The following is a 72089-nucleotide window of genomic DNA, read 5'->3' as shown; positions in this document are numbered from 1 at the left end:
AAAGATCGCTGTCAAATTGTGTGCCATTATCTGAGACAATTTTTCTCGGTAACCCATACCGACATATAATATTTTTGACGACGAAATCTAATACTTTCTTGGTCGTGATTGTTGCGAGTGGCTCAGCTTCAGCCCACTTAGTAAAGTAGTCGACGACAACTACTGCATACTTGACACTCCCTTTACCAATAGGTAAAGATCCAATCAGATCAATTCCCCAAACTGCGAATGACCATAGGCTTTGCATCTGTTTGAGCTCATTCGAGGCTGCTCGTGGTATCTTGGAGAATCTTTGACACTTTTCACACTTTTTAACAAATTCCATAGAGTCCTCGATCATGGTAGGCTAGAAATATCCTTGCCGGAGAATCTTTTTTGATAGACTTTGCCCCCCAGCGTGATCTCCACAGAAACCTTCATGTACTTCTTGCATTAATTCCTTAGCCGTCTCCTTAGAAACACACTATAATAGAGGCATTGAGTATACTCGTCTATACAAGATTTCGTCAACCAAAATAAATCGGGCTCATTGTCTTTGAAGCATCCTCGCCCTGTTTCTTTCTGTTGGTAATACTCCTTGTTCAACATATTTGATGATGGGTGTCATCCATGTGTCTGACGCTTGTATCATAAGCGGGGATTCTTCCACTTGAATGCTCAGTGCCAATAAATGTTCAACTGGTACTATACTCAAGGTGTTAGCATCTTTAGCGCTTGCCAACTTGGCTAAGGCGCCAGCATTTGAATTCTGGTCGCGAGTTACTTGCTGGAGAGTATATTTCTCAAACTATTCCAGCAAGTCCTTTGCTTTTTTCAAATATGCCACCATCTTGAGACCCCTGGCCTAATATTCTCCCATAATTTGATTAACCACTAGTTGTGAATCACTATATACTTCTAGTGATCTTATATCCATATCCTTGGCTAGTCTTAATCCTGCGAGTAGAGCCTCGTACTCAGCTTCATTGTTGGAAGCCTCGTACTCGACTTCATTGTTGGATGAGCCATCTACGAACAACTTCCAAGTAGGGGATTGATTTTGGCCATCGGTCTCTGCTATCGACTCACTGGCAGGGAGTCTGGTGAATTCCGCAACGAAATTCGCTAGGGCTTGTCCCTTTACAGCTGCTCATGGGGCATAGGAAATTTTGAACTGCCTTAATTCGACTGCCCATTTTAATAATTGACCAGCAGCTTCTAGTGTTTGTAAGACTTGACGTAGTGGCTGGTCGGTGAGTACTATGATGGGGTGAGCCTGAAAGTAGGGTCGCAGCTTTCTAGATGCCAAAATCAAGCAATAAGCTAATTTCTCTATGGGCGGATATCGTAATTCTGCTCCCACTAGCCTCTTACTTACATAGTATACTGCCCTTTGGATGTTGTCTTCTTCTCTGATTAAAACAACACTAGCAGCGTACTCTGTGATTGCTAAGTAGATGAACAAAGTTTCTCCTTCGACCGGTTTGGACAAGATTGGTGATTGCGACATGTGGGATTTTAGCGCTTGAAAGGCCTGTTCGCACTACTCTGTCCATTCAAAGTTTTTGTTGCCCCTGAGTAGATTAAAAAATGGAACACATTTGTCCATTGATTTAGATATGAATCTACTCAGGGTCGCAAGTCTTCCAGTTAGGCTTTGGACATCTTTAATTTTGGCAGGGGACTGAATCTCGATCAGTGCTTGAATTTTTTCGGGATTAGCTTCGATTCCTCGTGAGTTTACTATGAACCCCAAAAATTTCCCTAATCCAACTCCAAAGGAGCACTTTAGAGGGTTTAGCTTCATCTGATATTTTTCAAGATGTTGAAGCATTCTTATAGATCCTTGATGTGTTCTTCAGTTTTTCTCGACTTGACCAGCATATCGTCGACATAGATTTCCATGTTATTGCTAGTCAACTCTTTGAACATATGGTTAACTAGTCGCTGGTAAGTCGTACCAGCGTTTTTCAAACCGAAGGGAATTACTTTATACTAGGAAAGTCCCGTATCTATTCGAAAGCTAGTGTGATCTTCATCAGGCGGATGCATACTAATTTGATTATAACTAGAGTAAGCATCCATGAACGATAAAATTCCATGTCTTGATGTAGCATCGACCAGCTAGTCAATTCTTAAAAGTGGGAAACAATCCTTTGGAGAGGCTTTATTAAGGTCTGTGAAATCTATGCACGCCCTCCATTTACCATTTTTCTTGGGAACTAGTACAGGATTAGAGACCCAAGATGGATAAAAATCTACCCTAATGAATCCATTTTCCTTCAACTTCTCAACTTCTTCTTTCAAGGCTTTAGATCTATCCTTGTCGAGCAACCTGCTTTTTTGTTGTACAGGTGGAAAGTTTTTATCTATATTCAAGACATGGTTGATCACCGTTGGGTCTATCCCAACCATAGCTTTATGCGACCAGGCAAAGACCTCCTGGTGTTTCTTTAAAAACTCTACCAGCTTGTTTTTCGATGTTGTCTCTAAGTTTTAACTGACTTTCACAATCCTTGTCTGATATGTCTCTTCTAGTTGGAACTCCTCGAGGTCCTCCATGGGTCCAACGCTTTCTTCTAAATCCCAAAGCGAGGATCTAAACCCATATCCTCACTTTGAGCAACACCTTATTTGGTGACTTGTTCACCTGATTGGGCTTGTGTTTCGTTTACTACCAATAACCTTTTTTCAGCACTATCCCCCAATCCGCCACTTCTTGCTTTTGTGATCGAGGAATTGTAGCATTCTCTGGCTTCTCGCTGGTTTCCAAACATGCACGCAACTCCTGTGTCAGTTGGAAACTTCATGGCCAAATGCTAGACCGACGTTATGGCTCGTAGATCGACAAGTATAGGTCTTCCAATCACGACATTATATGCAGGAGAATAAACTACTATAAAAGTAGCAAGTAATGTCCTATTCGCATGTGCAGTTCCTGCAGTGACTGGTAGTTTGATCGACCTTGTTGGTGAGAGACCTTCGCCAGAAAAACCATAGATGGTTTAGTTGCATGGTTATAAATCTTGCACTGATAATTTCATTCTTTCCAATGAAGATTTATACAAAATATTGACCAACCTTCCTGTATCCACCAACACACGTTTTTCCATCATGTTGGCGATTTGAACATCCACGACCAGAGAATTTGAGTGGGGATATCGAACATGTTGAGTGTCTATCTCGGAGAAAATTATTAACTCTTCCTTTGTTCGAGCTATTTTGGAAGTTTGTTCCTCGACATTCAGCATTTCAATATCTTGATCGTGACGTATGATTCTGGCATATCTTTCCCTTGCCTTACCACTGTCACCTGCTATGTGTGGTCCTCCCTAGATGATCAGTGATGTACCAGCGATCAGAGCTGGCTGTAAAGGAGGCAAGTGTTGGCGTACAGGCGCCTACTCGTTGCCTCCGTGAGCCTCCTATTGATAACCTCTGCCAGCTCGTACATACCCCCTTAAATGTCCTTGTCAGATAAGGATCTCGATCTCATCTTTGAGCTGGTTACACGCGTTGGTGTCATGGCCATAGTCGTTGTGAAAATGACAAAACTTGGAGATATCTTTTCTAATCGGTTTTGCCCACCAAAAGGGAACAGTGGTAGGAGTGTCTTGATATAGTTCAGCTTGTCTATCGATCAGGGCAATGTAATTGGTGAACCTTGGCTCGTATCTATTTTTCTTGGGGCACTTGCTATCAGATGTTGCCAACTTGCTCTTCGCCCTCCCGCCCGCGCCCCCCCGCGCCCATTTTTCCATTATTTTTACTGTTGTCGTTGGGTTTACCAGACCCATTGGTGGCTTTGGTGGGGTCTTCCTTCTTGCCCTGGTCATCCACAGGAGACTTTCCTTCATTAGCAATGGCCTCCTCGAGCTTGATATACTTGTCTGCTCGATCCAGAAATTCTTGAGTGCTCTTGGCTCCATTCTTTTGTAAACTACTCCAGAAGGGAGAAGGCATCGTACCCCAGCTGTGAGCGCCATCATCTTTCCCTCATCTCCAATAGATTTGGCCCGAGAAGCGACTCGCATGAATTGTTGTACATACCCTTTTAGATTTTCTCCCTCCTTCTATCGAATCTCGACCAGCTGATTAGGCTCTGTTGGGTGTATTCGGCCAGCATAGAACTGTTCGTAAAACTCCTTTACGAACATTTTCCAGAAAACTATGCTGTCTGGAGGAAACTTGAAATACCACTCTTGAGCTGATTTGGATAACGTGGCAGGAAAAATTATGCACCGAGCATCATCTGACACCTTTTGGATGTCCATCTGTATCTCAAACTTGTTAACGTGAGATACAGGATCTTCTCCTCCTGTAAAGTTGGGTAAAATTGGCATCGTAAATTTTCTCAGAGTTTCTGCCATAGCAATTCTATGAATGAATGGGGTGCCCTTCCTCTGATCAAATTATATATGGGATGCCTTGTTCCCAACTAATTGCTGCACGACCTGATTTAAGGCATCTATTTGGGCTTGTAAAACATTTGGTATTGCTGGAGCGCCCGGGGCTGGGGGGAAGTACTCATTGTGCTTTTCCCTTCGATTACTGAGTACATCCCTCAAGTCTTCATCCCTTCGCCTTTGCTTGCTTGCACCTAGTTGTTGGAAGGCATTAGGTTGTTTAGGCTGCCCCCCAGCATTTCGGCTTATAGGCCGGTTATCCATTGATGGAGGATTTTTTCGTTCACCTCTCTCTTCCTGTTGTCGACCAGCGTTCCTTCTGCCACAATCTGCCTCATCATAATCATGGTCATCTCTAAATTGTGACCTATGAGGGTGCGACCTACTGTTCGCATTGTTTCCCTCTCTTCCTGCTGGTACATCCCAATAGACAAGGGGGCCTGCGTTGGTCGGTAGGTCCCCTGTCATTACTATGTCGTGGGGGACCCCTGACCGCAGAGCTTGAATCCACCTGTCTTCTGCTTCCCGGGGGACGTTGTCCCCTTCTCAGAGGGTTTTACTCTCTAGCTATCTGGTGTCTAGGGCTTCTGGGATGCTGTTCGGCCCTATTCTGTCTTTGCTGCTGGGCGTGATCTCGACTAGCACGAGAGGGTGGCCGCTGCTCAGGATCTTAGACTGGCCTCTCCTGTTGAGCAGCATGAGGTTGCTCTGGTGTTTGAGGATTCCTTGGTTGTGGTGGATTATGGTGATACTGGGGATGCTCCGAATGTGGGTTTTGCTGAGGGTGAGTGTTGGGTGGCTGATTTGGTTGGGAGGCAGGTGCAGGCTGTCCTCGTGCCAATTGAATTGCCGCTTCTAAGGCTGCAGTGGCATCCCTTTGTCGACAGTCCATGTCAGCCTGCCGCTCATTCAGTTCATGGCGCTGCCGGTCAATCTCCCTTTGCTGCAACACCATTGTCTCAGCTACATTCTCTTGATTAGCCCTCAGATTAGCTGATTCTTCTTGTAATACAATCAAAGTTGTTTGCAAGGTTTCAGCATCCATCTCCTCCTCTTCCAACTCCACTTGTGGCTCATCTTCTGCTACATCTTGTGGAGGAGGTTGATTTAGCATATTCCCATAAGTTTGCCCCGCTTTTCTGGTTGTTTTTTCCATTTGACCTTTTTAAAGTTCTTGAGTTCAACTCTCAATGAAAGCACCAAAATTTTGACCCTCGATTTGGTCAAGGACACGGAGTCAATCAACACGATAGAAATAAGATCAATTGAATTCAAGAAGATAAATGAAACCAAATTTTATAGTGGTTCGGCCCCAAATATTGGTAATAACCTACTTCCACTTAGTGTTTATACTGACGCATTATGAAAACCGCGATCATCAAACAAGGGTTTACTGAGTTTCACAAGCTCTAAAAAAGTATAAACGTGTGTATATCAATAACACTGATTCTCTCCAAAATCGATCCCCCTTCCTTCTAAGCTTCTTGAGTCCTATTTATAGGCTCTAGGATATACATATGGGCCAATGGGCTTTACATCCATGATGATTTAAGCATATCTAAAAATAACGGAAAACATCATATTTACATAAAAATTGGATCAAATATCTTTAGACATTTCTGATATGTAACTGTATTTTAAATATGGCTTTTTACTATGACCAGACCTGGTCGTACATATCAGCACAGCCTTTATCGTACGGTCGAGCATCTTGGTCTTTGGTCGACTTGAATGTAGTCACTAAGTAGTCACGTGCAACCCACGTGTACACTAATCTTACCACGTCAGCGAGTAGTATTTTTTAGGATAAACACTATTAGTTCTTAAAAAATAAAAAAAAATATTTAAAAATTCAATAAAAGTCTAAAATTATTTAAAATTCATTTTAAATACATTTAAGTTTAAAAATATTTTTTAAAAGAAATCTTATTCCCTTCTTCTTTATTCTATTTTATTAATTTTTCTAATTACTTTCTATTCTCTCATTTTTGCCCCCTAAAATAATTTTAAAATTTAAATATATATAAAATATTATAAATTCAAAATATACTAATTTAAAAATTATATAAAACTTAATTAATTAAAAATGTTGGGCAAAAATGAAAGAATAGAATGTAATTAGAAAAATATATTAAAAAAGTATAAAGAAGAAGAAGTGAATATGTTTTTTTTTTTCACTTGTAACATTTTAGTTTTTATTTTAAAAAAATATTTTCAAACTTAAATGTATTTAAAATGAATTTTATATAATTTTAGTCTTTTATTGAATTTTTTAAATAATTTTTCTTTAATTTTTTAAGAACTAATAGAAAAATATATTTTTAAATTTTTATAATTAAATGAGACATAATTTGGTAGTTGTCAAAGTTTAGGGGTCAAAAATACTAATGATCATATGAAAATCGTAGCAGGGGCACGATCTGATAGTATGAATAGTTTAGAGGAAAATTTTAACTGAATGTATATTTTAGGAGACATAATAAATCTAGTAGTGTCAAAAGTTTAGGGGACAAAAATATTATTTATTATTTAATTTATGTGATAATGGAACCACATTATCATCTTGTATATATAAATTGGTGTTTGTTCATATTTATATATACAGAAGAGATCGATCATGAGTCACTACAAGAAAAAGAGTCTACATCAACAACTTTTGTCGTCGTTGTAGATCAAGAAGTCGTCACCAAAATGGCATTGTTGTAGGTCCGTATGTGTAGCAATCTACAACGACGACAAAACATAGTCGTCGCAGTAGTGGTTTACTATAGCGATGGCATGTCGGTCACAGTAGAGAATCTTTTTTTTTTTCGGTTGGATTGGGATATTGCAACTACATGTCGTCGCTGTTGGTGGTTGCAAAATTTGAAAACCTCCTATAGCGAGGACATGTGGTCACTGTAGGTCCGTCGACTGCCCCATCTACAGCGACGATATGTCGTGGCTGAAGAGTTCGTGGGTTTATACGCCTTTAGCGACGCCATGTCGTCGCCGTAGTGTCACGAAAACTCAGATTTTCGTGTTCAGCGTGCACCCTACGACGACGACATATCATCGTTGTAGGCAAACAATATTTTTTTAAAATTTAATTAATCATATTGATTAAAATTTATTTAATAAAATATTAAATAAATAAATAAATAAAATCAACTTATTTAATTAAATAATAAAACCAATTTAATAATATCCATAGTCTCCAAAATATAAGATAACAAAACATAAGTAGTATTGTCTCCAAAATAAAAAATAAAACACAAAATATCAATAATTTAAAAATAGTAATATAATAAAACTAAATGTCATCAAAATCAATTCCAAAGTCATTATCGTCAGGTTGTTGTGGTGGCTGTGGTGGTTGTGGCTACTGTGGTTGTTGTGGTTGAAAGCTTGCCATCATGGACTGTATCATATTCATGTCCAAGTTGACATGCTGAAATTGTGGAGCTTGGATGTTCGGATTTGTTGCTTGCAAAAATTGTTGCATTTGCTTGAAGTTGTTGTTCTGGGTCATAAAGGCTTGACTGAAGTGTTGAATCATGGACTGGAAAGCCTCAGGTGGTATCGTTGGAGGGCCAACTGTGGTGGACAAAAACGGTGATGCCTCTGATTGTGAAGAGGATCTGGTGGCGCTTGAGGCAAAGGTACTAGTGCCCTTCAACTTGCGTCCAATACATCGGTTGTGGCCACGACGTTGACCAAGTACACTTGAGACGACTTGTGTCTCATTGACAATGGCACTTCCTGCTTCAGATTGAGATTGTGATTGTGTCTGGACTTATTGCTGCAAGGCATCCTCCAGTTTAGAAACAAGATAATTAATACATAATATAATTGAATAATATGCATATATACAAAACTTAGAAAGTTACTTACATATGCATCCTTAACATTCGTGTTCACACATCCACGTGTCGGATGATTGTGCATGTCATGGAACATATCGATAATGCTGGGCAGTTCCTTAGTCTGAAGATTCATCTTTAGAAAACAAAATTTAACAAAATCTCAGTTAAATATTGAAATTATTATTATTAGTGTTGGAAGCATTTTGAATACATTGTTCATTGCAGTGTCTCTGGTTTGAACTTCTTCATCCCATAACTCCTTCAATTCGTCTACCACAGGCCTCAAAAAGACATCCATGTCCTTCCCAAGTGATTTCGGACTGGGAATCAATAAGGTCAGCATGAATGATGACTCTTTCATGCACAACCAAGGAGGCATATTTTACGTGCAGAAGATTACCAGCCACATGTTGTAAGATAGACTCATGTTACCAAATGGATTAAAACCATCAGCAGCCAAACCCAATTGAATGTTTATGGGTTCTTTGGAAAAATCAAGATACCTGGAATCAAATTATTTCCAAGCACTCCCATCAACAGGATGGTGCATCACACCATCTTCTTTTAACCATCCCGTACTATGCCAAGTCATATCATTTGCTATATACGTTGAACCATAAAGACACCTAAGCCTAGGAGTCAAAGGGAAGTACAGCACAATTTGTGGGCGACTTTTTTCCCCTTTGTGTCTTTGTCAACCCATCGGCTCTCACCACATATAGGAAAACTCTATTTTTGGGAATTCTCCTTCCAGAAAAAACAACAGTCGTACTTGCAAGCATGAATTGATTGATAACCTAACCCTAACTTCCTCATTTTTTTTCGTAAACTCATAGAATGAAGTCAGAATCTTATTCTCCTTTGGAAATGCAAATTTCATATACTTCAAAATTTTATCAAAGGAACTATTTGTCCATTTATTCATAACCTTCATGTGCATCATCTTTGCCAAGAAGTTCAAGGAAGACAACCAAGTACAACCAGGGCATAACTCAGCTTTGACCTCTTGAAATAGGTCATCAAATTGATTCTCTGCACTATTGCCACCACCATCTGAAATTCCTTCAATTATGCCTTCTTCGTTAGTGTCTTGTTCACCAATAACATCATTTATGATGTCAATCATCTCATCAGTCACTGGAGCCCCGACATCCACTAGTGGAGGCATATCAACTTCACCGTGGTAGGTCCACTTCATGTATCGCTGCAGAAACTCATATCTGTGTATGTGAGCTTCAACCACATCGAGTTTCTGATTCAGCATATTGACACATTGAATGTAGAGCATCTGACTTCTCTCGAAGCATTCACATGATTCTTGGCCATTTGTATAAATGCTTGAAGACCATTCTAAAACTCATTAGAGTTACGTCGTCTATTAGTTATCTAACTCTTGTCAATCGTCATAATTGATTCAAGTGAAAAATAAATTATCACAATGTGATAATCATAAAAACTACCTTTATTTGCTAATAATTTTATGAAATCTTATGAGTAAATTATTAAATTTTATGAATATATATTATCAAATTTTAGGAATATATATTATTGTTAATTGTGAATGTATTATAAAGTTTCATTATATAATCAAATATTTAATTATAATTATTATTATTGTTGACACGGTTCTTCGCCAACAGGTAATTAAGAAAATAAGAGGAAGGGATTAATGCTTAGTAATGATGAACCGAAACATATGAATGATCTTTGTAAATGGACTGGTGACACAATTACGTTTTTTAGGTGGTTCAAAGGTTAAAATCCTTCTACTCCACCAGCCAATATTATTGCTATATGCTTGGTATTCTTTTACAGGGTATTTCCTTACACAATAGAATCCACCCCTTTGCAACTCCCAGGGTCTCCATATTTATAGGAGAGGGCACCTGGGAGTTGGTAAGAAGGTCATCCCTTGACCTTCTTACTTGTCATGTCACTTCTGTGACATTCATGATTAATTCCTAAAACCTGACACATGAAGTGTGGTCTAATCAATAGGTAAGGGGGATAATGGGCCGCACGGCCCAACCTAGTCGTGGGCGCCTGAATACGCACGTTCATGCTGCGTGTCCGAGAAGTCAGGGATATATAAGACATGTGATGTCTAATATATGCACGTTTACCTTGCATGGTTGACTTTACAAAAGGTCACAGCCTCCAACTCTAGCTCGTACAACGAGTTGGATGCTTTCCTCGACCTGTGGCCTTCAGAGTCCAGACTCAATCCTTAAGTAATCTTGGTGAACCCTTTGGATACCCGAGCTAACGAGGTAGGACCTGACGACAGTAGCTCCGGTCATGGGGGATCCACGTGGCTGATATGATTTGGGTCGTATCTCAGCTCGCTAATAGCCCGTAGGAAAATTAGGGCGTAAATTTTCCCCCCAACCCCTGCTCGTGGTACACGACGTCATGTAGGGCCACAGTAGGGGCTTTCAGGCTTCCCCACGAACTCTTCATATTCAACATTTTATGCAGGCGCCGAATACGTGGAACATCGTGGTTGGTGACGGTACGTCTTCTGAGAACCGCATTAAATGGCCTAGCCTACACTTAGCCGTCGTTCTGCCTTTCGAGCGGAGAGCCTTGGATCCCACATCAGGGCAATCCAATGACCCTCCTCACGTGGCCTTTCACGTATATAAAAGGGGTGGCCACCTTACGCATGGGCCACCCGTTCATTTGAAATTTTTCAGAATTTTCCTTCTTCTTCTCTCTTCTTTGTCTTCAAAAGAAAAACCCTCTTCTTTCCGGCCGCCATTCCCAGCACTCAAGAAGTTCAGATGTAAGGGCTCCCTTGAAGCTTTGGAATCAACTACCTCGACGAAGCCCCAACCCAGACGATCCCTTCATCCTCTTCTTAACCAGAATACTCCGTAAGTCCCCTGACTGTGCATGTTTTGAAATTATTTTTCACTGTAGCTTAGGTAAATATTTACTGTATCCGCATGCAAAGTTTTGTTGGTTTTTTGTGGGCATGGAGGGTGAAAGCCTTTTATGTTAGGGTATCGCTTGTAGTAGAAAACCATTTAGGAACACGGTTTATAGGATGCATTTTCTAGGGAAATTTTCTGGGTAGGATTTTCGGTATGGTTGTTTAAAATGTCCAGTACTTTTGAGTGCAAAACCGGGTAGCTTAGGGGACACGCCTCACAGGCGGTTTTGCACCCCTTGCCTACTGAAACTTTCCCTCCAAGGCAAATTTCTATCCTGACCCTCCTGACACACGAATTCCGAGTAATCGGGGATCTGTTGGGAGCATAGGTGCGTGTTCATAGAACCACATAGTCTCACTCTCCACGAGCTGAGATTACCTCAGCTCGTGTAAAGGAAACCCCTTTTTCTAATTCTCCCTTATGCTTAGGTCGCCTTTTCTTAAAATTTCTTCTTTTGTTCGCTAGGCAACCAGATGGGACCCAAGAAGAACGCTTCTAAGAGGATCGCAGACAGCTCGTCTTCCCAACAATCCAAGGGAAAAGAAGTGATGACAGATTCCCCCATTCCTGCCTTCAGGCCAGCCGTGGAACGGGAGCTCGAGGTGGCACCCGACGCTTTCTTCGAGGCCGAGAGGATCGTCTCGAAGATCACTGACCAAGGGAAAGTGAATAGGATATTCCTTTCCCACAACATCGAACAGGGGAGGGGCGCCCTCATCGCCCGGCCTCCCTTAGAAGGTGAGCGGAGCTGCGCGCCGCCTGACGAGGAATTCGCGGCCTGGAGTGACGAATACTTCAAAGCTGGGGATTTCCTCCCGCTAGATCAGTACTTCGCCGACTTCCTCAACAACGTGAGGTTGGCTTCTTTGCAGCTCCCCCCCAACTCCTATCATTTGTTGGTGGGGTTGGGATATCTGTTCCTGAAGCAGGAGTAGGAGGTCCCCACTCCGGCAGATATCCTATACTTTTTCTGCCTCAAGGCCAGCCCGGAGCAGCGGGGGCGAGGCGACGGGTTCTACTACTTGACCCGGTTTCCAAATACGGCTGCGGTCATCGAGCTGCCCAGCCACCCCAATGACTTCAAAGACCAGTTCTTTATGTCTAAGGGGTTTCGCAACTGCGACCTGCACTACTTCAACCGTCCTCGTAAGTACCTTTTATCTTTAGCTCGTAAGTTAAATATCGGTTAGCTCCCCCCTGTATCCATTTCTGACTTAGAATAATTCTGCAGCTATCTTCGCGAGGACAAAAAAGTCTGTGGTCCTCGGGAGCCAGTACGAGACACTGGCGGGCTTGCCCCCCAGTGAAAAGGACTATCGCCAGCTCGTGACAGACGAGACGATGCTGGCCTGCAAGATGATCTCCCCAGGCCAGACTTTGAATCTGAGGAGACCCCGGGTGCCTCCCCCAGCTCGCGAGATGAGGGCCATCCCCAAGGAGGAGGTCGTGGGGGATGAGGATGAGGAGGACGAGGAGGAGGAGGTGCCCCTCGTGAGGACGAGGAAGCGGGCGTTGGAGGTCGCCCAAAGGGCGGACGTGGAGAGGATCCGGTCCAGAGCCGCTGCAGGTCCCTCCGGCCAAGGTAACCCATACATGTTTAGGAACTTAGATAGGGCCACTGCAGACCCCCGGCTAGCTAGGTTCAATCCCAAACAGCTCGTCCAACGCCATCAAAGTGATCCAGACTTTGATGTAACCCTGCTCCATTGTGTCGACCGGCTCGTGCTAGATTACGAAAGTAGCCGCCCTAGGGGTACCATAGTTGTAGACAACACCCTAGCCTTTAGCTCGGTCCTATTCGAGGAGTATGGGACCAACCTTCGGTCATGGCCATCACTCCGGGAGGGTGTCGTAGCTCTGGGTCTTAGGCAATACGTAGAAGAGTCTAGTCCTGAGCCAGCCTCGAATCCAAAACCTGCGCCAGCTCGAGAAGTAATTGTCTTAAATTCCCCTACAGAAGCTCCGGGGCCGATGGTCGTGACCATAGATTCCTCTTCTAGCTCGGGGGGTAGGATTCCTTTTAGTATATATGTATATACTTGAGTTTCGTTGTTTTCCCCCTTGTTCTTGTTTTTGCATGACTGCTAACTTGTGTACTAACATTATCTTTGTTTTGACAGAAGAGATGTCTCAGCTCAAAAACCTGCGAGCTAAATTCACTTAAGGGAACTCCTCCGCTGGGGCCTCCGGGCCCATGGTAAAGAAGCTCCAGATGACCAAGAAGGCCATCGGGGCAACATCCAATTCCCCCGCCAAAGGGAAGGATTAGAGCCCTGCTGCCCAGGCCAAGGTACCTCCGCCTCCGCCAGTGGAGAAGATGCCCCCGCCCCCTCCACGAGCTCAGGACACAGGGGCGAAGCTCGGGGCCTCGGAAACCGCGGCCCCCAAGGTGTGTATCCTGGTGGACCCCCAGGCCCTGGAGAAGATTCTAGACGTCTTTCGGGGGACGCTGTATGAGACGGCGAGCTACGCCGTCGACCACTTCTACCGCTTCAATGAGAGGGAGCTGCGGGCCATCGAAACAAGGAGCCCGGTGGGCATAATGGAATCTTCATTTGGTATGGCCCTAACGGTAAGCTGACTTTACCCTTATTTTTTATCATCATGCCTTGCCCTATTTTTCCTCTCTTTTTTTTCTAAGGAAATTGCCTTTTTTTTTTGCAGAGCGTCTTGGCCCTTCACCGGAGCATAGCCAGGTCCAAGGTCCTGCTCGAGGATATGATGGGCGAGCATCAGGTGGTTTTGGCCGCCCATCAGACTTCCTTATAGACGGCCTAACAGAAGGAAAAAGAAGCCAAGGATGCTCTGGCGGCCGTACAGGCCGAGCTGGAAAAAGCCCGTCCCAAGCTTCAAGAGGTTGAGGCTACCAAAGCCACCCTTGCTGCTGCACTGGTCGAGCTAGGCTCTGCGAAGGCTGGGGCTGAGGAGCCTAAGGTCGCCTTGGAAACGGAGAAGGCAGCTTCCAGCACCTCCATGGAGGACATGCTCTACCACTGCTGGGCCTATAACCCGGACGGGGACTTCTCCTTCTTAGGAGCAGATGGGGAGGTCTTCCTGGAGGGGTTCAAAGCTCGCCTCTAGCAGGAGGTGCCTTCTGAGAACGGGAAGGCACCCGCCGTGGCCAAGTAGGAGGGCGAGACAGCGACCTCCTCGGGGCAGCCTGGTGGAGCTTAGGGCCTTTCGTTTTTGCACCCTTTCCTTTAATATCCTCATTTTTTTGTAACTTTGCATGAGATTTTTCTACCTCGAGACAATTAGTTTTATCAATTTTTACTTTTGATTGGTTTACTTCCTTTTGCTTCTACGTATTTATGTTACTGCTTTGAAAAACTTAGTTCGCGTTAATTTCTATCAATATCTCGTGCTCTTTAAGAAAAAACAACGATCAATCGATTTAAATTAACTTCTAAGTTTTATGACCTGGTTATGTCCAGGAACTTAGTTTGAAAACTTAGTTCGCGTTAATTTTTATCAATATCTCGTGCTCTTTAAGAAAAACAACGTTCAATCGATTTAAATTAACTTCTAAGTTTTATGACCTGGTTATATCCAGGAACTTAGTTTGAAAACTTAGTTCGCGTTAATTTTTATCAATATCTCGTGCTCTTTAAGAAAAACAACGATCAATCGATTTAAATTAACTTCTAAGTTTCATGACCTGGTTATGTCCAGGAACTTAGTTTGAAAACTTAGTTCGCGATAATTTTTATCAATATCTCGTGCTCTTTAAGAAAAACAACGATCAATCGATTTAAATTAACTTCTAAGTTTTATGACCTGGTTATATCCAAGAACTTAGTTTGAAAACTTAGTTCGCGTTAATTTTTATCAATATCTCGTGCTCTTTAAGAAAAACAACGATCAACCGATTTAAATTAACTTCTAAGTTTTATGACCTGGTTATATCCAGGAACTTAGTTTGAAAACTTAGTTCGCATGAATTTTTATCAATATCTCGTGCTCTTTAAGAAAAACAACGATCAATCGATTTAAATTAACTTCTATGTTTTATGACCTGGTTATATCCAGGGTACAATTTAGTTCGCGTGAATTTTTATCAATATCTCATGCTTTTTGAGAAAAACAACGATCAATCGATTTTGAATTAACTTCTAAGCTTTTTAAGGCGACTTGGTTATATCCAGGCACCATATGCCCCCCAAGTAACTGGGAAAGGGTCTTTCATGGTTACTTTAGATTACACTTGTAAACATGTACAATCATAAACGAAAAGTTAATTCTCATTGCTTAATACATAAAAAATGGCCTTTTAGACCTTACAAGGGTGTCACTGATAATATCTCTTCAAATGGATGGCGTTCCAAGTTCGTGGGACTGCCCCTCCATCGAGCCGAGCTAATTTGTAAGTTCCTTCTTTAATGATCTCGATGATTTGATATGGCCCTTCCCAGTTTGGTCCCAATACTCCATCTTTGGGATCCTTACCGGCTAAGAAAACCCTCCTGAGGACCAGGTCGCCAATGCTAAAGGCGCGCTTTTTGACTTTTGAGTTGAAATAACGAGTGATTTTTTGCTGGTAATGTGCGAGCTGGAGTTGCGAATCTTCTCGTCTTTCATCAACCAAGTCAAGTGAAGCGCAAAGCAGCTCGTGGTTGCGGTCCTGGTCATATCCCTGGACTCTATACAAAGGTACCTTAATCTCCACAGGGAGGACTGCCTCACTCCCAAAAGCCAAGGAGAAAGGAGTATGACCCGTAGGAGTCCGATGCGAGGTTCGCTATGCCCACAGAACCTGGGGGAGCTATTCTGGCCAGACCCCCTTGGCATCGTCTAGTCTCTTCTTGAGGCTCACCTTTAAGGTCTTATTGACGGCCTCGACCTGGCCATTTTGCCTGAGGTTAGGCCACGGATGAGAAGCTTTTCACGATCCCGTACCTTTCGCAAAATTCGGTGAATAGGTCACTGTCGAACTGAGTCCCATTGTCGGAAACGATTTTCTTGGGCAGCCCGAATCGACAGATAATGCTCTTAACCACAAAGTCGAGGACTTTTTTGGAAGTTATTGTTGCCAAAGGTTCTACCTCAGCCTACTTCGTGAAGTAGTCGATGGCCACCACAGCATATCGGACCACGCCCTTTCCAGTAGGGAGGGCGCCAACCAAGTCGATTCCCCAGACCGCAAATGGCCACGGGGAAGAGATCATCTTTAGCTCGACCGGGGGAGCTCGGGCAACTGTGGCGAACCGCTGGCACTTGTCACATTTCTTGACATACGAGATCGAGTCCTTGGACAGAGTGGGCCAGTAATACCCTTGCCTTAAGACCTTTAGGGCCAAGCTTTGCCCCCCAGTGTGATCCCCGCAAAAGCCCTCATGCGCCTCCTGCAGGATGGCCTTTGGTTCGCCTGGAAGAACACATCATAGGAGAGGTAGGGAGTGCCCACACCGGTATAGCACCCCGTCTACCAGTGTATACCTTGGGGCCTGGTACAGTACCCGCCACGCATCATTACGCCCTTCACGTAGCATCCCCTCGGCGAGATATTCAAGAATGTGGGTCATCTAGGTTGGCCTGGCGTTGATCATCTCGACCTCCGCCTCCGTCTCCCCGGAGGTGGCTAGCTTGGCAAGAGCGTCTGCGTTAGCGTTCTGCTCCCAAGGTATCTGCTCGATTGAGCCTCGCCCAAACGCGGACAGCTCGACTTTTACCTTTGCCAGGTAGGCAGCCATCTTGGGTCCTCGTGCTTGATATTCGCCCAGAACCTGGTTTACCACGAGTTGGGAGTCACTAAAGCACTGGACGGAGCTCGCCTTCAGCTCTTGGGCTATTCTTAGCCTGGCCAGCAAAGCTTCATATTCGGCCTCATTGTTGGAGGCCTTGAATCCGAATCTCAGCGCCGAGTGGAATCTATGTCCCTCGGGGGCTATCAAAATGATTCCAGCCCCAGAGTCGTTCTCATTGGATGAGCCATCTACGAAGATCTTCCATGACGCCTGGGCCGAGGTGAGCTGGGGTGAGTCTTCTACAGGATCCTCCCGGAATCCTGTGCACTTTGCTACAAAATCGGCCAGGGCCTGAATTTTTATAGCAGTTCATGGGGTGTATAAAATCTCGAACTGACTGAGTTCGATAGCCCACTTTAATAGGCATCCCAATGCTTCAGGATTTTGCAAAACCTGCCTTAAAGGTTGATCGGTTATGACGTGTATTGAGTGGGACTAGAAGTACGGCCTGAGCTTTCGGGAGGCTGTGATAAGGTAGAACGCTAATTTTTCCATCAACGGGTATCAGGATTCAGCCCCGAGAAGTCTCTTGCTGATGTAATAGACAAGTTTCTGAACCCGGTCTTCTTGTCGGACCAATACGGCACTAGCTGTATCCTCTGTGACAGCTAGGTAGAGAAAAAGGGGCTCTCCCACCTTTGGTTTGGATAATACGGGTGGCTCCGCCAGATGTGCCTTCAGGTCGAGGAAAGCACTTTCGCACTCTTCTGTCCATTCAAACTTCTTATTTCTTCGGAGCAGGTTGTAGAATGGCAGGCACTTATCGGTGGATTTTGAAATAAACCGATTAAGGGCTGCCACCCTTCCTGTCAGGCCTTGGACGTCTTTGCGCGACCTGGGTGAGGGAAGCTCGAGTAATGACCTGATCTTGTCGGGGTTTGCTTCGATTCCTCGGGTATTGACGATGAAACCCAGGAATTTTCCAGATGCGACTCCAAAAGTGCACTTCTGTGGATTAAGCCTCATGCCATACTCCCGTAGTACCTTGAAGCACTCCTCCAAGTTGGAAACATGGTTATCGGCAGTCTTTGACTTAACCAGCATGTCATCAACGTACAGTTCCATGTTCTTCCCGATCTGGTTGGCGAACATTCTATTTACTAACCTCTGGTACGTAGCACCAGCGTTCTTCAGCCCGAATGGCATGACCTTGTAACAATAGACATTAGTTGGGGTCATGAAGCTGGTGTGCTCCTGGTCCGCCGGATTCATGGCGATTTGGTTGTAGCCTGAGTACGCGTCCATAAAGGACATGAGCTCGTGCCCCGCTGTGGCATCCATCAATTGGTCAATCCTTGGCATGGGAAAACAATCTTTGGGGTAGGCTTTATTCAGGTTGGAGAAGTCGATGCAGGTTCGCCACTTCCCGTTGGGCTTCGGGACCAACACAGGGTTGGTGACCCAAATCAGAAACTTGGCTTCACGGATAAAGCCGCATTTCTTGAGCCGGGCTACTTCTTCCTCTAAGGCCTCAGCTCGGGTTGTTCCCAAGCGCCTCTGCTTCTGGGACTTCGCAGGAACGCTCTTGTCCAGATGAAGGGTGTGCATGATGACATTTGGACTGATTCCCACCATGTCCTCATGTGACCACGCAAACACATCCAGGTTATTCTGTAGAAACTTAATCAACTCCGCTTTCCTCTTGTTACAGAGGCTTTTCCCGAGCTTGACCATCCATGAAGGGTTTTGTGGATCGATGCTTGTTTCCTCGAGCTCTTCAATAGCCTGGAGCTCGGACTTATCCTCGCCTATTCGGGGGTCAATATCCTCACTTAAGACGATATTTTCCCCTTCGGCGCTCTGAGGTTTTTCAATCTCAGGATCGGCTAAAGGTTCCTGAGATTCCTCTCCTCCACCTTGGATGGCCATTGCTAGCTGCCCGGGTTTCGATTTTCCCTTCATGGAAATGCTGTAGCATTCCCTGGCACCGAGCTGATCACCACAGACCGTGCATATCCCCATGGAAGAAGGGAATTTCAGCGCGAGGTGGCGAACAGATGTGATGGCCTCAAAAGCTATGAGCGTGGGTCGGCCCAAAATAGCATTGTATGCAGCGGAGCAGTCGATGACCACAAACTCGAGGAGTTTGGAGACTGTCCGAGGTCCTTCTCCTAGGGGGATCACCAGCCCGATCGTCGCTATGGCTGCTGATCCTTCTCCCGAAAAACCATACAGCATTATAGAGGTCGCCTTCAGCTCGGCGACAGTCAAACCCATCTTCTCCAGCGTGGACCGGAATAGAAGGTTTATCGAGCTCCCATTATCGATCAGCACCCTCCTAACCCTCCGATTAGCGAGCTGCACTGCTATGATAAGAGGGTCGTTATGAGGGAACTGGACATGGACAGCATCTTCTTCTGTAAAAATGATTGGTTGCATCTCCAATAGCTGTTGTTTTGGCAGACACTGCTCTGGGACGAACTCTACCCCGTTATGCGCCTTGAGTTCGTTTACGTACCTCTTTTGGGCACCTCTGCTCGTGCCAGCTAAATGCGGACCTCCCGAGATTGTGGATATCTCCCCTCCTACCACTGGAGGGGGGACATCTTGATCTATCTGAGATCCGGGCTGGCTGATCGGGGCTTCCGGAGCAGGTTGGCTTACTGGAACCCTATTCCGTGCGTACTGAGCAAAGGGGCCGACTCTGATGAGAGTTTCGATCTCATCCTTCAAATGCCTACAATCATCAGTGTTGTGACCAACGTCGTTGTGAAAATGGCAAAACTTGGAGGTGTCTCTCTTCCCCTTCTGGTGCTTTAACGGTTCCGGCTTCTTACAGGGGAGGCGAGCAGAATTCGCCAGGAAGATGTTCTCCCTAGAGTGGGTGAGCTCTGTGTAAGTCGCGTAGACCGGCTTAAATTTGTCTACGGACCTATTCTTCTTTGGGCCGTGCTGGCTGCCCTCGCCGTTCCCCTTTCTTTTTCCTCCACCGAACTGGTTATTCTGTGTAACGTTCTGGGTCGCAGTCACGACCTCCGTTCCCACTCCAGCGGGCTGCTCAGGGACCTGGCTGGTTCCTGCAGTTGAGGCTTCAGCCTCCTCCAAGTTTATCCATTCTTGGGCCCTATTTAGGAACTCGTTCACTGAGCTAACTCCCTTCATTTGTATTTCTTTCCAGAGTCCCCCTCCGACGAGGATTCCAGTCCTCAAGGCCATGAGCTTAAAGCTATCATCTGCGTCTCTGGCCTGAGCAGCGACGTTCACAAACCTGCTCAGGTAAGCCTTCAAAGGCTCATCGGGCTGCTGCCTCACGTTAGCCAGAGAGTTGGCCTTGACGCGGGCAGCCTGGGAGGCTCGGAATGCCCTTTTGAAGTTAGCAGAGAAAGTTTTCCAGGAGTTGATTGATTGTTTTTTGCTTTGTTTGAACCACTGCCTGGCTGGTCCAGTCAGTGTGGAGGGAAATATCAGACACCTCAGCTCAGGGCCAATGTTGTGGGCCATCATCAGGGTGTTGAACATCCCCAGGTGATCCGATGGGTCTCCATCTCTGTTAAATTTGGACAGGTGCGGCATACGGAAACCGGGTGGGTAAGCCGTTGCTGCTATGCCGGGGGCGAAGAGTTCAAGCTCGTCCCCCGAATCATACTCGTCTTTCTCTTTTTCCGACAGGAGCTTCCTCATTAGCTCCTCCATCTGAGCCAGGCGCTCAAGGATTTTGTCTTGATTTCCTTGGCAATTCCAGGGCTGCTCGACAGCTCTGGATCCATTGTATACATTTGGTGGGTTATTGCCCCTCCTATCTTGAGATAGGTTATTTGGGGCGTTCCCACCGTTACGCACCTTGGACAGGTCTCCCCCTGAGCGAGCGTGGCTGCCACCTCCTACTGGTTCCTCCCTATGAGAGTTTAAGCGATCTTGCAGGTCGCCCCCTTGGGTGGTTTGAGGACTTTGTGCCAAGCTTAAACGTTGACGCAGGTCTCCGCCAGAAAGGTCACTCCGGCGACTGCCGGTCCAGTAGATCCCGTTAGAGAAGCTCAGAGTCCGCCTCTAGGGGTGAGGATCCGGGCTCTCTCTCAGTGCCCTGTTACATTGGGAAGTTCCTGCGGACAGCGGGTTTCTCCTGCTGTTTCCATAGGCTGGAATATCTCGGATGTGCCGAGGAGGAGACAGATATCTTATTGGAGACGGAGGATGCCTGACCGGAGATGCAATCCTGGTTCCGTCAGGTCGGATCAAGTTATGTGGGGGCCTTTCAGCCCTACCAACCTACTGGTCCCGTGCCTGGCGATCTGGACGAGGAGCAGGACAGCTGGTGGGGACAGGCTGGTGCTGTGAGCCCTCCCCGAATCTCTTTATGGAATTCCCACGAGCCTTCCTGGGCGCGCTCGAGGCTGGCTGTGAACTGGGAGTTGAAGTTCGGACCGAGCGGCTATACTGTTGCTCGGCTCTAGGCATTCCTTCGAAGTTTGCCTCTCGACAGTGCGATGAGGGAACCGAGTTGGATGCCGGCGGTCTGTCCGTGCGGCTAGGCCTGGACCGATTTCCCCGGCAGGACTTATGAGTCCCGCCTTTCCTCTTTCCGACGTTAGCGTCGGTTGTAAGAGGGGGTAGTCGGGCCAACACCTCCTTAATCTGCTGATCAGCTTTCGCTAGTTGGCTCCTCAGCTGAGCGTTTTCCATTTCTACCGCAGTGTAAAAATCTGGGTTTGGATTAGGTGGCCGGGGCGCCGAACTTCCAATGTCATCTTGGCCCACCGTCTGTTTTCCCGGCCGCTGGCGGACCTCAAGAATTTGTTCACCGGAGATGGCGGCATGATGAGCCTCCTGCCCATCATGTTGTTCTGCCTCGTTACCGTGTCTTGATCGAGTGGTCACCATAGTTGGATGTTTGCGACAGCACCAATCTAACTATCTCTCAACGAAAGCACCAAACTGTTGACGCGGTTCTTCGCTAACAGGTAATTAAGAAAATAAGAGGAAGGGATTAGTGCTTAGTAATGATGAACCGAAATAGATGAATGATCTTTGTAAATGGACTGGTGACACAATTACATTTTTTAGGTGGTTCAAAGGTTAAAATCCTTCTACTCCACCAGCCAATATTATTGTTATATGCTTCTTTTATAGGGTATTTCCTTACACAATAGAATCCAACCCTTTGCAACTCCCAGGGTCTCCATATTTATAGGAGAGGGCACCTGGGAGTTGGTAAGAAGGTCATCCCGTGACCTTCTTACCTGTCATGTCACTTCTGTGACATTCATGATTAATTCCTAAAACCTAACACATGAAGTGTGGTCTAATCAATAGGTAATAGGGATAATGGGCCGCACGGCCCAACCCAGTCGTGGGCGCCTGAATACGCACGTTCATGCTGCATTTCCGAGAAGTCAGGGATATATCAGACACGTGATGTCTGATATATGCACGTTTACCTTGCGTGGTTGACTTTACAAAAGGTCACAGCCTCCAACTCTAGCTCGTACAACGAGCTAGATGCTTTCCTCGATCTGTGGCCTTCAGAGTCCAGACTCAGTCCTTAAGTAATCTTGGTGAACCCTTTGGATACCCGAGCTAACGAGATAGGACCTGACGACAGCAGCTCCGGTCATGGGGGATCCACGTGGCTGATATGATTTGGGCCGTATCTCAGCTCGCTAATAGCCCTTGGGAAAATTAGGGCGTACAATTATGTTATTTAATAATTATCAAATTCTTAATAAAATTTTCACTTTTTATTTTTTATTTTTTTAAAAACAACAATAAAATTTTATTATTTTAATCTTAACTTAATTTTAAGAATAAAGTTAACTTAATTACTTATTTTATTGTTGGAGTTGGAGTTGGACCTCCTGCCATTGGGGAGTTGGAGTAGAGCCTCCTTGTGCTCTTTCATCTCCTTGGTGGGAGTAGGACGGCAGAAATTGGCTGGAAGAATAAACATATTATAACTAAGCGCGAGCTTAAACAAAAACTCGAGCATAAGAAAAAAGGAAATAATTTTTACATACTTACGAATTCGCCTGAATGAATAGTATCGGGATGGAGCTAGACCATCTGTCCAGAAGAAAGCCTTCTTGAAGTCCGGAGGATGGATGGGAAGATCCTCGAAGATCTTCTTCTCCTTGGGATAGCTCGAGAGGTAATAGAAGCTGTCTCCTCCCCAAGCTCGGGAGGGATAGCTTTTCAGACAAAAGAGATATAAGATCTCTTCAGGTGAAGGTCCTTCCCACTTCAGCTCGTGGTAAAGCGACCTCAAGGCAGACAGAATCCTATAAGAATTGGTGTTGAGCTGGAAGGTAGCCAGCCCAATGAAATCCAAGAAGCCTTTAAAAAAGGACTTCAAAGGCAGTACAACCCCCGCCTTCATGTGCTCCTGGCTCCAAGCTGCATACCTCAGCTTGCTGTCAGGATTCCCATCTCCCGGGGCGTGGCAACGTCTCTCGTGGAAGGCCGGAGCTCGACACCTCAGTGAGCACGACAGTCCTATGTTGTGTAGGGCCAGGATGTCAGTAATCTATCCTAATGATGAGATCGAGCTCCAATAATGCTCGGCCTCAAAAAATTCCATTCTCAGGGTAGGCACGGAGGTTGGCTGCGAGGTAGAAGGTTCCCCTATCAGCGAGAATTGAAGATTAACTGGCTTGAAAGCGATTGTCACTTTAAGCATAGAGTCAAGGGGGATTGGTCTAGACTCAGGGTCCAAATCTGGGTAGATGGCGACCCTTAATTTTTTCATTTTTCCTTCTGTTATACCCAGATTTCGAGCCGTAGCAAATATGACCTCGAAAGCTGAGTTCGCATTAAATGGTCTCGTGAGGGTTAAGGGTATGCTCTACGATTGTAAATCGGAGCCTGCAAAGTATGGTACAGATCTCGAATATGGTGACCTCGAAATGATCTCCATCTCGAAGGATAGCTCTGTGAGCCCCTCATCTTCAGAAGCAACTCCGGAGCAGGGATCTCGAGCTCGATATGCCATCTCGAAAGAAATGTAAGCTCGGGAAGTGTCAGCGGCTCGCACAATGACGTGAAGCCTTGGAGATACGCAATGACTACCTTGAATATCTACAAGTGTTGTAGATATGGGATATGATGCTCATTTGTTAATGTAAATCCCCAAGAATCGTGGGATATTATTTGGTCAGTTATGCGTTTCCTGGTCTTCAGGGACGTTTCCTTTTATATCTGATTATAGGCATTTAAAGCCATTTATTTTATTCACAAAAGAGTAACTACCCAAGATATGTGGGATAGTATTCTGCATCCTTCTCTATAAATAGAGAAGGCATGCACCATTGTAAAGGATCGAATTTCTGATTCTTGAGAGAAAACTCTGGAGAATTCATGCTAAAGAATTGTTCAGAGATAATCTTGAGATTAATAACAGAGACTCGTGGACTAGGCAGATTTAACTGCTGAACCACGTAAAAACCGCGTGTCTAATTCGTTTGTTTATTTTAGCCATTGTCTTTAATTGTTTGCGTGCTCTCTTCTTTTATCTGTTGACGAAAAGCGGCGTCAACAGTTTGGTGCTTTCATTGAGAGCCTCAAGCATCCATCCCTGAGAGATTCATGGCTACAAACAATCAGAACACTCCTGAAGAAAATTACCCAAGGCTTCCTGGAAAACAGCCAATGGAGAACCCGGACGCTGATGAAAGGAGTGGGTCCTCTGATTCCCGGGGACCACCTCCACAACCAAGGGATGAGGACATGTACTATAACCCTGAGCGTTATGTCCCTATTGTAGAATTGGAGAATCGGCAGCTGAAACAACTGCTGGCAGATGCCAACAAACGTAACGAAGAGTTGACTAGGATAGCCGCGGAGGCGCAGGTGGCTCAGCCCCCACCTCCGCGCGAAGACCGAGCCCCTCCTCCAAGGGACGTGCACGTTCCTCCCTGGAAGCCCCGTGGACGTCCACGAAAAAATGCTAACACAAGGAGGCCAGCTCAGCCTCCAGCACCAACAGAGCCATCTGCTCCTTCTAGGCCTCAGAGGAGTACCCGAGCTCGGGTCCCGCCTAATCCACCCGTGGAAGTGCCTACAGGAACTGAGAACAACCAAGCTCCTGTCGAGGCTCGGACTCAGGTTCCTGGTAGCGCACCAAACGCAACCGGCCCATCTCGGGCAAATTCTGGACCTTCCAGGCCGAGGCAAGGACGGCAACCACCGTCACCTATACGGTTTCCTCCGTCTCCCGTAAGATATCCTTCACCTCCCCGCAGGAACGCTCAACCTGGTCGAGATCAGGATCAAGGGCATACAGGGGAGAGACAAGGAAACGGGGAGACGTTCCAGGGGCGGAAAGGCGCGCCATCCGAGAGAAGTCAGACGTCCCGATCTCGTACTGCAGTGACGAGGCGACGTAGAAAGGATCCACCACGAAATGACCGATCGATGAGTTTCACTAGCGATGAGTCCGGAGAAACAAGGTCTGTCAGTAAACACGACCGGGGTCGTAAAAATACTGGGAATCACAAGAGCCATCCCGACCTGCGCAATCACCTGAATCAGAGCAGGGGAAAGGGAGATCAGACAAACCCGGATCTTAGGAATCATCTGAATGGGCGTAGAGATCCCTCACGGAGACGCGAGCCTGGGATCGCGATTAATGACTATCAATTCCAAACACCGCCTAAGGACCCAGTACAAGAAAGGATCGATCAGCTCGAAAAAGCCTTTAGGCTTTTGAAGAATGAGCGAGGAAACGGTCGATATGAGGACTCTGATGAGGAGCTCGAGCCGTTTGCTCCCAATATTTCTAGCACTCAGTTCCCCCAAGGGTTCCGGATTCCTCATGTCCCAGCGTTTGAGGGAAAAACCGACCCATGCAGCCATCTGAGTACATTCAACACTATTATGAGAGCTAGTAACGTAGGTTACGAGCTCAGATGTATGTTGTTTCCAACATCATTGGCCGGGCCTGCCAAGAGTTGGTTCGAGAAGTACAAGAGACATTCTATAACTTCGTGGGATCAATTGTCTAGAGACTTCAAGAAACAGTTCCGGGCTATGGTGGGAGTCAGACCCGAAGCATCCACTTTGACTAACGTCCGACAACAACCAGGCGAAACACTAAAGAGCTACCTGACAAGATTTAATCTAGAGGTCGCCCGAGCTCGTGACGTGGATGACAGCGGGCACTTGATGGCCATCCGAGCTGGTGTTTTACCCGGGAGTGCACTTTGGGATGACATACAAGGGAAACCGGTGAGGTTGATAACCGAGTTTAATAGACGGGCGCAGAAATTTGTTAATGTAGAGGAAGCGAGGTCAACACTCAAAGCGACCTCGCAGACCGAAACTACAACGATAAACATTAACTCCGCCTCAACCTCGGTTGATCCTCTAGTTACACAGCCTGCCTCGGAGAATCCTTCCAAGAGAAAAAAAAGCGAGGGAAATAATCCCGAGGCTGATGGAGGAAAGAAGAAAAAAGGAGAAAGATATTTCTCCGTATATAAAGTGCATACCGAGCTCAACGAGTCCCGGGAAAACATATACCTGGCTAATGAAAACCAGGTCCCCTTCAGGCGACCGGATCCTATGAGGAATCAAAAGTCCAAGAGGGACTCCAGCAAGTATTGTTGATTTCATAGGGACACCGGCCACACAACTGATGAGTGCCGACAGCTGAAGGACGAGATCGAAGGATTGATCTCGAGAGGTTATTTCCGGCAGTATGTCAAAAACCAGAATACTGGACAGACTACTGCCAGCCAGAGAGTAGCCGCACTTCCGGCGACACAGAATAATAACTCCCGATCTCGGGATGAGGATAGGCCTCCACTGATAGATGGAGAGGACGTAATAACCATCTCGGGAGGTCCTCATCTCGCAGGAGGGGGCAGAAATGCTCAAAAACGATATGTGAATGAGCTGAAAACAGGGGACGGGTCTCCATATGAACCCGAACCAAGGGCACCAAAAAGCCAAAGGGTTGAGACTCAGCCTATAACCTTCACCGAGGAGGATGCCTCTCACGTCCAGTTCCCTCATCATGATCCACTCGTCATCACCCTACAGCTTTCCAACAAAAGAGTGCGCCGAGTTCTCATAGACAATGGGAGCTCAGTTAACATTCTTTATAAAGCAACCCTAGAGAAAATGGGGCTCTCCCTTCGCGACCTGAGGGCTTGTGCAACCACTTTGTACGGCTTTTCTGGAGAAGGAACCGCTTGTATGGGGTCCATTGAACTCCCTGTGACCTTGGGAGACTATCCAGTCTCGGTGACCAAGATGATGGAGTTCGTGGTAGTAGAGTTACCATCTGCCTACAATGTATTGCTCGGGAGACCCGCCCTGGTCAGGCTGGGGGCAGTTTCATCTGTAAGGCATCTAGCCCTTAAGTTCCCAACTCCAAGCGGGGTCGGAACATTGAAAGGAGATCAACTGGCAGGAAGGGAGTGCTACAGCATTTCCTTAAGGGGAAAGAAACAAACAAGCGCACAAGCACTTGTTGTCATACAGTATAAAGACGGGACAGTTCTAAAAATTGACGAGGAGATCGATCCAAGGATTGAAGAGAAGATTGACCTCCAACCTTTGGAGGAGCTCGAAGAGGTTCAGCTCGATGAATCTAGTCCCTCGAAAAAGGTGAAGGTCGGGAAACACCTCCTAGACGAATCAAAATAGCAATTAATTTGCTTTCTGAAGAAAAATCAGGATGTCTTCGCGTGGTCCCACTCTGACATGGTGGGAATAAGCCCTAATATAGCGAGCCACGCATTGAATATAGACAAAAGCTTTCCTCCGAAGCAGCAAAAGCGAAGGCAGCTGGATGAAGACAGAAAGAAAGCACTAAAGGAGGAGGTGGACAGGCTGAAAGCAAATAATTTTATAAGGGACGCTTTTTACCCTGATTGGGTGGCCAATCCAGTGTTGGTCCCGAAACCCAATGGGACATGGAGGACGTGCATTGACTACTCAGACCTCAACAAGGCCTGCCCGAAAGACTGTTTTCCCCTACCGAGAATTGATCAGCTCGTGGATGCCACGGCGGGGCATGGTCTGATGTCATTCATGGATGCCTATTCTGGATATAACCAGATTCCCATGCATGCCCCCGACCAAGAGCATACAAGCTTCATTACGGATAAAGGGCTCTACTGCTACAATGTCATGCCATTCGGACTCAAGAATGCCGGAGCAACGTACCAGCGGCTCGTAAACATGATGTTCTCAGAGCAAATAGGGAACAACATGGAAGTTTATGTTGACGACATGCTCATAAAGTCTCAACTTAACAAGAACCATGTTGATGACCTCGAATAGTGCTTTGGCGTGCTCAGAAAGTACAACATGAAGTTGAATCCTCAGAAGTGCACTTTTGGGGTGTCTTCAGGGAAATTTCTGGGTTTCATTGTCAACTCTCGTGGAATCGAGGCTAATCCCGATAAAATAAAGGCCCTGATTGATATGCCGTCACCTCGGAAGCATAAAGATGTTCAAAGCTTGACTGGCAGGATGGCAGCTCTGGGCAGGTTCATTTCGAAGTCAACGGACCGCGGTCTCCCGTTCTTCAACTTATTGAAAGGAAGTAAAAAGTTCGAATGGACAGACGAGTGCGAGCTAGCCTTTCAAGAGCTAAAAAGGCACTTAGCCGAACCACCTATCCTATCGAAACCTGAGACGGGAGAAGTACTGTTCTTATATCTCTCAACAACTGAACACGCGATAAGCGCGGTGCTCGTCCGAGAGGAAGAGAGAATACAGAAACCCGTCTACTACATCAGTAAAAGATTACTGGGGGCAGAGTCAAGGTATCCACTGATGGAGAAACTCGCCCTCAGTCTGATCCACTCATCTCGAAAGCTCCGCCCTTACTTTCAGGCACATCCTATCCATGTACTGACAGATCAACCATTAAGGCAAGTCTTGTCCAAACCAGAGGCATCTGGTCGACTCCTTAAGTGGGCTATTGAGCTCGGACAATTCGAGATCACCTACCATCCGAGAACAACCATTAAGGCACAAGCGTTGGCAGATTTTATAGTAGAGTGCACCGGTACAGCCGACGACGAAGTAACGACCACGGCCCACGAGCTGTGGAAACTTTACGTCGACGGGTCGTCAAATGAAAATGGAGCGGGGGCAGGAGTTATTCTGATCACCCCTGCAGGGAGCAAATTTCACTCTGCATTAAGATTCGGCTTTAAAGCATCTAATAATGAAGCTGAGTACGAGGCTTTACTGGCGGGACTACGAATAGCAAAGGAACTCAAGGCCAGAGCTATACATTGCTACAACGACTCCCAGCTCGTAGTTAATCAAATCTTGGGAGAATATCAGGCTCGTGGCACAAAAATGGCAGCTTATCTGGAGAAGGCAAAGTACGCATTGGAGTTTTTTGAGTTTTATGCAATCGAACAAGTTCCCCGAGAACAAAACTCAAATGCAGATGCCTTAGCTCGGCTCGCCACTTCCACTGAAAATGAGGAGCTGAATGTTGTACCCATAGAACATCTGTCAGCACCCAGCATTACTGAGTCAGACAAGGAAGATGTGTGCATGATCGAGACAGAACCGACCTGGATGAGCCCGATCGTTGAATACCTCGAAAATGGAATTCTTCCCAAAGATCGAAGTCAGGCTCGGAAACTAATGTATCAACTTCCTCGTTACACCATCCTGGATGGAAGGCTATACAGAAGAGGGTATTCCATGCCATTGCTCAGATGCGTGACTCCCCCCGAGGCAAAGAAGATTATTAGAGAAGTTCATGAGGGGTTTTGCGGAGATCATACCGGGGGGCACAGCCTATCCAAGAAAGTTATACGCCAAGGATATTTCTGGTCAACCATTAAGACAGATTCTTTCGAGTTCGTGAAAAAATGCGACAAGTGCCAGAGATTCGCCACGATACCCCGAGCTCCACCTTCCGAACTAACCATGTTGACGTCCCCATGGCCTTTTGCGGTATGGGGCATCGACCTCATAGGCTCACTCCCAACTGGCAAAGGAGGAGTAAAGTATGCTGTGGTCGCGGTTGATTACTTCACAAAATGGACGGAGGCTGAACCATTGGCGACCATAACTTCGAAGAAGATCCTGGATTTCGTGGTAAAGAACATCGTATGCCGATATGGAGTGCCAAGAAAGATTGTGTCTGACAACGGAACCCAGTTTGATTGCGACTTATTTTCCAACTTTTGTAACAAGAACGGTATAATAAAGAGCTTTTCGTCAGTGGCTCAACCTCAGGCGAACGGTCAGGTCGAAGCCGTTAATAAAACTCTCAAGAGTTCCTTGAAGAAAAAGTTGGAAGAAGCAAAGGGACGATGGCCTGAGGAATTACCCCAAGTCCTTTGGGGATATAGAACTACAGCTCGGACATCAACTGGGCATACCCCGTTTTCTCTAGCATACGGCTGCGAGGCAATGTTGCCCATTGAGGTCGAAATTCCGACAATTCGAACTCAGATTTACGACCAAAGTTCCAATCATACTCAGCTCGAAGAAACCCTAGACTTGATCGAAGAAAAAAGGGAGGAGGCTCAGCTGAGAAATGCTGCTTACCAGCAACGAACAACAAGATATTTCAATAAAAGGGTCCGAAGTCGAAAGTTCGGAGTAGGAGACCTGATTTTGAGACGAGTATTCTTAGCAACCCGAGATCCAGCAGCAGGAGTACTCGGGCCAAACTGGGAAGGACCATACCAGATAGAATCAGTCATCCGCCCTGGCGTATACAAACTTGCGAGATTAGATGGGAACCTCATACCACGAGCATGGAATGGCGAACACCTTAGACCATATTATCAATAGTGTAGGAAGTGTCGCCCGTAACCATGATTTTCTGTACTTAATTTGTTTTTGAATTTCAAATAAAGGGTCTACTTTGTTTCACATGTAACTTATTTTTATTTTTGCAATCTCTCTTAATTTAATAACCTATGGTCACACTCATAGGATATTAAGGGGGCAACATTGGTATACATACCTCTAGCTTTAAAAAAAAAATACAATACAAAAAGTATTTGGATACAACCAAATACGCGAGCTAAGATAGTTCGGACTTAACCGAGTTATCAAAAACAAAAAAGTATTTGGATATAACCAAATACGCGAGTTTAGATAGTTCGGACTTAACCGAGCGAGCTTAGATAGTTCGGACTTAACCGAATTATAAAAAACATTAAGTATTTGGAAATAACCAAGTACGCGGGCTTAGATAGTTCGGACATTACCGAGCTACCAAAAACAAAAAACGTTTGGAATTAACCAGATGTGCAAGCATAACAGGTTTGGAACAAACCAGCCAAATTATCGATCAATGATGAATGGGAGCCTAAACCCGTCACAAAATATGTCGAGATCGAGGCTGGAACATCTTAAAATAGTTTCGAACTCATAACCTCGGAGCTAAGATACTAAGGATGAGGAAAAGTGACTAAAAAGATTAACCAAATCATTCATATTACATGCCATATAAGTACTTTTCAGTTCATGGTTACAGTAATGTCCGACCTTGATAAATAACGAGGTTGGAAACGGATAAATCGAATAAACTATGCATGAATGCATCGAATTTCGAGCCTAAATCCAAACTATGTTTGTATGCATAAATAAACATAACCGGTCCATCAATTATAAAAATATGCAAAATATTTCGAACCAAGAAATGTAAGTATATAAAAGAATAATAAAGGAAATTGTATCAGCCCCGTGGGCACAAGTTGAAATAATTACAGAAATAATGGGACGCAGCCCCGAAAACTGATCTCCCCGAGGTCAGATTCAAAGAAGAGGAGTCTCCTTGGCCTTCTCAGCATCAGTGGCACCGGACCCCTCAGGACGAATAGCATGACTATCCTCCTGAGCTCCCTCCGAAATAGTACTCGGAGTAGCTTTATCCTTCTCGAGCTGGTCAGCCTCTTCCTTCTCGAGCCGGGCATTCCATCGTTCGAGGAAGGACGCCTCGAGGGGACCCAAAAAACTGGTGTCCAGTTCTTCGTTATAGGCCCACATCCGGTACATGGCTGAATCGACCGCCGTTTCCTTCTTTTCCTTGAACTCAGCAGTAAGGCGGGTTTTGATATCCTCCATGAGGTCGAGGGTGACGGCCTTGTCTTCCTCGAGCTTCTTATTGGTCTCCCGAAGCTGGATGTTGTCTTTCTTCTGCTCCTCGAGTTCGTTTTTCAGCTTTCCGAGCTCCTTGGCCATTTCCTCACGCTCCTTAACCACTGCCTCGAGCTTAGTATTCACTGCCTTCAGGTCGTCATTCGCTTTAAGGTGGAGGTCCCTCTCCTCTTGGGCGAGGGTCCTGCTCGTATGGACCTCGTTGTTCAGCTCGTAATTAAGCTGGGCAGTGAAAGCAAGAGCCTGAAAAAAGGAAGAAACCATCATTAGCCTCGAGACAGCATGAATGTAAGCAAAAGGAATATATAGGATACTTACCGCGGCAGTGTGCTCGATACTCTTCTCGTACAGGACAGTGCAGTCCCGAGTGCCAGTTAGACATTGCCACTGAGGAGCCTCAAAATTGCCGTAGCTCTGGCCAATCTGGGACATTACATCCGAGATCAGCGTAGACCCGTGAGGACCGGCAGCATTGTCCACCACATATGAATCCATATGGGTGGAAATAGTTAGCTTCTGGGCTCGGGAAGCAGAAGGTCTTTTGACGAGCTGGGTAGAAGGCATTTGACCCGCCACAGGAGGTTGGGATTCAACCACGGCAGCGATATCAGTCTGCGAGGCCGGCGCCACCCCAGGGACGACGGCCTGCGAGGGCGGTATCGTCGTGGGGACGTTAGTCTGGCCAGTCGACGCAGCAGCAGAGCTCGAAGCCGGCGGGGGAGGAGGAGGCGTTTTCTTGGATCTCTTGGAGCTTTTCCCAGGCTGACTGGTTGTCAGTCCCCTTGCCCTGGGGTGCTTGCTCCTCTTGGCACCCGCATTGTCGATGAGGGCGTCGAGGTCGGAGTCCATGTTGCCTGCACAAGTCATCACAGTGAGTCAGTGAAAGAAATACAAGTTACTCCAACACTATATAGAGTGGTGAAAGAAGAAACCTAACTGGAACTTTCCCCCGAGATCGAGCTTGGGGACCATGAAATTCCCCCGTCTTCAGAAGAGGCGGGGGGAGGGCCTTCCCTATAAGTTGGTGATAACCTCGAAAGGTCCCTATAGTCATTGGTCCCATACTGCACAGCTATCCCATTCCACATCTCGTCTGTGGTATACATAGTGTCGTATTTCCCGAGCCCACTATCAAACCTATGGACACAGTCATCTACCCAACTCCATATATAGAAGTGATATCTATCCTGTGGGCACGAGACTAGTCTATTGGGCCTGTGTTTTAATAAAGTGGGAGACCACATTCGCGAAGTAGGAAGGGTTTTACCTCCATCGGAGTCCGAACCCGAGGCTTCATCATTTGCCTCGTTCCCTGACCGCGGACTTCTCGAGCGAATTGGGAGAGGTGCTTTCCTTTTCCTCCTCGGAGGAAGGATGCCTGTAGGCAGAGGCACTTCCTCCCAGCGTTCGTATTTTTTACTGGACCAGTCAGAGGTTGACTGGCCCTGTCCCAACAAGCCACAAGCTCGAAGCTTGTCCTCATGTAACAGAAATGAAAGAGACCTCCTGCCATAAGGGAGTCGGAGCAGGCTCCCTCTGTGCTCCTTCATTGTCTCGTCGGGGGTGGGACGCTGAAAGTTAGCTGAAAGGCGAGATACACTTCAACTAAACATGGATACAAGGACTAAAGATTCGAGCTCAAAAATAGAAAATAACGAGAATACTTACGAATTCGCCTAAACGAACGATGTCGAGACGGGAACAGACCGTCTGTCCAGAAAAAAGCCCTTTTGAAGTCAGGGGGATGGTTCGGAAGGTCTTCAAAGATTTTTGTCTCTTTGGGATAGCTCGAAAGGTAGTAAAAACCATCTCCTCCCCGAGCTCGGGAGGGATTACTCTTTAAACAAAAGAGGTATAAAATCTCTTGGGGTGAAGGTCCTATCCACCCCAGCTCGTGGAATAAGGACCTCAGGGCAGACAGCACCCTGTATGAGTTGGTGTTGAGTTGGAATGGAGCCAACCCAACGAAATCGGTGAAATCTCTGAAAAAGGACTTCAGGGGCAGCAAAGCTCCTGCCTTTAGGTGTTCCTGGCTCCAGGCCGCGTACTTCACACTGGAATCACAGCCCCCAGGAGCGAAGCAGCTCCGTTCATGTCTTGTCGGAGCTCGGCAGTTCAGTGTGTCCAACGAGCTAAGGCCATGAAGGGCCAGGATGTCAGTTATCTGGTCGGAGGTGGTAACCGAGCTCTGGTAGAACTCGGCTTCAAACATCTCCCTCCTAGGCTGCGAAGACGAAGGCTCCGCCATTAAGGAAAACTGAAGTTCCCCCGGATAGTATGCTACCGTGACTTTTAACGCGGGGTCAAGGGGAACTGGCCTAGGTCCGGGGTTCGGCTCCGGATAGATGGCTTCCCGAAGGACCCTTCTCTTCTTTTCGATGACCTCGTCAATCTGGCGGCGATAGTGGGCTCGGATGTCTTCTTGCTCGCGTGCGATCTCGTACTCTTTAATCCGACGCTGGTTCCGGACAAAGACCGATTCCGGGCTCGGAGATTTGGGCTCGTAAGGGATTGCTCGTAATGACCCCCACCGTCTTTCCAGATTCTGTGACATCTAACGAGAAAGAAAAAATGGTGAGGGCCATGCATGCAAGGATCACGAACTCGATAAGATAAGCTCGGATAACTAAGGGCAAGAAACTAAATATTAAGACCCGAGCGCGTGTTCCACAGGGAAGAAAAATAACGTGGATGATTTTTTGAAAATCCCGAAGTTCAAGGGAAAGAAAGGTGGCGGTTAGCCAGGAAAGGGCTTTTTCGGGTTTCGTGTAATTGTCAAGAATAAGGGTTTTTACCCGAAAACTTGGTGTACAAGAATCATAGCCTAAAATCTTCAAAACCCAGAAAGTTGAAACCACATTCAAACGATTGAATCCGAATATAAACCAGAGACGAACTTCCAGAGTGAAAATCCAGAAAGCCTAAAAACCTATCGGTTCAAACCCTCCTATCGCATCATGCTAATAACGTGAACTAACATACACAGCCAGCACAATATAAAAGGAACAAAAAAAATGGCGTACTTACACAGTAATGGGGAGTGCAGCGAAATCGTCGAGTGGAGAAGAGGTTGCAGGAAAGAACTCAGTGAGTCGTACAAACCAGGATTCTTTTGTTTCTTCGGCCTGGAAAACATGCAATGAGCATGAACTGTGGTAAGAGGTTTAGGGAGTGTTTCTTTTTTCTGGTCTGTGATGAGAAAATGTGAAGAAGACGAAGAGGGAGTCTTGCATAAATAGGTGGGAAAACTGAATTAATCAGGAACGTTGATTGAAATCCTCATCAGATCGAATGGAGGGGAGTCGATGATGAGATAGCGCCGAAAAGCTGTCAGACGAACGATCGTGGGCATGTTCCCAAGGTACTCAAGTACCTAAAGTGAGCAATACCCATCTGGCACGTGTCCATTTTTAAGAGAGTGATAGTATGGTTCCCGAAAAGAGTAGTTCAAAAGTCTCCTTCTCTTAGGATTCGAACAAATACTTTTGAGGGGGCAAAATGTTATACCCAGATTTCGAGCCGTAGCAAATATGACCTCGAAAGCTGAGTTCGCATTAAATGGTCTCGTGAGGGTTAAGGGTATGCTCTACGATTGTAAATCGGAGCCTGCAAAGTATGGTACAGATCTCGAATATGGTGACCTCGAAATGATCTCGATCTCGAAGGATAGCTCTGTGAGCCCCTCATCTTCAGAAGCAACTCCGGAGCAGGGATCTCGAGCTCGATATGCCATCTCGAAAGAAATGTAAGCTCGGGAAGTGTCAGCGGCTCGCAGAATGACGTGAAGCCTTGGAGATACGCAATGACTACCTTGAATATCTACAAGTGTTGTAGATATGGGATATGATCCTCATTTGTTAATGTAAATCCCCAAGAATCGTGGGATATTATTTGGTCAGTTATGCGTTTCCTGGTCTTCAGGGACGTTTCCTTTTATATCTGATTATAGGCATTTAAAGCCATTTATTTTATTCACAAAAGAGTAACTACCCAAGATATGTGGGATAGTATTCTGCATCCTTCTCTATAAATAGAGAAGGCATGCACCATTGTAAAGGATCGAATTTTTGATTCTTGAGAGAAAACTCTGGAGAATTCATGCTAAAGAATTGTTCAGAGATAATCTTGAGATTAATAACAGAGACTCGTGGACTAGGCAGATTTAACTGCTGAACCACGTAAAAACCGCGTGTCTGATTCGTTTGTTTATTTTAGCCATTGTCTTTAATTGTTTGCGTGCTCTCTTCTTTTATCTGTTGACGAAAAGTGGCGTCAACACCTTCTTCAACCTCGTCTATCTGACGTCGAAAGTGATCTTGAATGTCCTCTTGCTCACACCTCAGGTCGTGCTCCTGAATCAAGCACTAGTTTTGAGTGAAAGGAGACTCCGGGCTCGGAGTTACTGGTGAATAAGGAATCGCAAGCTTTGATCCCCCCCACTTTCCCGAGTTCTGCGACATCTAACAAGAAAACAAAAGGGTGAGGGCCAAGCGAACAAGAAATAATGAAAAAACTAGAGGACATAAGCTCGAATGATCGAGGCTACAAGGAAAACTCGATCCAAAGGACAAGGCCAGTCTCAAAGCGTGCATTCCACCGAAAGGAAGGAACGTGGGCTTGCTATAGGAGATCCCGATATTTCAGGGAAAAAAGTTGGCGGTTACTCAAAAAGTGATATTTTTGGGAAACATGCAATTTACAAAACCCTAATATCTTGGTGTACAAGATATGTCGTCTGAAATTCAAAAATTCAATGAAGGAACCATATTTGGGTCTTTTACACATGATCTAGGTCTAGAACCCATGATGTTAGAACTTAAGTCTATTATTTATCAGCAGAAACATTCTATTGTGCGAAACTAGTGAGTGAACCAACAGTGCCACAATATAAACGTGCATGAAAACAATGCATACACACGGGCATACGAAGCTATGAACAAAGACTTACACAATGCAGTTGTTGAAAACAGAGAGGTTGATGTCCGAATAAGCGGTTGCAAAGACGATCTCACAGAATCAAAGAGACCAGCGTTCTTTGTCTTCTCGGCTTGGAGAACATGCAAGAACTGGGCAAAGAAGTTTCTGGTTTTTTCTCTCTGAAAACTTGAACGTGAAAATAAATTGGAGAAGATGAATGGGGATATATTTATAGACCCCTGAGAATGTTAAAAGTCGAACTAATCTGGGCCATTGGCCAGATTCTGTATCAGATCCGACGGCCAGGGACAAATGAAATGATAGTAACATAAAGTTGGCAGGCAAACGAACGTGGACAGGGTTCCAAGGCACTCAAGTACTTTGATTGGCTAATACTCGACTGACGCGTGTCCGCACTCGAGTGTATTTGATGGTATAGTTCTTAATGAGAGTAGTTCAAAAGTTTCCTTCTCATAGGATTCGAACTAATACTTTTGAGGGGGCAAACTGTTACACCCAGATTTCGAGACCAGAAATTATGACCTCAAAAACTGGACTCGTCAAGTAGAGCTCGAAATATATGAAATACATTTTATGGTCCTGTTGTAAAACCTCTGAAGTAAAATGGCAATCTCAAAGACGTGTAGCCTCGGGATTCTTTCTAGGCTCGAAATGACATGATATCGGGATACATCCGTTATCGAGCGCCTTCGAATTGAGCAGCCCGAGCTTAGGAAGTGCAAGCTCGAGTGTGATAACCTCGACCATATTTATCTGCTTCGAGCAGGTCTTGGAGTAAGATGGAAAATTCGTAAAATGTCCGTAATTTTTGATGGTCACGATGCCGATCGCTGATCTCGAAGATCCGATGAGTCACCTGAGATAACCCGTTGTATGTGTGAACATATTTATTGCTGTAAAATCCCAATATTAAAAGGATATTATTTGGTTTGTTATTCATTCCTGGGTCTTCAGGGGATGTTTCCTTGTATATAGAAGATATAGCATTTAATGTCATTATTTAAATTGATATACAGAATATCTTCCCGAAATAGGTGGGAACGAATTTTGTAACCTTCCCTATAAATAAAGAAGGAATGACCACTTGTAGGGGGGATTTTTTGATATCTTGAGAGAAAACTCTGGGTAATTCATCCTTGAAGAATTTCTAGAAAACTCTAAGTCTTAATAACACAGACTCGTGGACTAGGCAGATTTAACTGCTGAACCACGTAAAAACCTTCTTGTTCCTCTTTACTATTCGTTCGCACTGTAGTTTATATTGTTTAATTGCTCTGCGATTTAAGTTGACGAAAAACGGCGTCAACATAACCTATCCCAAAATTTAAAATATGCATAAAAATATATAAACCATTCCGAGTGCATACATAAATTTTAATACAATCATTTAAATTGACAAATAAACAAAAAAACAAATTATAAACATATTCCCAAATCAACATATTATTTATCTAACCTAACATATATATAATTAAAAAAAATACATAATATAAACATCTAATATGGATTTATCTAACATATAGCATAGAATACCCAATACAATGAAATATCACCTAAATTAATATTTTTTTATAACCTAATCTTTAATTTTATTATAATAAAATATTAAACAACTATGAAACTTCTTTATGTCAAATTAAATTTTTTACTATCAAAATTAAACTAAATTAGTACATACACTAATCTATGAAAAAAAATCATTAACATAAACAATCAACATTTCCTTATAAAAAATATATACACATAAACACATTCACATTAATTTATATACACATATATATATAAAAATAAACATATACATATATAACCCCAAAAAATAAAGTAAAGATAAATAAAAATGCATATATACCTCTATTAATGGTCTAACTCTCTCTAAATGCAAATCTGAAATTAAAAATAAAAAATTAACACTAACCATATTAATCAATTAGATAATTACCAAACAAATGATCAATTACCAAAACATAAAATAAATACCCAACAGGAAAAGGATGATCCAACCAACATAGAGGCATCACACTCACAATCCTTGCACAATCTGAAAATACTAAAAAAAAACTATCATAAACCATTTTTACCATATACAAAAATCAAACAAATATTGACAAAAAAATACATTTTAATGAACAAAATACAAAATAAAGAGTGATAAATACACATACCTGAAGATATCGGGCCAAAAATTGGCCTGAAAATCGCCTAAAGGGCGCTGGGCGGCAGAGATGGTGAAAATCGTCTCTGGTTTTTCAGTTTTTGAGAAAATGGGGGAAAGAAAGAGGCTCAGGCTGGGGTTAATGACGATGGAATCTATAGCGACGACACGTCGTCGCTGATATCAAATGCACCGCTTCACTCAAACGGTAAGACCTTACAGCGATGACATGTCGTCGCAGTAGGATAGTGAATAGTACACAAATCCCCTTGTGTGCTACGTGTCTACCCTACAGCGATGACCTATTGTCACTATAGGAAATGAAAATTTGAATTAAATTTTTTGGCGGTTCACTTTCCCACATTTTTTGGACCCTATTGTGATGACATGTCGTTGCTATAGAGTACAAAACAACTGACCAATTGATTAAAATAGACTCTACAGTGACAACAAGTCGTCGCTATAGGGGGTGCAAATAGGCAACAAACTCTAGGCAGTTGAGTTCCCTGAGCATCCTACAGCAACGACAGGTCGTCTTTGTAGACAAACATATTTCCCTCTTTTTTTCTATGATGACCCTACAGTGACGACATGTCGTCGCCGTAGAGTCAAATCCTGCCTCGTGTTCCCTCCAAATTCCTGGAACCCTACAGCGATGACTCATCATCACTGGAATTTGGAGAGCCTGGTCGGGTGTTGTTGACGACCCTATAGCGATGACATGTCATTTCTGTAGCTCATTTTTTTAATAAATTTTTCATGGGTTTCGCCTACATACAGCGACAACATTGGAGTCGTCGCAATAGATGTCGTCGCTGTAGAGTCTTTTTCTTGTAGTGAGTATAATCGAATACTGATTACTAGTTTATAATATTGCAAGGGAAATTTTACTTTTGATGCATCAAACAGTGTCCCATGACAAAATAATACCAAGCTTAAAAAACATCACATTTTTATCCTAGTATTCCCCTAAATTCCCAAAATGCCCCTGACATAAGTTTCCCTCTCTTTTTCTCATAGTATTCACTCTCTATCTCTTACATTTTTCCTCTCTATCTCTCAAGCTCTCATACACAAAAAAACAGACCAAGCACCATTATCTTAATCTATACTAATTTTCGAGTTCATTTTGGATTTTGGATAGGGGAAAGTTATGAATCCTTTCAAGCCAAGAAAATTCATTTTGGATTTCGGATCTAGTGGGAAAAATCGTATGGGTAAGTATATATTTGTTATATTTAGTGAGGAAACTTGTTTGTTTACATTACTTGTGCTATTTCAAACATATCTGTGTATGCCTTCATGTTTTATTGCAATTTTTCACTGTCGCGATGAATTTTGGATACTTCCTGCGTTTTTTCTGGGTTTTTTGTCTGCCTCGATGAGTTTCGATGAATCGATAGGCCTAGATGGGTTGCATGCATAGAGGCCCGATGGTCCTCGATGGACCTCGACATGCCTCAATAGTGTTAGGAAGTTAATAGCTCGATGAGGCTCGATGGTCATCGATGGACCTCGATAAAACCCCATTCGATGATGTCTAATGAATACCTTGATATGCCTCGATTATCCTCGATTGACCTTGATAGAGGTATAGAACTTAAAGTACAGTATGTGCCTTGATGGGACTCGATCGGTTCATAAGAATTTTTTTAGGCAGTATGCCTCAATGTGTCTCGATTGTCCTTGATAAAACTAGATAGGAGTATAATAATTTAATTGGAGTTTTTTCCTCGAGAGGCCTCGATTGATCTCGATATATCTCGATAATGTGACCTCGATAGGCCTCAACATATATCGATAGAAATCGATATTTTGCTGTTTTATGTTGTAGTTTAACTTTTTGACCTTTTTTGGTGTTTTTATGCAGATTCGACTGTTTCCATATTTTTTTCATGCAATGGTGTTTGGGAACTCGAAAATAGGGATTGGATTTTTAGGGATGCTGAAAATCAAGTTCTGCCTGTGAAGAAGGGTGTGATGTATGAGCACCTGCTTTACATTCTATACGATGAGCTTAAAGTGGATAAATTTGTGTACGACTTGAAAATTGAGGTCCTGTACACTTGCCTATCTCAATCCATCAAAATTACCGTTCTAAAAAATGATAGGCATGTGCTTGCATTCATTAGGTTAGCATCGAAATCTGTAGAGAAGACGATTCCTCTATGTGTGACATTGGTTAAGAAGGGAGGTATAAGAAATGCATCGGCCTCTCCTAGCGTTAATAAAAAAGTTTAATTTGAAGAGAACAATTCTCCCCCAAGTCATGGTTTCAAAGGAACTCAAAGTGAGGTTGTGATATTTGTTCCCAAGACAAATCCAGATGTTATAGTCCATGATGATATCCCTGTTAGAGATCCATCATATTTTCATGACGCAACGGAGTACGATCCCTATGGCTATGATCCTTATGTCAATGATGATCCTATTGCTGATGCAACAGATCTTGGTGTGCCAGATATTAGGGCAGATTTTCCAACAGTAGTTAAGGAGCATAGAATAGAAGATCAGCAAACACCTGGGACCAGAAGTAGTCGTCCAGGTCCAAGTAGAACCGATGATAGTTTTAGATGGAGTTCTCCATTGGACTTAGGTGAAGATCTTAGAATATGGAGTGCTCCCATGTTCACCAAAGAGGATATATAGGCCTCACATCAACATCATTCCTCAACCGACAAAGCTTTAGGAGAATTGTACCTTGGCAAGTTCTTTCAGAACAAGCTTGAATTGAAAACCAAAGCATCCGTATTTGCGATGAAGAATAATTTTGAGTTTATGGTGAAGAAATCTGGGATTGATGTGTGGTACATTACCTGCAATGATCCTAATTGTGGTTGGAGATTGAGGGGTAAGAAAAAAATGTGATCTGAAATGTTCAAGATTACTGTATACAACGAAGTACACACTTGCTCACAAGAAATTCAAGATAAGGACCACCGTCAAGCATCACCATGGGTTGTTGGCCACCTAGTCAAGAGTAAATTTACTATCGATGGTACTCTGTACATGGAAAACAACATAGGGGAGGACATGAAGCACCATTTTGGGGTCGAAATGAGCTATGAGAAGGCATGGAGATGCAGAGAAAAGGCTCTTATGTATGTCAGAGGGACGCCTGAGGAATCATACTCCAAGTTACCTGGATACCTGTGTCAGTTGGAGCATAAGAACCCAGGTACAATTACTGATTTGTAGAAGAAGATGGTCGTTTCTTGTATTGCTTCTTTTCCCTTTGTGTTTCTAGGCGTGGATTCTAGTACTGTCGCCCTGTCATTTGTGTGGACGACACATTCTTGAAGAATAAGTATGGTGGCCACATGCTCTGTGTTGTTACGTTGGATGCAAACAACCAGTTATTTCCAATTATGTTTGCATTGGTGGACAGTGACACTCATAACTCTTGAACTTATTTCATGAGAAAATTGAAGAAAAGCCATAGGGAATGTTGAGAACCTAGCTTTTGTATCGGACAGGCATAAAAGCATTAATCATGCTTTGGAGCTTGTGTTCCCAGATGCATATCACGGTGCATGTTACCACCACAACTATATGAATGTGGTGGCAAAATTCAAAACTGACCACTGTCAAGAGATCATGAGGTGTGCGGCATACGCGTTTCGAAGAACAGAATTTCACAAGTTCTTAGACATGATTAAGGTAATGGATTCGCCCATTGCTCAATATCTTGAGGGAATTTGTTTTGAATTATGGAGTAGCGCTTATTTTCCTGGTAACCGATATAATATCATGACGAGTAACTACGCAGAAAGCTTTAACAATAAAACCAAGGAGGTAAGGAGCTTTCCAGTTGCCACTTTTTTTAAATTCATAAGATTCATTCTTCAATCCTTGTTTGCCGATAGACGTGAAAGAGCTATAAAAGCAACAACTGTGTTATCACCTGTGATGGAAAAGGATGTGAAGAAAATATGTGAGAAAGTAATTTTCCTGGATGTCCAAGTCCTTGGTCATCATGAATTTCTTGTGGTCGATGGTAATGGTGATGGTGAGTGGCCACAAAATCATGCTCTTGTTGCATGTTCCAAACCATTGGGATATCCTATGTACATGCTTTTGCTGCAGCCAGAAAAAGAGTCATAAGCATTTACTCATTATGTTCCCCTTACTATAGAATCGAGGCATTGAGGGAAACTTATAATGAAACTATTTACCCTGCTGGGAACGAGGATGAATGGGTAATCCCTGATCACATAAGAGATATGGTTGTCGGCGTCCCCATTGAGAAAAACCCCATAGGAAAGCCCAAGAAGCATAAAGTTGGTAGGCGAAAGACAAACCATTATGCTTCACGCGGGGAAAAGATCATCAAGCCACGTAAGTGTAGCAGATGCGGTGCTAGTGGGAACAATAGGAAGTCATGTAAGGCTAGGCTTTACAAATTTGTGTTCTGTAATAATTCAATTGATTTTGCTGCATTTATTATATTCAGGCACCTCTCTTAATACTTTGTTGGTTTTGATCTAAACAAATAGCTCTTCACAAAAATTGCCTGCCTGCCTCGATAGGATTCAATTGGCCTTGACACAGTTGCCAGTCTACCTCGATAGGCCTTCATCTGAACCCATCGAGGAAAATTGAGTCCTATCAAGGCCTATCGAGGCAAATATCGTTATGTATTAATATGACCCTATCGAGGTCAATCGAGTCCTATCAAGACCTATCAAGGCATATATCATTATGTATTATTAAGACCCTATCGAGGAAAATCGAATCCTATCGAGGCAGATATCGTTATGTATTATTTTGACCCTATCGAGGCAGATTTGGTCCAATATTATTCTGGACTTGTCGAGGCCTATCAAGTCAGATTTTTTTAAGCATTATTTTGTCGAGGCAGACACATTATGTGAATTTAGTAGTTTTTAATTTGATAACTTTTTCAAAAAAAATAATGTTTGATAAAAAAAACAATATACAAAACTAACTATATACTATACTATACAAGAGGTGTATCAAGAAAATGTAAGGAGCATCACGGTGACAAATTCTGATAGAATAGGTCCACACACCACTTAGTCCTGAAATGCTGGATGTTCTCATCAATAACGGTATCAAGTGGTAGCCTAGAAACCAAATGCTCGATATGTTTGATGGCAAACTCACATTTCGCCAGGATACGAGGAATTGATTATCATCGCCCTTCAAAATTTTTAGCACATCGTCGTCCCATGTATGCTTAGTGTCGATCTCTTTGAAATGATTCCAATGACCTAGGAACACGTGGGGGAAGGTGTTGTTCATGATCACAGCATCCTGCTGAAATACGGCATGATAAAAGTGGCGTCGGTAGCGTAGCATGTGCATAGCAGCATCAATATGCTGTAAAACATGAAATTTTTAGTACCATCAACATATTTTATGATTGAATTAAAAACATAAATGTAATTTATTTACCGAATCCCAAGGCCAAGTTTGAATCGTGTGCAACTACAAGAACCATGCACACCGTGCGTCCCAGTATGGACGTCCCGCTCCCTCTTGTTGTCGATCTTCCCGATCATCCACTTATGGAAGCTCTTCTCCTGCTATGGGTCACACTTCCTCAAAGGTTCAATAACTAGCCCTTGTTTATCTACTCTCATCCTGTCTGTTGGGTCGGTGAAGTCATCAAAATTCTTGGGCCTTCGTTTCTTCTTGACAACTTCAAGGCCAGCTACCTCCTTAGGCTGTAGTACTCGTACACTAGGACTATTGGTGTCATTGGAAACTAAAGATGTCTAGGCCTGTGGAGTGGAGGGTGAATCACCGGGCTCGTTGTCCTGAGGCAAGATATCAAATTCTGTATCTGATTTTAAGTGGGTGGATCGACCTGAGACCCCTAAAATCAGCTGCGCCAACTGAGCCATGATCATAGTCTAATTCTGAAGTATGGTTGCCTGGCCCACCTCAATCCTCTTGAGCCTCTGCATCAATTGCTCATAATCAGGTTGGGCAACCTGACTATAGGAAGGTGCACAAGCCTATGAAGTGCCCTCCTAAACCCTCAAGACTTCCTCTAAAAAAATGGAAGCCTCATTTGCAACCCCTGCCAACCTCTCTGCCTCCTTCTCAGGCACTACTTCCTCCACTGCAGTCCCAGTCTCCACTACAGTTGATTCCAACTCAAGGAATAACCCAGAATCAACGTCTGGGAGGCTATTGTAGCAGACCACCTCACCAGGACGTGGCTTCAGCATGGAAAATACCACTAACTGCATGGTCGAATAACATGTGTCAGAAAAAATTTAATAATATAAATTGTTAATCAATTAATTTGTGACATTTAACAAGATAAAGTGGAACTTACTCGATGCTTGGCGAACATTGGAACCAACTCAGTTTTCGAATGAGTGATATCGGTCTTCATAGCCCAACTAAGCATCCTAGGAATCTGGTTCCCACTATTCTCACCGAACTTACTCCCGATAGCTGGCATGGCCTGAAAAGCCCAGTACAGAAGTGCGGGGGCATAGCCATAGAAACTATACTTCAACTCCTACTTTTTGCTTGAACCCTCTTTCTTCTTCTCCTCATAATGCTTCAATTGCTTCTGCATGTCCTTGTGAACTCATCTAATAAGCTTCTTGAAGGACAACTTCCCCCACAGATACTTGAAAAAGTAGTCAAGATCCTCAACCATCTTTAGGGAATCACCCCATATCTGTGTTGTCTTCTCTGGGGCATTCAGTACCCCTTCTATCAAATATCACAAACCCAACTTAAATGCATCTTCTGGGTTTGTTGAGGCCTTCAAAGCATCTACCAACTGGTCGAAACTAACCTTGGAATCACCATTAAAGTATTCTTGGATGATCTGATCACTTGAAAGATGATATCTCAACTCATTCGGGGACGGGGTGTTCCCAAAATTCAGCCCAGTGACTAGGGAAAACTCTGCAATCCCATATTTGCAAAGAATTTTTCCCAAGTAGAACTGGCCCTCTTCAGCCTTCTTGCTTTCCACCTTTTGCAACATTAGTTGATGTAGTAGAACCCCAGAAAAACTAAAGGGCTTCACCTTATAGGACTGTCCCAATGGGCATGCCTGCGCCCTTTCAATAAGACCATGTCTCTGAAACTGCTCTATAAGGGTATCCAAGTAAGCACTACCCCTATAAGTGACATGATCAGGAAAGTGCTTCTCCAATGGAAAATAAGGTCAGGCGTCTGAAAAAAAAAACAAAAAAAAAATTGTTAAAAATACAATTTTAAACAATCTAGGATCCATCGAGGCATATCGAGGTCTCACAAAATATTAAGGCTAGCCACTTATGTCGAGGCCTATCGAGGAATGTCGAGGCATATCGAGGTCTCACGTATTATTAAGGTTGGCTACTTATGTCGAGGCCTGTCGAGGCATATCGAGGCACAATTCCAGGTATAATTTTAAAACTCAAACATGTATACATCGAGGTATATCGAGGCATATCGAGGCCTCACATCTAGGTTTAATCGAGGCCTGTTGAGGTCTATCGAGGCACACTAAAACCGAATATATCTAATAGCATTGAGGCCTATCGAGACCCATCGAGGTCTGTCGAGGCACACTAAAATTGAATATATCTAATAGCATCAAGGCCTATCGACACCCATCAAGGTCTGTCGTGTCAAGGCACACAAAAATTGAGTATATCTAATAGCATTGAGGCCTATCGAGGTCAATCGAGGCACACTAAAATTGAATATATCTGTTGTGCAAAAACAACAACCAAGAACCGAAAAACACAAAACTCAGATCAATAAAACAGAAACTATGCACACCAAATTTACTTGGTTCAACAGACAAAACAAAGTGTTTTGCTGTCTACATCCAAGGATCTAAATCAACCAACCAATGGTTGTAATGGCTTTATTAAAACAACCAAATTTGTACACAAACAAAAGGAATCTTGTTCCTTCAAGATACAAAGAAATCTCACTACAAAGCTTGCTCTCAAACTCTCTATTTTTAATTTTGATACAACTTGAAAATGAGGGAATGAGAGTATATATATAGGGTACATTGACCAACAAACTTAACTATAAAATCAGTTTAACAACTTGGTTGTAAAGCCACGCCAGCTCTTAAGTGGCTCAATCAAACACCACAAATCCACCTTGATTGAGTCACTTAAGAGGTTTCATAAATTCTAGTTGTTCAGATCAGAGCCATGATGGCTCTCAGTCAGTTGCCAAAATTGATCAAGTTTAGACAGTGCCTAAACATGACATTAAGGACACTCTTAGTCAACATATTAGCTGGGTTTTCTTCTGTACTGATTTTCTTGGCAAAAAAATTCCAGTGAGACACTTCTAATAAAATGATACTTGATATCAATATGCTTAGATCTGACATGCAGCATTGGATTCTTGATCCAGTGCAAAACACTTTGATTATCACAATAGACTGTGATATCCTCTGAGTTCAAACCAAACTCTCGAGTCAATCCTCTCAACCAAACAACTTCTTTAAAAGCTTCTGTAGCAGCCATGTATTCGGCTTCTGTTGTAGATAATGCTACAACCTTTTGTAGGTTAGACTTCCAGCTAACACAACCTCCAAGTACCTTAAAAACAAAACTAGTTAACGACCTCCTTGTGTCTATATTAGCTTCATAATCTGAGTCTACATACCCTACTACAACCTCATTAAGTTCAGCTCATTTATCATAGATAAAACCATGATCTAAAGTCCCCTTTATGTATCTCATTATCCATGTCAGTGCAATCCAATTAGCCTAACCTGGTTCAGACATAAACTGACTAGCCACACTCATTGCATGTCCTAAGTCAAGTCTTGTGCAAACCATTGCATACATAAGACACCCTACCATGCTAGTATAAGGAATCTTGGCCATATAATTCTTTTCCTCGTCTGTCTTTGGTGCTTATGACTGAGACAATTTGAAATGATTTGCAAAAGGAGTAGAGACATGTTTTACATTTCCCATTGAGAATCTCTGAAGTACCTTTCTGAGATAATTTCCTTGAGACAACTTGATTATTCAAGGTTCGTCCCTTTTGATTTCTATTCCAAGAATTCGACTGGCTGAATCCATATCCTTCATTTCAAATTCTTTACTCAATTCAGATTTAAGTTTATCTATCTCAATTCTTCTCTTTCCAATGATCAATATGTCATCAACATATAACAACAAATACACATGACCATTTAGATAAACACAAGGATCATAAGCACTCTTAGTGAAATCAATAGCTGTAATGAACTTGTCAAACTTGATCGTTCACTGTCTTGGAGCTTGTTTAAGTTCATATAGTGATCTTTTGAGTAGATAAACTTGATTAGGATTGCCATTATCAAATCCTTCAGGTTGGGGCATAAAAATTTCTTCTTCAAGCTTGCCATGTAAGAAGGCTATTTTCACATCCATTTGATCAATTTAAAAATCAAATCTAGCAGCCATTGCCATCATTACTTGGATTGAGGTCCATTTCACCAAAGGTGAGAAGATGTCATTGTAATCAACACCCTCCCTTTGTGTAAATCCCTTTGCAACTAACCTTGCTTTGTGCCTTTCTTTCTCAATCCCTGGCATCCCTTCCTTCTTCTTAAAAATCCACTTACATCAAACTAGCTTTTGTTTCTCAGATTTGTCAACTAGAATCCAAGTATTATTCTTAGCTAATGATTTCATTTCTTCTTCCATAGCAAGTTTCCAATGGTTAATGTCTTTCCTTTCCATTGCTTCTTTGTAAGAAGTTGGTTCTTCACTCTCAATTTCTTTTGCAGCTGCTAAGGCATATGCTATGAAATCTGCATAGCCAAATCTATCTGGTGCTTTTGATTCTCTCATTTCCCTGTCTCTAGCCAGCTGATAAGAAGCTAAATCTGATTGAGTATTTGTCAATTCTTCTATTTCTTCCTGCCTTGTTTGTGACTCAAAATTTGGATCTCTAGTCCCATTTTCCACCTCAAAACTGCCCTTGATACTGCTTGAATTATGAACATGTTCCTGACCTCCTTTTAATGGCATTTCATCTTCTCTAAATGTAACATCTCTACTAATGATACATCTTTTAAACCCTTGTTCCAAGCACCAAAGTTTGTAACCTTTAACACCATCCAGATATCCAATAAACATGCACTTTATTGCTCTAGGCTCAAGTTTATTCTGTCTAATATGTGCAAATGCAGTATACCCAAACACTTTTAAATGCTCAAAACTTGACTTCTTCCCTGTCCAAATTTCTTGGGGAGTCTTAAAGTCAAGTGCAGTTGAGGGACACCTATTAATCAAATATCCTGCTATATTTACAGCTTCACCCCAAAAATGCTTTTCAAGTCCAACTTCTTTTAGCATACACCTTACCCTTTCCAAGAGCGTCCAATTCATTCTTTCTGCCAAGCAATTATGTTGAGGAGTGTTTCAAACTGTATGGTGCCTAGCTATTCCCTCACTATTACAGAATTGATCAAACTCTTTAGAGCAGTACTCGAGACCATTATCAGTTCTCAACTTCTTATTCTTCCTTTCCAGCTGATTTTCAGTGATCTTTTTCCATGTTTTGAAAGTTTCTAAGGCTTGATCTTTGCTTTTCAACAACAGAACCCATACTTTTCATTAGTAGTCATCAACAATTCTCATAAAGTAATTAGCTCCACCTAATGTAGAAACCTTAGATGGTCCCCAAAGATCAAAATGCAAGTAATCTAGTGGAGCCTTTGTGTTAGGAAAAATAGTATTTGTCTCAATGAAAATGGTAAGAAAATACAACTCTATGCAATAATATATTACAAATAAATATTGATTGATTGAATAAGGTTACAACTCTATAACTGAAAATACAAATAAACTAAAGAACAAGAAGAAGAGAAGAAGAATAGAATAGTGAAAAATACAACTCAAAGCAAATTATTACAAGTAAAGTAAAAGTGTTTGAAATAAAGAAAAAAAGATTACAACTCAAAACAAGAAATACAAATAAACAAAAGAGAAGAATATGAAGATGAAGAGAAATAGAATAGAAAGAACAAACAAACAAACAAACGAAATAGAAACAACTCTCACTCACACTACCAAAGTGAAGAGTGTTGGGGATCACCAACTTGAACAAGGTTTGAAACCTTTGTCCAAAAGCTTATTTCCCCCTAACTTAAGCACTAAGGGATCTCTCATAGATTATAGGAAATGCTTTCTAGAATTATCAAGCCTCAAGGAGTTTCTAGCCAAGTGCTCTAATGGATAGAAATGTTGTGTCTTTCAAGTGTGTTATAGGCTCCTATTTGTAGAGTTTAGAGACACCCTTTGAATTTCAAATTCCACCAACCCCCATGGTTGTTACCAATGTTTAATTGGATTAATATGGAATTAAAAATGAGATATGCGAGTTATTTGGGTTTTTTGAGCCGTTCAACAAAGATTGAAAAAACTGAAGAAAAAAAATGGTCAGTTTTTGGCCTGTGGCCGCGGCCAGAGACATTAGTGGCTGCGGCCACTACTCTCTGTCCCACTGGCCGCGGCCACCAACATTCAGTGGCCTCGGCCACTGACCATTTTCAGCACAAAAATTTGTGTTGTTTTTCCAAACGGTTCCAAACCCTCCCAAATGATTTTGTAACCCCCAAAACATATTATTGGGGTTAAAATCATATCTCTAACAGCCATTTCTCAAATGGCTTTATGAAATTCATCTCAATATTGTGTAACACCAAATTTATACAATAAAGGGTAATATTTGGAAGTTACAAATTTGTAACACCAAATATGTTACATTATTTGGATATATCTCATATATCTAAATATTGTAACTCTCTATTATATGTTACAATATGCGACACTCTTTGTCACATTTATTTAATCTAAAACATTATATTATAATATAATATAATATTACATTATATTATATTATAAAATAATATAACATTCCCCCACTAGATTAAATAGTTATCTATTGTAACACTTATTTAATGAGTCATTATATTTTTAAAATATAACATATCCCCCACTTGATTAAATAAGAACTCTCTCTTATAGGAGTCATTGCATTAGTGCATAAAGCAAAGTATTTTTCAACTTGAACTTTACCATAGTGTAATTATCACAAAATTTGTCAAAAATTTGGTTGCACTAGGCATTGAACCATCTTTTCATGATAACAAATCGGTGATAACACACACACATTTGCGATGTTCACTTGAGACCTCTATGTCTCGCTTTGCACCGTTAATGGCCATGTACACTTTCCATTCATGGACGTTCCACTACAAGAAAAAACAGTATTCATAACACTTAAAAACTGCTAACCGGGACTATTGATAACACTTCTGAAAATGCTAACATAGCCCCTGTTATTAAAAGTCCAGTCTTTTCAATAACAGTTTTTTAATGTTATGTTCGGTGTTATCTTAAACTATTCAATAACACATTTTTAGGTGCTATAATATTCAAATAATAACATTTAGATAGAGTTTTTGGTTATAAATTTGAAGTTTAATCTTGTACTTTTTTCATAACACTGTTCAACTGTTACATTTGATTATTTTGATAACATTTTTAGTTTGTTATATTATATAAACCATAACGATTTTTTACGCTTATAATATGTTGTTAAATCATAACATATAGTAATAAAGTTTTAAATTTTATTTTGATAAGTATACTTATATGGTTTTTTTTTAATTAAAAGATTTTCATTATTGTATTTTGATAAAAAAAAATTTCAAAATTAATCATAAAATGTAATTCTCAATAGATTGATAAACCATAAGTATTACATTAAACAATAACTAATTCAAACCATGAATGTGTCTACTTCATGAGATCTTAGTTCTAACTTAAGTTTGAAAGCATAACATAATAAAGTTTTATAATCTTGAACAGTTTTTACTTCAAAAATGAAAAATAGAAACATTACAAGATACACAAAAGTAAACCATGCGTGAAACTTGCTCCATCCTTCAATTCATCATCCTTTGTGCACTTGCTCCATATCTCTCTTCAACAACCTTATCCATTTCCAAATTTAGTCTAAAGCTCTTCCTCTTTTCATTGAGGAGTTTAACTAATTTTCCTGTAGGTATGTGTTTTGGCCTCTTTCCTTTTGTAGATGGAGGTGACATATCTTGTACTTGGCAAACTCTTTGACTAGTTTCTAATCAACCGTTTCTATAATTAGTACGAATTTTGATGAGTTACAAAAATCATATATAACAACATATTATCAATTATCACAAAAGAAAACTTATAATAAAAGTCAGAAAGAAAGAAATAAACAGTCATTCTTGGCATCAAAGAAATAAAAATTCAAAGTATCATACTAATAGTAAAAGAGTGGATAAGCATCTCTTGGTCCATTTTTGCCACTTTTATCCTCATATTATTTTATATTTACTTTTTCCACTCCATAAAAATGTAGAATTTTTACATTACATACGACTGTTTTAGTAGCCACTGCCAGCAAAAAATAAATAAATAAAAGACATATGTTGACTAAGAGAATATTCTTAGTGCCAGCACTTAGTCTACTTAGTGACTAAGAGAATATATATATGTGAGGTAGCTTTACATATCCTATTTACTTCTTTATAGAATTTTTGGTTCCTATAAGTGTATATCTGACAAGTATAGAATGCCAAATTGTTATACTCCTCTTGAAGAGTTTCTTTATACTTTTGGAGGACCCTGGCATTTCTCAGTTTCTTTAGTGTAATGGTTTGATTTGAACCCATAAGTAGATCACTAGTATTACATCACAATAGCTGTCATAGAAAACTCTTGCTTGGAGAACCTAGAAGCAACATGATTCTTCACTGTACAATATTTGCATATTCAGGTGAGGGTTAAGGTAGAAATAGAAGAAAGACTTGGATTTTGGGACGATTGTGAAATTGAGGAAGTACTTTTAAAGGACAACTTTAAATTCTAAGATTTTAGCTGTTTACTTTCTACATGAATGGAACTCACTATGTCTATTGGAAAGGATCATTCTGCTTTGTCTCAGAGCTGGTGTTTTGCACAAAACCAGCAATGAGACAGTCAATCATTTATTTATTCATTGCCTTTTTCTGAAAGATTGTGGATAAATGTAAAACTATTTATAGTTGGAGGCATTTTGGATTACTTTACAGTACTCTGTAAATTTGTTAAGTTTCAATTTTTAGGAGTGGGTAACGAAAATAGAAAGTAGCTGTGGGATTCTGCTGTGATGGCTATTTTTTGGTCATTGTGCTTAGAAAGGGACAAGATAAATTTTTTAATATTGAAAAAGAGATTGATATTATTTGGGCTAAAGTAGGCATCTTAGTGATTTGTTTAAAAAGAATTCAGGAATTGTATTTTTGGTTTTTCAAGAGATTGAGCATTTTTGTTATTTGGATTTCAGTGGACTTTTCATCTCCTTTATATTTTGTCTTTGAAAATAGTAGGGTCTAGTTCTTATTAAAAAAAAAAAATTGTATAAATAATATGTTTTCTAAAGTCTATGGTTTAGCTCATTTCATTTTGTCAAACTTTCTGATTATGTTCATTGTGTTTCTCTCACACATAGATTATGATGAGAAGGCTAAAGATGTTGTTGATTATGAAGACTTTGATGAGCAATATGAAGGACCAGAGGTTCAAGCGGCCACTGAGGAGGACTATCTTTTGCCCAAAAAGGCATACATTTCTAATTCATTGGCTACTTTGAAGCCTACTGCATCTGTATTTGACGATGAAAATTATGATGAAGAAATTGAAGAGGAACAAGAGGTGGTTGATAATGATTCAAAGGTTCAGAACACTCTTTTGGGTAGGCTTGGTTAAGACTTTTATTTTGGCAACTTTTCTGTTAATTGTTCAATATTTTATAGAAGCATATCATTTCTTTATTTTGTTGCTATCATGCATGTATAATTTTGTTTTGTTTTTGAATGTTTGTTTTCATACACATTCCAGCTTAAACTGTTTTCAAATGACTGCACTTTTTAGGCCTTCTTGCTTGGTAACATAATTATTTTTTTGCACCCTGAAAGTCAGGAACATACATGATTTTGGTTTAAAAAAATAGAAACATGCCTGGATACTATAAATTGCAGCTTATAAGAAAGGCAAAAACTATGTTTGGGAGCCTTCCAAAAATAAGAAAAACAAAACTCCATTGCTATGGATAGAAGATATTGTTTTCAACTTCCCGAAAGATAGAGAGAAACAGTAATAAATGTTATATCAAACACCTTTAGGAATGTGCTATAAATGTAAAGTATTTGTATTTGTGGGTATAAGTTTTCAACCAAAGTCCATATATGCATGTATCCAGCAATATGTATTTGAGGAATGAACATGCCTACCTAGGACACAAACACAACATTTATTGATCAACGAAATAGTTGTAGAATGAGGGAGATCATACATTGTTTTTACAAAAAATAGAGAAGAATATGTACCAGCAGTTTAAGCTTGAGGGCTTTGGCAGTTTTGATGTCTACTGCTAATTGGTCAGCTAATTCTTGCAAGTTTAGGTGTTTGTGTTGAGAACTGATCTAGAATTTATCGCTGAATTAAATTCAATCATTTTTGTTGATTAATGGTACTATTCTTTTTTCTGTTATTTGGCTGCTATGATGTTGAGTGTATGTTGTTAGGTATTTATTAAGATTTATTTTTTATTATAAGAAACCAGATTGTATTACAAAGAGATGATGGGAAATCATCCGTATTACAGTCTAGCCACTGCCAGCAAAAACTAAGTAAATAAATAAAAGCCATATGTTTTCAAGAGTTCTTCGCTAAAAATACACAAATAAGAAACAACCAATTAATGAGCTGAAGTATAAACTGAAATTTCCATTGATTACAACTTTAAATGTCAAGTGCAACATCTTGTACAATTTACAAAAAACACAACAATAATCAAACTAATATACCCCCACAATCATCTCTAACATATTGTTCATCTTCTAGCTCAGTATTATGAGCCTATTAAAAAAGAAAAGGCCAAGAAGTAGTGATATTTCCACAAACAAACTGATAAATTCAGAGGTGAAAGGGAGAATATTAGAGAGAAAAAACACTGGGTTACAACATACAATATACATGAGTTTTCAGCATCATTCTCCAAACTTTTAGAACCCCAAGTTTACAAGTTTTTAATTCAAAATCACACAAAATTGTGGCTATATTCTGAATGTGTCATATTATACCAAATTAGAACCAAAATTTTAATCTATTCCACAATACAAAATCACAATCATTAGCAGTGAAAATAAATTCAGAGGTGAAAGGGAGAAAATTAGAGAGAAAAAACACTGGGCTACAACATACAATATACATGAGTTTTCACCATCATTCTCCAAACTTTTAGAAACCCAAGTTTACAAGTTTTTAATTCAAAACCACACAAAATTGTGGCTATATTCTGAATATGTGTCATATTATACCAAAGTAGAACTAAAATTTTAAACTATTCCACTATATAAAATCACAATCATTAGCAGTGAAAATAAAAATAAGCAACTTCTATTATGGAAACATGGGTATTGGATTATAAAATATTCTATTGTTACAAAATTATATTCATTGTAAATAATTAATTAGAAAACAGTAAAGGAAAATGGAAAGTCCCTAGGGTATGTTTATGATTTTTTACTTTAGGATAAGAAGCAAGTTATATTCAAGCAAAAAACAGTGAAGCTATAACATAAGACATTCTTAAAATAAAAGGCTTTAACACATTACAGAAAGATACTCATAAAATTATGGGGGCCTTCATATAATATTAGAAAAGTAAAACCAAATATCAATTAATCATTGTGAACATGTCCATTATATTTAAGTTTAAAAAGAAATGAACATGCAAAAGAAAAAGTCCCAAGGACTCATCAAACCTCTTAGTAATGACAAGATCATTAATACATGAAAATTCTAGTCATGAACATGGTGAACATTAAAAATTCCTCAATTAAGCAAGAAATATTCAAAACAGGGAAAAACTGTAAGATAACTTCCTAAATATAGTGTTTCTAATGTGTTGTTGTGCACATGGTGACTAATTTATGCTCAAACCAGTAAAGATAAACTATAGAAAAAGCTTATTTAAGGGCTTTTGCCTATTCTAATGATAAAAGAATTATTTCTGCAAAAAAATGTCAAAAAGAATCGAATTCCAAGAATAAACTACATTTATCAAGTGGCTTGGTTCCATTTACAAGAAAATGGTTTCTATTAAGGTTATTTGACAATGCTTAACTTGTACAAAACTAGAAGAGACTACAAGCTCTATAACATCAAATCAGGCTCTATGTCTAACAATAGAGGCTCTTAAAATATCTATCAATAAAATACATTGATTTACCATTTTCACAAGTCCATAATATTCATATAAATATAAATGCATAAATTATACATAAATAAAACTATCAAATAGAAATATAAGTAAAAAAACTTAATAAAATATAAAAACCAAATAACTAACTAGAGACACAACAATGATTGTTAATAGCCACAACGGAAATATTATTCCAATATATATATTTCAATTCACAATTAGGCAATAAAATATTAAATAGTATCTCCATCCAATAGAGTTCGACCACTAGGAGGCAATACAACAAGAAAAATAAGCCCATAAAGGGAGATGAAAGAATTTAAAATACAGAAGAGAAAAAAACACAGATACCTCTATGGAGATTTAATGAGTGTCTCTATGCAATACAATTCCTCATAGTTGCCATTAATTGTGGGAAAAAAACAAAGCAATGTAGGATTCAATCACATTGTAATAAGAGTGATCAAAGAAGTACCTTACAAAAGGATTTAACTATTCCATTAAACATGTATAGCATCAACAAGAAAAGCCACAAGTAAATCAATCAAATTCAAGGTCTCCAAAGACTCAACTTTGATCATTTGGAAACAAAAGAAATACCTTATCACAATTCATAGTGGAAAGCATTAAAAAATTAATGGTGTAGAAACTAAATCATGGGTCTCAACAAAGTTTACACACTTGGGTAATTGAACTAGGCCCCCTTTCTTTCTTTTTGATAAAACAAAAAATAATTCTCACTTGATTTATTCTATTATTATTTTGTTATATGTTTTGGTAAATGCCTAATATTGGGGTTTTCTTTCTTCAGGTGTTAGATTTGGTCTTGGTATCAAAATATTTAATTATGAATTAAATCCATAAATGATACTCAGTTGAAAAGACTTGCTGTTACTCTTCGCATAAAGTCACTCACCAATCTTGTTATAGTGTCAACACAAAATGATATGTTGGTTTCTTTAAGAAGCTTAAGGACCTTAAAAGAGGAAGCAACTCAGGCAAAGCTGCTTGCAATACAACTGAAAAGGACCTCAAAGTCTATACAAAAAGATTATTGCACCATTTAAAAGTGTGTTTTTAACAATCTAATTAATGTACCAATCATCAAACAAACCAAGCAAACACAATTCAATTATAAAATAGTAATACTAGATAAGTCTATATAAAATCAAACACCATTTCCCCTAGACTAAAAACTAACCATCTGCCATTATCAATTCAACTAATTCAAAAAACATGCATGTTTTCTTCCTTATCTCACCGCAACACACAAATTTCTCAGATCCTACTTCACTAAGACACACAAGTTCTCAACCTTCTGTTATCACCGCATCAACAACAATAATCTCATAACCTACTTCACTATGGATGAATATTTAAGATATTCAAACTCATTTAACATTAGCATAATATTAAAACAAAGGTAAAAGGCATGCCACTTGCAAAATGCAGACAAAAATAAGAGTCTCCCGTGAAAGACTGCTTGCACACAAAGTATCTTGCCTCTTCTCTTGGAGGCAGCCATCCAGAAAAGTTTTAACTATATTACAAATAGAATAAAAATACAGAGATAGAGCCATATATTAGCAATATAACAGCACCAAACACTAATTCAAAAGAAAAAACCAGCGTAGAAAACTTTCATTGAATTTCGACCAATATGATATGTTGAAATGTATGTCTGTAAAACAAGCATCCAAGTATTTATGTATGCACCTAAAGAAAGAATACCTAGTGGATAATAAATAAGGAATAATTCAAAAGATTCACTGCCTTGATAGCTATTGGCTGAACTAAAAGCCAACAGGCAACGACACTGTAAAGGTAATATGGTTATAGGCATAAGATTAGACTCCTGAAGTAAATGCAATTCAACACACACAACAAAGTAATAGTTAATCACCTCATCAATATCGAGGGTTCCTTCGAAAACAATAGTAACACTAGTGACAACAGCATTGTGTACGTGATTGTGATGATGACGATGATTGCTGCATTCTGTATTATCCATCCCAATTGATGTAAAGAAATTAGTTGATAACCAAAAAAGCAATTAACAGAAATCAACAATATGAATTGTCAAAGATAAAACTAACTAAATAGGCACTTAAAAGACAAACATGTACTATAATAGTAATAGTAATAGTCATAGTAGTAATAATAATAATAATAATCAACTGACAACTAGATCCTTCTAAAAACATATTCACATGCATGAGTGAAAGTCCAGTTGCTGGTCATGCACTTTGTCAAGATGAGAAGCCTGGGGAATTTTGGATCTTGTCCTATTCCATGTTAGCATTAGTTTGCCTCTACAAAGTGCTTAGGTTAAGAGTCAGTATAGCATTTCTTTTTAATAATTGAAAATTAAAATATTTAGATTAACACTAATCTATTCATAACACAAAATAAGAGACAAAGAAATTCCACCTAACCAAATACTTGTGTCTACTACACTACAAAAAACATGTCAACCATAGAGGTACACTAGATAAAGAAAGAACTCTTTACAACATAAAATCCATATCGTCAACAAAGCCAAGTAAAGCTAGTTTGCTATATATAGATTCTATTCACTCCAAATAAATTATTTTTTCTTATTTGAAGCCATACTCTTTATAAATCAAATATATTTAAAGGAAAAAAAACAGAGAAAAAAGATTGGAAAGGAAAAATCAGAGAAAGAAAATAATACTTTTTCCAGTTTCATGTTGATGAGTTGTAGAACAGGAATTATCTACCTGAACTTCAGAATCAATCCTGCAAATTAACACATTAACACGTTTGCATTATATCCATGAAGACATGTAATAAAAAGAAGATTGGAATGAAGTGGAAAGAAAGATTGGAATGGAACGGCACAGAAACATAGAGACAAGCTAACAACCTATCAAGATCATAACCTCCCACTCCAAGAACAAAGTCCATGTCAACGGATCCAAACTTAGCTTGCTTCATTTGTGCCATCCCATTAATATGCTGGCACCAGTGCACATAAGAGTATAAGTTTTTAAAAAATTATTTATTATGAGAGTGAAACACAAAAGCTGAATAGGATACAAAAGTTGATTCTTTGGTTTCTGTTTGCGGAGAATATTCCATTTTGGAAGTATAAGCAGAGGAAGACACATATAGGAGCAATAACTTCTTATATGCTATTCGTTAAAAATGTATACAATTATTAATATCTCAGAAAGAACACCTTAATTCTCTTGGTCAATATCTCCAGCTCAACCTCAGTCACTAAATCTATCTGCTGAAATAGTTGGAATCCAATTAGCTTCAAAGCTCAGAATCACCTCACATTTTAAAAACAAATGTCAGATTCAATGAATACACTCTAACTTGTTTTCTGATTTTAAAAAAAAAAACTCTACCTTGTTAAAAAATAATACAATCAGCATAAGCAATTTGTGCTACAGCCTCGTTAACCACAAATCTTGGTTTGATTTCATTAAGGTGTTGCATTGCATGCTTGGAATCAACCAAAGTAACAACTCCATCAAGTTTCACATGCTGCAAAATTAATTCATCGGTACAAAAAGTTTCTATAACAGGAGCAGGTTTAGCAAGTCCTACAAAGCAAATATCACAATGATAATCAAGCACCAAAACCAGTTTGAGATAAAGTTTGAATAAAAAATTATGAGTCATTTGACATTCCCAAATGGTAGAACCATTTGTGAAATTAAATGTAAAATCTACTAAACAAATCAACTTTCTCTTGTATGGCAAATACTTGGAGGGTGTTTTACTGTGCAAATTTATTGGTTTCTTCTCAATACAACAAAATAATAAATGCAGTTTTCTAGAAATGCCAAACTGTTTGGTTTGTTTTGAGGTGAAACAGCTGACGCAAACAAACAACTCAATCTCTATGATTTGAGCCTTAGATTTGCGATAAAAATCTTTCTAGAGACATCACCTAAATCACTGATAATACCCCAAAACCAAAACAAAAATCAATACAAGTTTTACTTCACAAACTAAAACACTAAATATCAAAATCAAAGTTAAAAAAAAAACAAAATACCTTACCTCTTGAGCTACTCCGAGAGAGGCTTCAGTGAGGTGAAATTTGAGAGAAACGAGGGAAAGAGGAGAGCGTGAGAAAGAGAGGCCCTGTGAGTGTTTGAATTAGCTAGCATACAACCTCTCTAGTTTTAATTTTCTGTGTTATCTCAATTAGAAACAAATATATATAATCAATATTCAAAACACTTTCTTGATATTAATTTGAAATCTGAAAAAGAAAAAAAAACTATAGAAGAAACTAACAACTTCGTGAGTGATTGGGTTACCTGGGTCTTGGTTTAGTTGCTCTGTGCTCGTGTGTGCTCCAACATCTCAACGGGAAAGAGTGAAGAGAGACTAAACGTGGTGTTGTTCAGTCGGACTCTTAGAGTATCGGGGCTTGAGGAAGAGAGAGTCGATAGACTCTGTTAGAGAGAGAGCTTTAGCTAGGCGTGGTCATGGCATGATGGAGAGAGTCGATAGACTCGGTGAGAGAGAGCGCGATGGAGAATGGAGAGGGAACTGATAAAATGAAGGCGAGAGAGAGAGGATGAGGCGCAATTAGGGCGATGGAGTTCAGATATTAGATGGGCTGAATCCGAATGAGAGAGAGAGAGAGATGAAACCAAATGATATTTTTCATTTTCACTTGGCGCTAAGTGTTTTCACTTGCCGCTTTTCGGGTAAAATTTCAGCTTTTTTTTTTTTATTAGGATATATCTATAACACTTCCAAATTTACGTAATATTTGAACGTAATATATAAGAAAAATTGTTGTAGTGTTCTTGAGAATACTCCCAATTCTCATGAGAGGCGGCACCACCTCTTGGTCCATATAGGTAGAACTTTTACAATATTTTGTTACAAAAAATACTTGTCTTCACAAGACTGAATTCTATTAAAAAAACCTTTCGGTTTTCACCCTCAACTTTTACAATATTTTGTTACCAAAATACTTGTCTTCACAAGACTGAATTCTATTAAAAAAACCTTTCGGTTTTCACCCTCAACTTTGGTAACACACAAGTACTCAATATCTCAGATGGGACATGTTTTGAGTACAACTAATATTCACTTGATTGACTTGTTGTTACCTATTGAACCTAACACTAATTGAATAACTAGTGTTAAGATAGGTTACCATCAATCGTGAATCTCTTCAGGGAGTTTAAGTCCCATCCCTCGAGATGATGCAACCACTAAATCCCTTGTTAGTGGCTTAGTGAAAGGATCCGCCAGATTTTCACTTGTTCACACATAGGATATTGAGATGACTCCTCTTTGAATCAATTCTCTTACATATCCATGTCTTAGACTAATATGTCTAGACTTCCCATTATACACTCTGTTGTATGCTCTAGCCAATGTCGCTTGGCTATCACAATGTATCGATATAATAGATACATTCTCTTTGATTAGAGGAATCTCTATCAACAGATCCCTTAACCATTCGGGCTCTTTACCGGTAGCAACTAGAGCTATAAACTCTGCTTCCATAGTGGAATGAGATATACAGGTTTGTTTCTTAGAACCCCAAGAAATTGCACCTCCACCAAGTGTAAATACCCAACCAGTTGTGGACAAGTTGTCCCCAAGATTGGATATCCAATTTGCATCTGTATATCCTTCTAAAATTAAAGGAAATTTGGAGTAGTGAAGGCTTAGTCCTTTGGTTTTCTTGAGATAACCTAGGACTCTTCCAATTTCCTTCTAGTGATCCACACTTGGATTACTTGTAAACCTACTAAGTTTACTTACTGCAAATGCTATATTAGGACTAGTACATTGGGCAGCGTGCATTAGACTCCCTATAGCACTAGCGTACTCCAATTGAGCCACCGCTCTTCCTTCATTCTTCTCTAGTTTTACACTATGATCGAATGGAGTATTGGCATCTTTAACCTTGAGATGGTTAAATTTGTTCAATACTCTCTCAAAATAGTGGGCTTGCCCTAACGCAAAAACCCCCCACTATGTTTCTTTACTTTGATACTGAGTATGGTATCAACTTCTCCAAGATCTTTCATCTTGAAGGTTGATGATAGAAACCTCTTCGTTTCTTCTATCCCTTTCATACTGAGTATCCTAATGTCTTCCTCTCTATTTCCTTCTACCATGTAGAATGAAATTCGTTGAGAATCTATCTCATCCACTACTAGACTTTTATGATGTTTAAGCCTTTGACATCTTCTAAGTTCAAATGGTTGCTTTATATTCTTTTGAGAATTCTCCTCTTGAGAATCAACTTTGGATGTAGAATCTTGAGAATTGTTCTCATATAACAAATTCTCCTTTAGAGATGTTGAAGTTTGAGAATTGTTGTCACATAACATGTTCCCAAAGAATTCAACTTCTCTAGATTCAATCACAATATTAGACTCTAAGTCTAATAGCTTATAAGCTTTACTATTGTTAGCATAGCCAACAAAAGCACACTTTATGGCTCTTGAACCTAACTTTTTTCTATTAGGTTCGTTTTTCTTGCAATATGCAAGACACCCCCACACTTTGAAGTACCATATGTTGGGTTTTCTTCCTTTCCATAACTCATATGGAGATATCTCATTTTTCTTCATCGGTATTTGATTAAGAATGTGACAAGCGGTTAAAAGCGCTTCACCCAATAAGTTGAAGTTCAACTTAGAAAACGCCAACATAGAATTTATCATCTCTAGATAAGTCCTATTTTTCCTTTTGGCAATACTATTGTGTTGTGGTGTATAAGTTGCAGTCCACTCATGAATTATACCATTTTCTTCACAAAATGTATTGAATTCATTAGAGAAGTACTCTCCTCCTCTATCACTTCTTAGCACCTTTGTAATGCCCCGAAATCCTTAATGCGCTTTAATGGCTGGATTAGTAGGCGGGGAGGGCCATAACTGTTTAATTATGTCATAAAATGAATATATGCATGTTTATGTGAATTATATTATAATATGATGTTAAATGCATGCATGTGGGTCCACATTTGATAACAGGGGTGTTTTGGTAATTTGGCCCGTTGAGGGCATAATTGTATATTTGTATGCATGTCGGTGATATATTGTTGAGATCACATTATAATGTGGGTTTGTTCGAGCTATTCAGCATGAGATGATCTTGGAATATTGATTAGAGGTCTAGTCATAACAGGATTAAGTTCGGGGCACGGGATGAGTCTCGGGGTGATTATAATGATTAGAACGTTGCTGGGAATTAAATGGTAACGGGATGTGAATTATTGGTGTTTGAGATTATTGAGAATAGTGGGAATTGGAGAGCGTTAATTATGATTGACGAGATAGGTGGAAAATTCCAATTTTGCCCTTGGGAGCCTTTGGAAACCTTTAATTGACCTAGGGGTATAATGGTCTTTTTACCCCTACGATAGATATAAGCCCTTTATGGCTGTAGAAATGAAGAGAAACAGAGTATATTCAAGAGCTTACCCGTACCTTCCTTCTCCTCCATTCTCTTTGTGATTTTGAGCCATTGTTGAGGATTCAAGCTTGGGAAGTAAGCCTTGGTAGTTTGGGAGAGTGTTCTACCATTGTCACAATCTGAGTTTGAGGTAAGTTTCTAGCCACTAGTTCCCTTGTTTGCTCTGATTTAGTTTTAGTTTTCAGCTTATGGTTTTGATGTGGGAAGTTGGAATTAATGGAAGTTTTGGTTGGTGTTTAACTTGGGTTTTGATGAGGGTGTGATGTAGATCAAGTTTAGGGGTTGTATTGGACATCTGGGTGGTGTTTTGGTTTGGTTTGGAGGGTTGGTTTCAAGGAAATCGCAAGGGAGGAAAAACCAGAGTTTTGGCTGAAGTATGGGTTGGGCCGCGGCATGGCCAGGAAGGGTTAGGGCTCATGCTGGGTGCTGAAGGAGGCCATCTCTGTTTGAGGGGTGGGCCGCGGCATGGCTAGGGAAGGCCGTGGCCCTTAGTGGAATTTTGGCCAGAAATGAGTTTTTGGCTCAAGGATTCTAGCCTTAGGCCTCGGGATCGATCCTACTACCCGATTTAGTAGGATTCGATGTCTCGAAGGCTAGGTTTTGGTTTGGGAACCTTTGTTATTCATTTTATTTATGGAATCCCATAATTGGTTATGACCAGGTAACTGCTAAGGGACAAAAAGACAAGTCGTTCTTAAGGGTCGTTCTTATAGTAATTCTCGCTCGAACCTGAGGTAAGAAAACTGCACCCCATATATGACATGCATGGTTATTCTTGAGACATGTTGATTGTGTAAATGTGGACATGAATTGATTATTGAATGCTTAGCAAATCTTGCTCACTTGTGCATGGTACTAACTAATTAGTCAGATTTGGCAAAGGTGTCAGTATCAACTGTGAAGCTGGGACTTATTAGTCAAGTTTGGCAGTGGTACTAGGCACTGGTCACACAGTGCTGACTTATAAGTCAGGGCGGCCTTAGCGTATTCAACGCAAGCCAATAAAGATTAGATCTAATCGACATCTGTATTAAATGACTCAGAGGAGTGTTAATGCCGGACCGACCTCAAGTTCGATGAAAACTAAAAGTGCTTGTGTGACTTACCCATCAGTCACTCATCTGTTAAGTTAGAGACTTACCCATCAGTCTCTCATCTGTTTAAGCTAGTGACTTACCCAGCAGTCACTCATCTATTTAAATTAGTGACTTGCTTGTCAGTCACTCATTATGGTTTACCAGAACCTCAAGTGTTATTCACTCATCTGTTTAAGAGCTATAAGCTCTGTGTGATATAATGATAGTCAGTTGATAATGTTTATATGCAATACTGTGTTTTCTTGCTGGGCCTTGGCTCATGGGTGCTATGTGGTGCAGGAAAGGGAAAGAAAAGCTCACCCATCCTTGAGTGGAGAGCTTAGGTGGTGATGTGTACATATGCGGCCGCTTGTCCACCACGGCCAAGGAGTTCTCAGAGGAACTAGGGGGTTTACCCTATTTTTGCTGCTTAGGTCAGCGGGTTTGTAAATTTAAAACAGTAATGACCATTTTGAGTTGTAAATAACTTGTAAAAGATTTTATGGGCCCATGAATAGTTTTATGTATTTAATAAAGTATATCCTTTCCTTTTATATTGTTTTCCACCTTAGCCTGTTAATAACACTTAGATGCACGTTTTTAACCAAAGGACTCGGGTAGCGAGTCAAATTTCTGGTTCACCATAACTATTATGGGGTAACCAGGGCGTTACAACCTTAATCTTTTTATTTAGTTGATTTTCAACTTATAATTTATACAATTTAAAAGCATCAAAAGTTTCATCTTTATGCTTTAAAAGAAACACATAGGTATATCTACTAAAATCTTCTATAAAAGTAAGAAAATACCTTTTACCACCTCTAGTTAAAGCACCATTTAATTCACAAAGATCACTATGGATTAAATCTAGTAAATTAGATGATCTTTCTACACTAGGAAATGGTTTCTTAATCATTTTTGCCTTAACACATGTTTCACATTTACCATAGTTTTTAATATTGCATGCAATCATACCACATTTAACTACTCTTTTCATGGTTGAAAAACCTATATGCGATAGTCTAAGATGCCATAAAAATAAAGAATCATACTAAAAAATATAGGCGGAATTAGCATTTTTATTGATAACATTGAAAGTTGCATCATTGGTGCACAATTTAACCATGCCCTCACAAGAGTACCCCTTTCCCAAAAATACATTTGATTTGGTAAGTATAAGTTTACCAGACTCAAAAACGACTTTAATGCCGGGCTTGCCAAGAAAATCACCACTTACCAAGTTTCTACTCATTTCGGGAACATAAAGTACATTCACTAATGTAACTTTCTTGTTAGAGGTGAAAAAGACTTCAATGGTACCTTTGCCAAGTACCTTGGATTTTCTCTCATTGCCCATTTGAATCTCATGATTGCCCTTTGACTCTTCAAAGGTCTTGAACAATGATTTGTCATAGGTGACATGGACGGTGGCACATGTATCATGCCACCACCTTTTCACCTTGCCTTGGACCGCATTCACCTCACTAAGGGTGGCAACTATGTTTTCCTCTTGAGTTGCATTCACCTTAGGCCCTTGTTGGTCTTTTCTATGCCTACACTCTCTAGCATAGTGACCATTTTTCCCACACACAAAGCAAGGACCTTTCTCGCCCTTAAACTTGTTTGGGTTGGTTTTTGGACCCAAATGTTTCCCATTATCCTTTTTCCCTTTGTTTTTGGGATGTTTTGGTTGTGACACCGCATTTGCTTTGGAAGTCTCTCCACTAGACCCCTCCACAAGTTTATCTCTACATATCGATTCCTCTTTTATTCGAATATGCTTTTGGATTTCCTCCAAAGAATAATCCTAATTTTTATGAAGGATTCTTTTCCTATAGCTCTTCCAAGTTGGTGGTAATTTAGCCACTATAGCACCAACTTGAAAGGCCTCGGGAAGCTCAATCTTTAAACTTTCAATTTGTTAACAATTATTTGCAATTCATGAATTTGAGGAAGATTAGGTTTATCACCAAAAAATTTGAAATCAAAGTATTGAGATATCAAAAACTTTTTGGTACCTTCCTCTTATGCCTTGAACTTTTTCTCAAGTGCATCCCATATCTCCTTGGCCGATTTGGTCTTGGTGTAGAGGTCATAGAGCCTATCGGAAAGGGCATTGAGGATATGACCCCTACAAAGGAGATTGTCCTCCTCCCTCTTGTTTCTTTTCTCCACCTCCTCGGGAGTGTCCTTGTCGGATGGTGTTGGGAGAGGTTCTAGAGTAGATTCTAGAATGTAGGCGATTTTGAGAGTGGTCAAAAGGAATCTCACCTTGTCTTGCCACCTAGTGAAGTTGGACCCATCAAACCTATCCAACCTCACTAGGTCTTGATTCATGATTTTGATGATCTCACCTTCCGTTGAAACAAACAATGGTAAGCTTTTGAATGTTAGGAAAAATAGTATTTGCCTCAATGGAAATGGTAAGAAAATACAACTCTATGCAATAATATATTACAAATAAATATTGATTGATTGAATAAGGTTACAACTCTATAACTGAAAATACAAATAAACTAAAGAACAAGAAGAAGAGAAGAAGAATAGAATAGTGAAAAATACAACTCAAAGCAAAATATTACAAGTAAAGTAAAAGTGTTGGAAATAAAGAAAAAAAGATTACAACTCAAAACAAGAAATACAAATAAACAAAAGAGAAGAATATGAAGATGAAGAGAAATAGAATAGAAAGAAAGAACAAACAAACGAAATAGAAACAACTCACACTCACACTACCAAAGTGAAGAGTGTTGGGGATCACCAACTTGAACAATGTTTGAAACCTTTGTCCAAAAGCTTATTTCCCCTAACTCAAGCACTAAGGGATCTCTCACAGATTATAGGAAATGATTTCTAGAATTATCAAGCCTCAAGGTGTTTCTAGCCAAGCGCTCAAATAGATAGAAATGTTGTGTCTTTCAAGTGAGCTATAGGCTCTTATTTATAGAGTTTAGAGACATCTTTTGAATTTCAAATTCCACCAACCCCCATGGCTGTTACCAATGCTTAATTGGATTAATATGGAATTAAAAATGAGATTTGGGAGTTATTTGGGTTTTTTGAGCCGTTCAACAAACATTGAAAAAACTGAAAAAATGGTCAGTTTTTGGTCTGTGGCCGCGGCCACTGACCAATTTCTGCACAAAATTTTGTGCTGTTTTTCCAAACGATTCCAAACCCTCCCAAATGATTTTGTAACCCCCAAAACATATTATTGGGGTTAAAATCATATCTCTAACAGCCATTTCTCAAATGGATTTATGGAATTCATCTCAATATTGTGTAACACCAAATTTACACAATAAAGGGTAATATTTGGAAGTTACAAATTTGTAACACCAAATATGTTACATTATTTGGATATTTCTCATATATCTAAATATTGTAACTCTCTATTATATGTTACAATATGTGACACTCTTTGTCGCATTTATTTAATCTAAAACATTATATTATAATATAATATAATATTACATTATATTATAAAATAATATAACACTTTGTAGTATGTTTTCCTGAACCAAATTTGACCTATCAACTTTTCCCATACACACACTCTTCACAAAAATCTAGTTTGCCACTGACTTTACCACTGAGCAGACCTTGTTTATTCAACTCATAAATGTCGCTTTCACTTACATGACCCAAACTAAGATGCCATAATCTTATTTTGTCTGAATCATTAGTACCTGATACTGTATTAGTTGTACCAATTATGTAATCACCTTTCATTATTATCATAGATCCCTTGAGAACTTTCATATAGTTGACATCAATCTTTACTGTGTAACCTTCTGATGCTAATATCTCAATTGACGGTAAATTCCTCCTTAACTCAGGTACATATCTAACATTCTTGATGATTCTTTGTACTCCATCACACATCTTTATTGTAACTGTAAAAATTCCTTGAACCTTACAAGCTTTATTGTTTCCTAGCAAGACTGTTCCTCCTGTAATGTCTTTAAAAGTACTGAATAGAAGCTTGTTTGGACGCATTTAAAATGAACATCCAGAGTCCAAGATCCACTCTTCTCCTGATTCTGTATTTGATACAATAGGAACATCAGCTGAGTCATAACCCTCACTATCTGATGCAACACCAGCTTCACCCTTGTCCTTCTACTTGTCAGTTCAACTTGTTCTTTAACAGATAACAGTCATTCTTGAAATGCCCTTCTTTTCAACAGAAAATATAGATCTTCCCAGGTCTTGATTTAGATCTTGATCTATGTCCACCATGATGCTTATGACCATTATAGATTTTATGGCTCTTGAATTCTCTTTCATCTGTTCTGCCTCTAACTAACAGCCCTTCACCACTATAGTCATCTTTGAATTTCATTTGAATTTAATGCTGCTTTAACCTCAGACATAGCCAAAGTGTCTTTTCCATACAATATAGTGTCAACAAAATGTTCATAATGTTTAAGTAGAGAGTTGAGAAATAAATTACCTTGATCTTCTTCCTTTATTTTGACCCCTATGTTGCTGAATTCCAAGACTCACTACAAGAAAAAATGCTTTTAATAACACCAAAAATGTGTTATCAAAACATATCATAACATTTTTTGATGTGTTAAGACCGACTATGTTATCGTAGGTCAGGGTACTTTACATAACAATTTATCATTGTTATACAGATGTGTTATTATACTGTCAACGATAACACACTTTCTATATTATTTTAATAAATAGATAAGTGTTTAATTATATTATTTATAGTCGATTATATAACACATTTTTTGTGTTTACTACACTTTAGAATAACATATTTTTTGTGTTACATAATGAAGTTTGCATAACAAAATTCTTTACTTATAAAAAGTGTTATTGTAATAGATATTATAACACATTTTTCGTATTATTTTAATATTTAGATAAGTTTAAATTCACATTATATATTCATTTATATAACACTAATTTATTCTATTATATTTTTATTTTTTATTTATATAATTAAAATTAACTTTCTAATATATACTACTAGCATCATCAAATGAACTTGATTTTCAAATAACAAAAAGTAAAAACATTCAATATTGTATTAACAATCCATAAATTAGTTTAAAACATTAAACACTATCATCAACAACAAAATGTTCTTTAAGTATTCAAGTAGTCTTAAATATTCAACATATTGAAAAGTTACTACTTTCAGCACAAAATATTCTACAGCTGCCAACACAAAGCCTTCAAAATTAAGTATCATTTTCTATTTCGCTTGTCGCGTCTGCAAAATAAACAAAGAAATATTTTATTGTTATTATCTAGCATCACAAATTACTTCAAGAAAAATGCTACAGAAATTATTTCCAAGAGAGGACACCACATACAAAATAATGAATTCGCAACTACACCAAAGCAAACAAAGAAACCAAACACTATACTTTTTTTTTTGACAAAGGTCACATGGCCTTTTATTATACTGTAAGTATGACAAAAATATGAATTGCCACTACCCCATACCTAATTTTTTTTGTCAACGATAAAATAAGGGGCCAAAACATGATTAGAATTGTAAAATGAGACACTTGAAAGTTAAAAGGGCCAAAGTTAGAATGGTAGTGCATAAAAAAACAGGGGCAATGGAGACCCGAGTATATCCACAACAGCAAAAAAGCCACAGCCAACAGCAGATCATAAAATGTTCTGTAATGCTCTTTTTTAATGCAAAACGAATGTCTATAGTATACACTTTTAAAGTCTAGGTATGGAGTATGCACCTTACAAATGAATTATTTGCTAATCCATGAACAATTTTAAAAAGCTTAATGGAAGTTTGCCTGAGAACTAATGAGACAAGATAAGGGCAAAAAAACTAAATAAATAAATTCAATACCTTCCAAAAGCCACCCCACCAAAACCTATATAAAAAGTTACAAGAGACAAAAAAAGTAAAAGGGAATTAGACGCATGTACAAAAAGTATCATAAGAAACTCAAGTTAACATAGCAACTGATGCAATTCCATTCCAGCCATGTACTTAATAATATTGTCTATTCGTTATAAAGTCTATAATACAAATACATATTTATATGTATGCTTACCTTCCTCCAAGGCTACTGTTTAATGCTTTTAACAGCCATGGCTTTGGCTTCTGAGATTCTTTAACCCAACATTCTTGGAACCTGAAAAAGGTATAAAAATAATGATGTAACCTTTATCAGTTAAATTCTATTGACAAGAAACTATAAGGTACGAATGACTGCATACTTAGCATTCAGTGTTTCTGTTCTATCCCAAGTATCTAACTTCCACACTTCCTTTTCTGTTATTGGTCTTTGATATGCACGCTGCATAAGGGGATTCATCCAACTAAAGAATGTTCCTGGTAAAAGAAAACACAGCCGAGATATGAATTAATAGATACAACATGAAAGAGGAATGATCAGCAGATGCAAACAACTATAGGACAGATGAAGATAGAATAAGCTCTGCCTCACTGTATATTTTACTCCATAGAGAAGCAGAGATTAGTTCAAAATATGTCATATGTAAATCATATCAACTTGTAATTCACTTGTTGCAGAGATAAATTTATTGGGTTATGTTTTCTTTTGCGTGGTAAAGTCAGAGAGCATGAGGGAAATGGTAAAAAGAGAGAATCAGAATTTTCTGGAATTAAAGGGGAAAGAACAATCAGAGAGTAAGAGAAACAGTGAAAACACAAAATTGTAAACAGTGAAAACACAGAATTATATTAATTTGGTTAGTTTTTCATTCTTTTCTAGCAACTAATACACAAACACTTGGCAAACATACCAGCGAGCAACAGATGAATAAGCTAGCAAACACCAGGTAAAAACCAGCAGAAAAATAAGAAAGTCACACTTGAAAAATAAGATAATATCTAAACAAAAACTAGAAGGTTCTTCAGATCAGCAACGGATAGTTTTTCTTCAATATTCTTCAATTAGCATATTCAAGTTTGAATGCCGATTGTTTGTAATGAGCAGACAATAGAAAAATCCATAACTAAACGAGTTTAAGAAAAGAACAATGCAAAGTGAAAACTATGCTCCACATAACAGCTAAGATGAGTAGCAGTTACAAAGCATTTGCCTGAGAGAACACAACTGGTATTGGGTGATAGCTGCATTTCTACAGCTAAAAACTCTTAGACAAGTACTGTATTAGCATTTAGAAACAGCTGCTCATTAGGTTGCTCTAGCAGAAGAAATTCAATACAAGGAAAACTATACACAAGATAATGTAAGTGCAAACTTCAGAACATCAAAAGTAAAGTTTCTCTCTCTATCTCTCTCTCTCTCTCTCTCTCTCTCTCTCAAACAAATATTT

Source organism: Humulus lupulus, chromosome X (genome assembly GCF_963169125.1).
Source record: "Humulus lupulus chromosome X, drHumLupu1.1, whole genome shotgun sequence".
Classification (NCBI taxonomy): Eukaryota; Viridiplantae; Streptophyta; class Magnoliopsida; order Rosales; family Cannabaceae; genus Humulus; species Humulus lupulus.
This window is presented reverse-complemented; position numbering follows the sequence as displayed.